Source organism: Canis lupus, chromosome 18, assembly GCF_048164855.1.
Source record: "Canis lupus baileyi chromosome 18, mCanLup2.hap1, whole genome shotgun sequence".
In the NCBI taxonomy this organism is placed as follows: Eukaryota; Metazoa; Chordata; class Mammalia; order Carnivora; family Canidae; genus Canis; species Canis lupus.
In genome coordinates, this window is record NC_132855.1 from 23,144,316 (window position 1) to 23,216,404 (window position 72,089).

Below are 72,089 nucleotides of genomic sequence, written 5' to 3' on the forward strand. Positions count from 1 at the left end.
CTGGATCCCTGGAGGCTGTGGGAGGTGGGGTAAAAGGATATATGTTGCTGAGTAAAACAGCAGTTTGAGACTGGCAGTCATGGTGCAGAAGCTAAAAGATGCAGATTTTTAAAGAGATTTCCCTTTTAGGACAGAAATTGAAGAGTGGATTTAAAAGATTACTTTTGTCTACAAGTTAAGGCAGAATAAATAAGAAATCTGGAAATGGGGAGTTTGATGAGAAGATTCTGAAATATTACAGGATGACGATGATGGGGCTCAGTAACTGACTTTGAAGCTAAAAATAACAGAGATGTCTATTGTTTTCTGTCTATTAGAATCATATAAAAGGCTTTTTTAAAATTGTGATTTCTGGGATCCATGCATAAACATTTTTTTTAAATTTTTATTTATTTATGATAGTCACACAGAGAGAGAGAGGCAGAGACACAGGCAGAGGGAGAAGCAGGCTCCATACACCAGGAGTCTGACGTGGGATTCGATCCCGGGTGTCCAGGATCGCGCCCTGGGCCAAAGGCAGGCACTAAACCACTGCGCCACCCAGGGATCCCATAAACATTTTTTAAAAAAGTTTTCCAGGTGATTCCAACGTACAGCCAAGTTCAAAAGACAACAGCCTCATTCAGTGGTTTTCAAACTTCAGTGAGCATCAGAATCACCTGAACAGCTTGTTGAATCACAAATAACTGGGGCCCATCTCCAGAGTTTATGACTCAAGAGGTTTGGGATGGATGACCAAAACTGAGTCCTTGAAATGTGGTTAGTCTGAATTGAAATGTGTGGTGACTTAAAAATACATACCACATTTCAGACTTAGGACCAAAATAAAAATGTAAAATATCAATTACATATTAAAAATGATAATACCTTGTATCTAGTAGATTAAATAAAATATATTATTAAAATTAATTTCACCTATTTCTTTTTAGTTTTTAAAATATGGCTACTAGAACATTTAAAATTGCATATGGGCTCACATTATATTTCTATTGAACCATTCTGGTTTAGATTAGCATTTCACAAAGGATAATCCTTAAACCGCCTGTTTATAAGAATTTATAACAAGAATTGCCTTTGGGCCTGTTAAAAAGACAGAGTTCTTAGGCCGAACAGATTCAGAATTTCAGGAGCAGGTCAGGGAATCTGCACGTTAAACAACAGCTCCTTGGGTGAGCCTGCCACACGCTAGATGAACAAAGGAAAGAATGAAGAAAATAAAGTTTTTTCACATAGTGCAATCATGACAGTTCAGTACAAATGAGAAATCAAGAGAGAACATTGAGGGTGCTCCGTATCATAAACAAAGACCAAGCAAGGATGTAATCTGTCCAGGCTGGTTGAACTGGAGGAGCAGGAATTTGGAAATCTGTCTCCTACCTACCCAAGTATGGACATTGGACCAACAACATCAGCATTGCTTAGTTTATTAAAAAGTGCAAATTTTAGGCCTCACCGAATCTACTGACTCAGAATCTGCATTTCAATAAGACCTCAAGATGATTCAATTGCACACTAAATATTTTTTTACTGCTTCATCAAGGCATATTTTACATCATATAATCATAAATTCACCCATTTCATATAATTCACCCATTTCAAGTGTATGGTTCAATTTTTAGTGAAATTAGCAAGATGTACAGTCATCACTGTAAGTCATAAATCATCATAAAACTTTTTTAAGATTTTATTTATTTGAGAGACAGTGAGAGAGAAAGCCTGAGCAGGGGGAGGAGTAGAGGGAGAGGGAGAAGCAGACTCCCCACTGAGCAGGATGCAAGGCTTGATCCCAGGACCCTGGGATCATGACCTGAGCCAAAGACAGATGCTTAACCAACTGAGCCACCCAGGTGCCCCACCACAAAACATTTTCTATTGTCTCAATGTGATCCCTCCTGCCCATTTACTATTAATTCCTGTTCCATTCCCATCCCAGGCAACCACTGATTTGTCTACAGATTTGTGTTTTCTGGATATTTCATATAAATAGAAACATACAATATGTGGTCTCCTGCATGTTGCCTGCTTCTTGTATTTAACATAATGTTTTTTGAGGTTCATCTATGTTGTGCATTATCAGCACTTCATTTTTTCTTATTGCCAAATAACATGCCATTGTATGGATAAGACTCCATTTTGTTTATCTGTTTGTCAATTGATGGGCATTTGCTTTTTTAAATTTTCCAACTATTATGAATAATTCTGCTAAGAGCATTTGTGCACAAATCTTTGGGCAGCCACAGATTTTCATTCCTCAAGTAGATACTTAGGAGTGGGATCACTAGGTAAATGCTAATGCAAATTGAACTTTGAGAGGCACCACTCTGGGGCAATTTCTGTGTGTACTACAATAGGGTTTGGCCATGTAATGGAGGGTACATGGGCTGTGGAATTGTGCAGGTTTGGGTGAGGCTTGCTTCTACTATGTAATGTGGGGTAAGTAACTGGCTTGGTCCATGAAATAGGCTTTACTAATAGTCCCTACTGCAAAGGGTTACTGTGAGTTTTAATGAGATACAAGGGTCATTTACAGACAGGAGAACCTGGATTGAAGGCTGATTTTGTTACTAACCCTCTGCAAGGCTTTTTATATTTTTTTTACGCTACTAACCCTCTGCAAGCCTCAGTTTCTTTATCTGTAAATGGTGGATAATAATACACTCCTTGTGAGGTCACTGTCAGGTTTAAATAAAGTAATGCATGTAATGATCTTAACATAATACTCAATAAACATTAGCTTTTACTGTATAAAGCACCTGGCTTAGAGCGGGTGCTCAGGAAATGTTGGGTCACTGAAAGATGGTTTCTCCATCTCGTACGTTTCCTGGGGGAAGAAATGAATAAGGAACACATGCACACGTTTACATGTGCCCATGTTATTTCGCTTTGTGTGGTATAATCAGGTGTTTCTTAAAAGTTAAACATGATATGCTCATGCATGATTAATAGACTCCAACCCCACGGGCAGACATGTGCCTGTAACACTCATGTTTCAGTTCTGGGACGTGCAATACATACTGCATGGTTACAGGCTCAGTGTAGGAGCCCCCTGAGCATTATAGTATAAAGAGAGATTCACCAGGTAACCACAGGCTGGCCCACTTGTGTAGCAGAGCACAGAAACAACCTGTGGCAGCCAGAGGGGTCATGGCTCAGTAAGCTGGACTGACCACTTTGGATAATTCTAGGATCAGCTTCTAAGGGGAAATTGAATCCTGTCAGTGCTTCAACTAACCTGTTACCTAGACACACACCTATAATGACATGCCCTCTTCCTCTGTCTAATTTAGAGAACTCTTACAAAAAGACCTTTACACACAGGCACTGCAATGTCTAGTAACAAGAGCTTTTGCACATGACCCCTTCCTTAGATGACTTTTGGTGCCCTTGACCATCCTCACCCATTGCCTCTGCTTGGGTGGCTAGAAGCTAAATGACTGCTTCCCTCTCTGCAGGCAGATCTCCTTAGTGAAACTGTCTTGCATCTCTGCCAGTCAAGCTATGTCCAAGGTCTGCTGGCTGTGAAGTCCTGCTCAGTGGAGAAGCAAGAGAATCTTTTTTCCACTTTTCGAGAAGGCCACTATGTTAGTCTGCTGCTCCAGCTGCCATAACAAAATACCTTAGACTATCTAGCTTAAACAAGAAATTTCTTTTCTCACAGTTCTGGAGGCTGGAAAGTCCAAGATCAAGGTCCAGCAGCACTTTGGTCTCTGGTGAGAGCTCTTGTCCTGGCTTGCAGATGGATGCCTGAAGATTCCATCTCCATATGTAGCCACAGCGTGGGGGGTTAGGGCTTTAACATATGAATTTGGAGGGAGGGGGGACACACTTCAATCTATAGCAACCACTTAACAGAAGGATGGTTTAGAAATATCCCATCGTTTGGTGGTTTGGTGAATATCATCGTTGTTGCCTGGTGGTGGGGGTGGGAACATGTGAGGCTGGAATGAGAAGCCTCTGCCAGCAGGCAATGTGGGTCATCATTTAGGAGTGAAGACCCAAATCAACTGTGTTTACAGGGATAAAATTATTATCATCACAGACAGGGAGGCTATAATATCACCTTATGCATAAAAAAAGGAGGAAAAAAAGCAAAACCCTTCCAACTCAGGCAATCAAGTGCTTAGTTTTCATTGTCTTTGTGACTGCCACTGCACTGCTGTCTCTCGGCATTTAGCAGAAGTATTAACACGTATTAGATCTCTGCTGGGGCTTAATGACAACAGGAATTATCCCAATTCAGAAGGCAATTATTTATCTGGTGACCTTTCACAAAGTGGCGAGTTTTCCTCCAGGATTTTTTGCAGTGACTGATATTTCCAATAAACTTGGGTCTCTCCCTTCCCCCCCAATCAATTGTTGGTATTTGAATGTCATGAAACTAAAAGCTGTGAAATTAATCCTGCTGTGCAAGCTATGAAAACAAGGAGCTGAGAGGAGGCTGTCGGTCCCTCTCATACAATATCTGTGTATCATTATGATACAGATTATGGGGAACATTACCAAACTTGAGGCATAATGGACTGCTGCGATGATAGGAACATGTGCCACTGAGCACAGAGAGTCTGTCTAGAAGGGTTAATGTCAATTTATTTAATGCATCCCTGCCATGATTGCTGGGTCATGCTGGAGGACTTATTTACATTTACTTCCCCAATTTCCATCCCAATTAGCTGTGACACCATGGACAATTTCCTTGGCAATCTGTACAGATCTAAGGGTGAGGGAAACAGGTGCCTGGACCAGCCCATCACACCATGCAAACTTCAGAGGTGCTTTTATGTATTAGTCTGAAACATTGCTATAATTTCCAAGCACTTATGCTTTGGCGAACTGCATTTGTGTCTCTGTGATCAGTGTGGCTGTCAGGAATACTGAGAGGGAGGTCACCATTCTCATCTGTGACTTACAAATGAGAATGCTCTAGTCAGAGAGTTTTAAAATGTAGATTTTATTATTGTGCAGGTATGGCAAAGCCAGCAGATCAGAAGATGACTGCCCTTTAAAAGAGCTGGTTACACTCACAGATCCCAAGAGAAGGAACATGTGCGGAAGAATGGGGTCAGTCAGGATGCAGATCGGGACAGGGGAAAACGTGGACAAGAGTGTGTTTTCCGCAGGAAGGAATGGGCACAACAGGGTAAGCAGGCTGAGGGTTTGCTAGTTTGGATAATTTCTGAGGACTCTGAGGCAACAAGGCTGTCCCTGGTTGTCCAGTACCTGGTCCTGATTAGAGCAGGTGGCTAGGGGCCCAGAGTGTGAGGGCCCTAGCGGGGTCTGATAAAGGAGGTGTTTGGGGTGTGGGCTCTAGATTGGTTTGCATATGAAAAGTACGCTGGCAGGTATCTCTATTATCTCTAGCAGTTGGCTAGCCCTGGGAGGGGCAGTCTCTCCAGGATCAGCAAGTCCCCAGATGTCAAAGCACTGGAAACACAGGGTTAATACACAAAGCAAAGAGCTACTGTGAAGCAAGACTCGCTAGTCTGGGGCAGAATGACAATTGCAGAGCAAACCACAGAGGTTTCTGGTACCCAACTATGGAACCATAGTTTCCAGTTAAAGAAGGGACCTCAGGATCATCCTATTTTCCTATACGGATGAGGAAATTGGAGTCTAGAGAGGGCACATGGTCTGCTCCAGATCACAGGCATTCTCGACTTCGTTCTCCAGTCAGTTCCTTTCTCTACCCTCCTGCCTACCCATTACATTTCAACATTATGACCTAGACCTGCACACATATGCCCCCTCACCTCTGCACATGCACACAGGGGAGGTTTTCTCATTCTTTTATCCAGTTCCACAGACATGCACTAGAGCTATGTAACTGATTCATTTTGGCTTGGGCCGTGTCAAAGAAAAGAAAATTGCTGGAAGAGATGCTTCATCAAACCATGCTGGGAAGCTATGTTTTAGAGAAAGGAGCTCTCCACTGAAAATAGATAAATCTTGTGAAAAGAGAGCTTTCACTCTTCCTCTTTTCACAAATTCACCCCAAGACCTCACATCTTTCTCATAATGTGGCCTCAGGTCTGTAACTTTTCCTTTTTCCTTTGGTTCTACAGTGGTAACCAGCATTTACTGTCTAGAAACTTCTTTTTCCCCCAAGGTGAGAGAGTATAACAAATTTAGCAATTTGTAATTTTAGTTTGCAACTGAGTTTCAGATTTATAGCATGAGCCACTTGTCCCTGAGCTCAGTCTGCATGGTTGGTGAACAGCTCACTAAGTGGCTCTCAGCCTTGGATGCACATTAGAATCACCTAGGGACACTTTTAAAATACCAATGTTGGAGTCCCACTTCTCCAGATATTCTGATTTAATTGATCTGGGGTGGGGCCCAGGAAATGGGATATTTTTTAATACTCCCCAGGTGATCCTAATGTGCAGCCAGAATGAGAATCATTGAACCACAGGAAGACAAGTGTGACTGACAAAATCAACCAACATTGACAGAGAAAGGTGATAACCCAAGATTTACCTAAGAACAATCCTTAGGCCTGAAATACTGAAATCACTAGTCAGGTGGTCTTCTCATTTCACACAGGATCCCCCTCCTCCTACATTTCGACACAAAAGCTGATGACAGTGTACGCCCTTAAAAATCCTTCAGTGATTCTCCATTGCCTGAAAATAAAGTAAAAAAGTCTGTAGCACAGCTGTTTGTTGCTCCATAACAAACCACCCCCATTTCAACCATTTTATTACATTTGTGGATTCTGTGAGTCAGGAATTCAAATAGGTCTCAACAGGGATAGCTTCTCTGTGCTCCACGGTATCTGGGTCTCCTCTGGGAAGACTCAAGAGCTCACAGTGGCTTGACAATTGGGGACTGGAATCATCTGGAAGTGTTTTCACTCATATGTCTGCAGGCTGATGCTAGCTGTTGGCTGGGATCTCAGCTGGTGCCATTCGTCTGAGCAACTACTTGTGGTCTGAGCCTGGTGGTCTGAGCACCAATATGAGGGCCTAGTTGGACTTCTTAGTTGATGGCTCAGCACTCCAAAAAGCAAGTGTCCCACAAGGCGGAAGCAGCACTGCCTTCACTGACCTAGCCTCGGAAGTCACAGAGCATCCTTCCACCAGATGCCATTGTTCAAGGCAGTCTTAAGCCCACCTAAGGATTCAGTAGGAGGGGATATAACTTTACCTCTGGATGGGAGAGGGTGGCAAGGACACGTTACAGAAGATCGGGTGACATGGGAGATATTATTGGAGCTATCTTTGGAGAATATAATCTGCTCCGATGGCATACAAGACACTGCAATTATTTCCCTAGCATCACAAAATCTTCATCTCAGACAAGTAGCCTTCACTCTCATTAGGCTGAAGAGGACATAGTGCTCTTCCAGGCCACCTTTTCCCCATGTTTTCCCCTTTCTCCACAGTGTCTGATCTGTGATCTGCTCAGATCCCCTGCCCTGATGCTCAGTCACCCCGTGGGGCTGGACTCCAGCATCTCTTTCTCGGGGAGCATGCTCACAGTGTGCTGGGTGCTCCTTCTCCGCTCAGCTGTGCCTCTCTTCTCTCTCTCCCTTGAGCTCCCTCATCTCACTGTGTGCTGTTTGGTTATTCATCTCCCTTTCTCTCCCTCCCTAATCTCCCAGCTTCTTCAGGGCTGAGGCTCTTTTCTTTCAATATCCCCAACAGTTACCCAACAGTATGTGTTAAGCACATAGTAGGTGTTTGAAATATAGTAGCTTTTATTATGCCGTTCTTCTTATGGGAAATACACATCTTATAAAAGTAAGATTGAAAAATTATACTTGTCCCCTAGGTTGCATTATTTCTCTAGTATTTAAGGAAGTAGGAAATCCTGTGGGGTCTGGGACTCACTAGAGGCTATACCGCTTTTGCAGCACGATACCCAAACTGTTCCTTAGCCCTAAGGAGGCCATTTACGTCTCTCTTGGCCTCTCGTTCCCATTACAAAAATGCCTCCCTTGAGTGTTAGTGAATAAATTTGTTAATGCTGGTGAAGTGCTTAAAAAATGGAAGGAGCTGTATGTGAGCTAAATATTATTAATAATAATGGTAGTAAGATTGATTATTCATTTCCATGGCACTTCTCCTATTCAGTCTGTGCAAAATTGGAAATTGGTTGTGTTAAATTGGCTTACCTGCTCCATTTGGCCCTGTCAGGAAAATCAATGAGACACACATGAATATTTTCCTATGTACATAGCCATTTTCGAAGTTAGACAATCATCAATATTTATTGTAAGTGGTTATGGAGAAAATGGAAGAATATTTAACACATGAGAGCATTTAGGTATTATTAAATGTACTTGGCCAAGCAAATTTTAAAGCTATATTTTGGCTTTCTCTCACAACAGAAAAATCTATATTTTTAATTAGATACATGGGCATTTTTGAGAGGCTGTCACTGGAAAGGACTCTGAAATCTGAAGTCAGAGGACAGTTTTCAAATGGCAAAAGCTCCTCTGTACCCTTACGCCTACCAGAAGTTCCAGGTAATTGGAAGAAACTGCTTCTAAAGATTCTCTGGTTTTATTAATAGATGGCCTAATATCAGAAATGGGAACTTCTCAACCTAAGACCACACATGCTTTCAGTGGGCTCCAGATGTCCCCATATTAAGACTCATGGCAAACTTTGCAGGAAGGGAAGTTGGCCATAGCATAGTTTGAAGGAATAGGCTCTGATCCCCAAAGCATCACAAAGACTATAATATAGAAGGCTAAGGAAAGAGTGTTGAGTAGGAAGTGAAAGCAAATGAGTTCTAGTCTGGTCTCAGCTACTAACCAGCTGTGTACATGGAACATGACTTTGGGCATGACTTTACCTCTTGGTGGCATCTCTGAGGCCTTATGGTTTTCTGTAAAATAAACTAGAAGCTCTTAAAAATATTTCCAGATTTCATTTTCAATATGTTTACAGATATATTCAATTTGATGTATGAAGTAAACACATTTGCTTGTCACTACCTGTTATCTTCTCTCATTCTTCTCAGTGAAGAACCCCAGACATTGGGCTCTTTGTTTTTTTTGACGGAGCCAAAGTGGCTATGGCTCCCAAGTTTGACCCATCTGGTCCCAGAGAATTTGGCTTCTCCCAGTCCTTCTGGGCTCCAATGAAGTACCATGCCATGGAACAAGGGTTACAAGAAATTGTCTGTCAAGGACCAGATAGTAAATTTTTTTAATGGTCCCTACTACAACTATTCAGCTTTGCCCAAGAAAGTAGCCACAGAAAATATCTAAACAAATGGGTATATTTCTCTTCCAATAACATTTTATGGACACAAATTTGAATTTCATGCAATTCTCATGTGTCACAAAATATTCTTCTTCTTTGGATTTTCCCCAATTATTTAAAAATATTAAGCTATTCTTTATTCAAGGACATACAAAAGCAGGAGGGCTGCCTGCTACCCATGGTATAGCTGAGAGGAGTGTCCTAGGCCTGTACCTCCCTTTGGGGAAGGCCCACCTGTGTGTGAGGGAAGTGACATGGGACATGTTCTCAGGGACACTCTTTATTCCTCTCCCCAGAGAGGCACACAGAGGTCACAAAGAAAGTGAGACTACATGCCTGGAGGCTATGGCATCCGGGTCTGACCTAACTGAGCCTCAGAGACTTTGGTTCCTACCAGCACTTCTGGGCATAGGGCCAATGGGCCCTTAGGAACCAGCTGCTATTGTCTGAATTTGGTTTAGTCAGAGAAAGGGCATCATTCATAGTCTGCAGCCATCATCCAGACTGCCAGTAAGCTGGGAGGCTGGAAGATGGAGAGCAAAATGGGGCAAATAGGAGGAAAGACAATGTGCAAAAAACACAACCAAGTCTAGAACTCAAGAGACATAAACTATGAAGTAGAAAGAGCCCCATCTCCACCCTCTCATTAATTCCTGGGTCGAGCCAGCAACACAGAGAAAACAAGCTTTACTGGGGGATGGGTCATTTTCTGGGTCTCATGCCCCACACCTTGGGGGTTCACCCATAGGGTGCCCCTCATGTCTCCCACCAGAGGAAGTAGAGCCAGGGTAAGCCACCACTACCATTCTAACACAATCACTAAATCATTAATTTGGTAGTCATGTTCTCTAGAGAAATAGAAACGATAGGAGATAGACAGATGATAGATGATAGAAAGATAAATAGATAGATGATAGATAGATACAGAGATTAAATAAAGAATTGGCTTATGCAATTATGGAGGCTGAGAAGTCCCAAGATCAATAGCAGGCAAACTGGAGACCCAAAAGAGCTGATGATATAAGTTTCAGTTCAAGGGCAAGAGAAGACCAATGTTCTAGCTCAAACAGTCAGGCAGGCAGAGTCCCTATTACTGAGCATTTTTGCTCTGCTCAGGTCTTTAGTGGATTGGATGAGGCCCATCCACACTAAGAGGGCAATCTGTTTTGTTTGGTTTCCTGATTCAAATGTTAATCTAATCCAGAAACACCCTCACAGGCACACTCAGAATAATGTTTGACCAAATGTCTGGGCCCCTGATGGCCCTATCAACATAAAATTAATCATCACACCCTCCTGAGACCATTGGGTTTCCCTCTTGTGGATCTGCTTATCTCCAGTCATGCCTAATATAAACTTGATCAAGATGGGCTACCTGGCAACCATACCACATTCTCCTTGGGCAGTCACTCTCTCTCTCTCCCCTAAATTACAATTGCATAATCTGTTCCTCTCTCCTCAAACCTTTAGCACTTCCTCCCCACTCCTCTCTCTCAGCTAATGACACTGCTTCCTACTTAACTGAGAAAGCAGAAGCACTATGAGAACTTGCAAAAGTTGCCAGCACAGTATCTACCCACCTGCCAGTATCCGCCTCTATGCATCTGCCTGCATTCCAGTTCCTGTAAAGGAATCCCTAATGATCCTATCCACAGCCACCTCTTCCCCTTTGACCTGACCAACTAAAGCATATCACTCCTGTAATTCTTCCTTCCTTTACTTGGATCATAAATTTTCCCCCCTCTTCTGGATTATTTTCTTCCACAATGTACAGCCATAAGCTGGCAATAGCCAATGTTGCATAAATCTTGCCCAAGGACAACGTAGATAGCTCTGCAAGCTCATACAACAATTCATGGAATCCAGGCCATTTTCAGCCTAGAGGGTCTTGCAGCCAGGGGACTTGAGACTTGGTCTCAAAGGAAATGAAATTAATGTTTTTATAGTCTGATCTATAAAACACTGAAATCTTTGATATGAGTTTAACAGAGAATTTCGGAATGCTCCTTGTAGTGTGCATTTCATACAGCCTTTGGCATTGTTAGGTTCCCTGAAACCGTGAATGTTCTGCTAACCAAGGATAGAAAGAGGGAATTCACTGCTCCACTCAGCAGAATCTCTGACCAGGGGCCTCTTTCCCACCCTCACTATGAATTGGCAAAATCTCTCCTCGCTGCAACTGCTGTTCTCCATGGCTTGCTGTGCTTTCTAGTGTATACTCTTGCTTCTTTGGCGTTTCTCCTATTCTCAAGTCTGTTGGACACCCTGATGCTTCCTTCTTTCCCCTCTCCTCCATAAGCCCTCCCCAAACCTCACCCTACTGCCCTGAAGGGTTTGTGAATGACAAAAGTTTGTCTTCACCTACTTGTATTTTGGGGTTTATGGGAGTACCCCTTTACTGGTTTTGTTGTAAATGTTTTGTCCCTCAAATAACCATCCTCTACCCCAAACTTACCTTTTTCATATCCTATGATAGGATTTATTATCCAAAGGATAATTCAAATTCACAGAGGGTAAGGAACTTGCCTAGGGTCTCATAGCTTGTAAGCACTGGGTATGGGGTTTATGCAGTCTGTCTGACTCTCACCTTTCTCTCTTTAAGTTGTTCAAAACTGCAACTCTTAATTTATTTAAGATGGTTATTATTAACATTGGTATCGGATAGGTTGTTTACTCTCTCTGGGAAAATTATTATTCTTTTGATTTATTCCTTTAATCCTTAACTCTATTCAATGTTTTCTATTGTTCTTCAAATCCATTTGCTTTTTGGAGGAACATATTCATTTTGGTGATTTTGTCAGTCACTTCTGTAAAACATTTTTAACCATTCTCCCACTCCTGCAAACTTCTTTCCTTTAACCTCATATCCAGATCTTATACTGCCTTTGGAATACAAGCATAGAGACTTGAATATAACCTGCCTTAGATTCAAATCTCAAAAAGAAAAAAAGAAAGGAAAGAAAAAGGAAAAGAAAAAAAGAAGCAGCATTGACCAGTATCTCTCTCCCTCCTTCAGCTCTGTCACTACATTTCCACTTGCTTGCTTGATTTCACACCATCTGCTCCATTAAGAGGAAGTTCTCAGTAGAGTTGTCACAAGCATTACAAAGCGTTAGCAACAGCTGGTTAAGCATATTTATGCTACAGTAGAAACATGAGGGTTGGATACAATAGCACAATATGAGTTGGGTTTTTTTTGTTTGTTTGTTTGTTTTTGGGTTTTTTTTTTTTTTTTTGGTTTTCTTTTTTGGCAAGGAAGAGTAATAGACAACAGATGTGGTACATGATATTTTAGTGCTAGAGACTAGCATGACCTGGGTGTATCTCAAAGGCAGTATAAAACCCAGATCCAGTCATGTGGAAATAAAAATCAGAGCCTGGACAATAGCAACCTAGAAGTTTGCCAGAATGATAAACACTAGAGATTGGGCAAAATGATTAGATGTGAGACACTCACAAAGACATTTAACTTCTCTGTGCCTACTTTCTTATCTGAAATGCCAATATAATATCAGATACCTTATAAGGTTGTAATAAGGATTAAATGAGATAATAAAGGTAAAGCATTTAGGTCAGCATCTAGCACATAGTAATAACAGTTCAATAAATATCAGGCATGATCATTATTATCTTCCTCACCATCATCCATGTTATATGAGATTGAATATTCCATTAAAGTTTGTGGTAATTTGAGAGGAAGGTACGAAACAATGAAGAAGAAAAATGGGCTTTATTAATTTATCTATTCACTTAAGAAGTATTTATCGAATACTTCATATCTATTAGGCACAGTCCCAGCACTGAAGATACAGCAATAAAAAAGACAGAGAACATTTCTATCCTCATGGATACTTTTTCTAATGAAAGAAGACAGTAAATAAGCCAAGAGAAAAATAAATAAAATACACAAACAAAAATATCTGAATATGGTATACATTCTACAAATACATAAAACAAGTTGCTCTGACAATGGCTAGGTGTATACTTTAATTTGGATGGTCTTAAATAATTAGCAAGAGACCATAATGTGACAATTAGAGCGTAGAGCATCTTATACAGAAGAGGGAGTAGTGCTAAAGCCCTAAGGTAAGAACAAGCAGTATGTCTGAGGAGTGGGAAGGAGCCCAGTATAGAGTATAGGTAGGTAAAGGGGAGAATGGTACTTCATGAAATCAGAGAACTAGGCAGGGCCAGGTTAAACTGTGCTTTATAAACCAGAGAAACAAGGAGTTTGAATTTTATTCTAAATGAGATGGGGCAACCAGAGTAGTTGGTACTAAATTAGTCTTATCATAGTAAAAACTACATAAACAGAAAAACATATAAACAATGACTTTTAGATATTGAATAAAAGGCAGAGTAAAACATCAAACCCCTGAGAGAAGGGAAATACATGAAGTGAATCTCCTGATCACCTTGGCTTTCTGTGTGGGTGCACTTTCTGGAATATAGCCTAGAGGGTTAGAGGATGAACAGAGCATACCAATCTCACTGAGCTGAGTAGGCAAAGATCAGAGTGTGGGAACACTAGGGAAGCTGGACATTTACAGGGCAATGCACCAGAAAAGAAGGAACTATGCAAAGAATGAACTCAAGAAATTTGCATTGAAGTCCCCTTAAGTCTTTGACCAAATATTAAGACACACACACAAAGGGTAAGACCCTACGAGGTCTGGTTGAAGACAGCTATTGTGAAACTGTGAGCTGAAGAGAAATTTCGAAGGGCAAACAGTGCCCTGAAGGACAGATTGGACACTGTATAAGAGGAAAACAAAACAAAACAAAACAAAACACAATAGAAACTAGTTAAACTGAAGCACAGAGAGAAAAAAGCCTGGAAAAAATGGAAGAGAGCCTTAGTGATGTGTGGGATATTATCAAGCAGGCTTACTTGTGTAATTGGAGTCCGAGGAGGAAAAGAAAAGTATTTGAAAAAGTAACACACCAAAAGTTTCCCAATTTGATGAAAAATATTAACCCACAGATCCAAGCACCTCCCAAATCAACAAGCAGTGCAAACACAAAGCACATCACAGCCAAACTGCCAAAAAACAAAAATAAAGAGAAAATATTAAAAGCAGCCAAAAAACCAAAAACATACTACATATACAGGAACAATAATAAGAATTAACATTGTCTTCTCATAAGAAACAAGGTAGGCTAGAAGGCAATGGAACATCTTTAAAATGCTAAAAGAAAAAAAGTCACCTAGAGTTTTGTATCCAACAATCTTCCCCCTACCAAATGAATGCTAAATAAAAATACATTCTGATAAACAAAAGGTAAGAGAGTTTGTCATCAGCAGCACTGTACTGCAAGAAGTATTCAAAGATATAGAAATATGCTGGTTTGGAGGGATAGGAGTAGGTTGGGTAAATATGAGATAAGACAGGAGATGGGGGAGGGAGAGATAGAGGAAAGATAAGGGGATCATTGTACTGCCTTCATCAAATTGCTAAGTCAAAATGTCCTTCAGGAAAATGAAGGAAGTAATACAAGGTAGAAACTCTTACCTATATGTACGAATGAAGACTTCCATTTATTATAAATATGTGAATAAATATAAAAGACATCACCACTCTCTTAATTTCTTAAGAAATAATTGTTTAAAGCAAATAATAAAAATGTATTATGGAGTTTATAACATATGTAGATGTAAAAATGTATGATAATAATTGTTCCAAGGACAGAAGGGGGTAAGTGGAAGCATACTGTTGTAGGTTCCTATGTTTGAAATAGTGTAATATTTTTCCAAACTAGGTTATATTGTTAATATAGTTTATCCATTATAACCTCAGAGAACTCAATAAAAATAAACAAAAACTAAAAAATGAAGTATACCTAAAATGTCAGTAGAGGAAATAAAATAATATAATAATATAATAAAAAACAATTAGCAAACCTAAAAAAGCACTGAAGGGGAATGGAACAAATCCAGATAATACAGATAGAAAAATGTATCAAGAATGTAATCTTAAACTCAACTGTATTAACAATTATATTAAATATAAATGGGCTAATTAGTCCAATAAAAATGGGTAAAAGATTGAGATTCAGAATGGTTGAGATTGTTATAGGATGTTAACAACACATACGCTTTAAATATAAAAATGTAGGTAAATTTAAAATATAGGAATGAAAAAATATACAATATGAATTCTAGAAATAAGGAAGCAGAAACAGGTACATTAATGTCAGGCAAAGTAGACTTTAAGTCTAAGAGTACTATTAGAGATTAAGGGGATATTTCATAATAAGAGTCAACCCATTAAGAAGATATAATAAATTCTAAATTTGTATGTAATAATCGAATTTCAAAATACATGAAGAAAAGCTGAAAAAACTAAAGGAATAAATAAACAAATCTACGATTAAAATTGGAAGATTTTTAACACTTTTATTAGTTGGTAGAATAAGTAGATGTGATATAATGGGAAGCCATTGGCAGGTTTGGGCTAGGGCATGCATGATCTTATTTGATATATAAAGACCTCTCTGGCTGCAAAGTGAAGAATGAATTGTAGAGAACACTAGAAAAAAAAAAAAGGACACTATTACACTAGACCAGGTGAGAGTGATAGTGGCCTGAACTAAGGTTGTAGTGATGGCACCAAAGAAAATGGACAGATCTGAATGTGTCCTGTTGAGACATCCACAACCAGCCAAGTACAGAGCCTTCTGGACAAGAAGTTACTCAATCTTTGGCTCCAATTCTCATGCAGTAAAATTGGGGCAAAGAACAAATAGTAGTTACTCTGCAAACCCAAGGTCTAATATGCTTCTGCCCACCCTTAGATACTAAGTAAAAGCAATCAAATTCAAGGCAGATCAGGAATCGATAATTATGCTGATGTTAAGACTGTCAAACCCTCATAGAAAATCTTTTTTAAAGTGAACACAGAGTCAGGATTACATTTTAAAACTTGGTGCTTTCAAGAACACTTGAATTCCTAATTTTATACCTGGCAATTGGCTTAGACTTTCTTGGCAGGACATTTCAGTAGGTACGTTACCTATAATTATTTGTACTGGGTCCAACTGCCCATTTTTACTTTTTGAGCTTTCAGGTAGGCAAGTGAGCTGGGAATGGACCCGCCAGTATGGACCACTGAAGACCTAAATGCGTTTGGTAGAGGCCTTTGCTAGCTCCGGCGATCAGCTGATGCTCAGAAAGGATATCACATGGCATAAACTCCACTCCTGTTCACATATACACAAAAAATGTAACCCTTTCAGACTGTGACCTGAATACAACCCCACTGCAATTTATAGGTATGTACTAAGCGTTTTTGAGTGAACCCTTGTGTGTACTATGGCTATGATGAGAGAATGGTGAAAAGCCAGAGCATTCCCTGTTCTCATGAAGCTTACTGTTGAATGAGAGGGAATAAACATTAAGCAGGTAGTCAAGCAAACAAGTGATGACAATTATGCCACAAGTGGTGAGGGAGAAGCACTTGACCACATATAACACTACTGTGGGCGGTTAGGACAAGTGGCCCAGAGGAAACGATCCTTAATCAGAGAGGAACTGGGTGAGGATAGGGGGAATGAACATTCCAGGCAGAGAAATGCAAAGACCCATGGAAGGGAAGCACAGGGTATTTGAATGTCTGCAAGTAAGCCATGAGGCTAGATTAGAGAAACAGACAGAGAGAGTTTAAAAGAAGCTGCAGGACTGGGTAGGACCCAGATCATGAAGGGATTTTATTTCCTATGAACAATGGAACGGTGGGAATCTAATATAAAGCTTTAAGCTTTAGTACAGTATATTAATACACTTTAATAGAATGTAATTAATGCACTTTAGTACAGTGTATTTAATACAGTACAAGAGAAGTTTTCAAAGATGAGGGTCTGGGAGCTTAATTAACTGTTGCAGGCCAAAGTTTGAAATGCATTCATCCTGGGCTTTATTCACAGGAAATCACCACAGAGTACCAGAGTCCTGGGGTTACCCTTGTGGAGGCAGAAGACCAGTGGTAGACTGTGATTGAAGCTTCAAGCTAGCAACAGTTTGGAGGAGCCTCAGACTCCCTATCTCAGGAGCTGAAGGAGCCACCTGGAAAACAAGACTGCAGTGCCCATTAACACAACATCTTCTATCTTTGATCCAATTACTGAATTAGAAAGGGGAGTGTTTAAGACAAATGGAAGTTTTTAACATTAATCACCATCTAATGATGGCAAAGCCTGGGAGATGTCAGGTTCCATTTGATAGATTTATCCTGAAAGTGATATGTACACTGACAGTTGAGGAAATTAATGGTTTGACTTTATGGAGGACTGACAGGATAAACGGACTTTGACAGGCTAAATTAAGAGGAGGATGTTACAGAATGCAAAATACCAACTTCATATTTTGAGTGTAATGCTTTAGAGGTTTTTGGTACTGGTTTTTGAGTCCACACGTATGTTTAAATAAATGAAAATTCAGGAGAGGATATTGCCTTGAAGAGATTACATTATAGCAGAGCAATGAATAAATAATTTACAAGTGACATCTTTAACCATGTGCACTTTTTAAAAAATGCGCAGATTTATAAACAGAATCAAATAAAGTAAAACAAAATGAAACAATTTTAGGCTTATATTTTCAATTTTAGTTACATGTTAATTTCTTGGGGAAGAAATCTGTCTTATACATTTTTGTATTGCCAGTGCTTAGTACATTGAAGCGTATACAGCTGGCACTCTGTAAATGCTAGTTGCAAAAATGTGCAGCATATCAATCAGTATCAGTATTGATATCAGGTAATTAGCAAACATTTACTATCTTTAAATTTATACAGTGCTAGGTAATACATTATTTTTATGTACAAAAATGATTTCATGAGTCCATGGAAAACACACTTCACTAAACTGGATAAAATTGTTTTAATCAGAACAATGCAGTATTTTTCAGAGCCAACTGCATGGAACTAATTTAATTATTAGTTTTTCTGTATGAAAAAATATATGATATTCCCATTTCCCCCTCTTTAATGTTTCCAATATTATTTTCAATGAGATCAATTCCTTTCTAAAGAGAAACTCTTATAACAAAGACATGATTCATTGCTTGAGTTTGTGTTCCTATCAAATTTTATTCTTTATAGTTTTTGCACATGTTTTCTTTTGAGGCCATTATTTGCAACCAATTCAATTCATCCAGCTTATATACTCTACAGATCTGAACTTTGACAAGGATAGAATTTCCATCAAATTTTAGTCATAATAAATTTCACCATGTGCAGTTTTAACTACTGTCAATTTTATTTTGTGTTGATTTTTTTCTTCCAAAAATATTCATTATGAATTGGAGAAAAATCCATCAAAAAATTGCAAACAGTATTGTAAAATGTAGAGAGGTCAGAGCTATGGTTAGATGGGAGTGGTGTAAATGAATATGAGATGAGAACACGAGATGGGAAAGAGAGAGGCAAGAACAAGGAAATAAAACCTTCATCAGATTGGTAAGTCACAAATGTCTACCTTCATTAAAGGAAATGTTTATTATTTGAGATCTTATGCTTGCATATTTCATTGAGGATAAAGTTTACCTCATATTTTCACTCAGTAAAAAAAATCACATTAATTTGCTAAGAAATAGTAATTCCTTATCTCAAATAAGGTTCCTCTTTTTTTTCTTTTTATTAAGATTTTAAAGTAATCTCTAAACCCAACATGGGGCTCAAACTCACAACCCTAGGATATAGAGTCATATGCTCCACCAACTGAGCCGCCAGCCTCCACTTAAATATGTCCCTCTTCTGAAACTTGTCTTTCAAACATAAAACTTCAGGCACATTTCAGAAGTGAGGACGTGGCCTTGAAATGCAGGAGCCGTTTACTTAAGGCCTGGAGATAGAGCCTGGGAGTCCTCATGCACCATTTTCCATTCTTATCCATTAAAATACTCATTTTCTGGGAGATTGCTGTGAGGCATGACATTTTCCACGTATTTTTGACCACAATCTTCATTGTGAAATGTCTACTCAATCATTTGCCCACTTTTGTCATAAGTTATATCTTTATTAATTTGTAGATGTTCATTATATTTTTAGATATTGACCTTTTATTTATCTCTTGTGTTGCAAATATCACTTCCCAAGCTGTGGCTTGTCTTTTAATTCTCTTTCTGGTATCTGTTGATGAATAGAACTTTGTAATTTTAATATGCTAAAATTCAACCATTTTCATTTAAAGATTCTTTAAAAAAATACGTTTCTACTCCAAAGTCATACAACTGTTTCTATGGTATACTCTAAAAGTCTTATTGTTTTGTCTTTTGTATTTATATACATGAATATGTTATCTGGAAAAGGTCCAATTTTGCATATATGTTATTTGGAAAAGATCCAATTTCATGTTTTTCATAACTCAATTTTCCTAGATCCATTTCTTGAGAAGACAGGTTTTTTTTTTTTTTTTTTTGCTGATTATTACGGATTTGTAATGTCGCCTCTGTTATATTCCATATCTATGTATATGTATCACTTTTGTGCTCTTCATTCCTCTTACATCCTATCTTCTGTCCCTATATTTCTGCATACATTCTTTAGAATTTCTGCTGATGACAAACAATATCAGTTTTTGTTTGTCTAAATGTCTTTATATTCCCCTCATTCTCGGACGATATTTTTGTTAGATATGGAGTCCTAAGATGGCAACCATTTTATTATTGCTATGTTCATTATTGCCATGTATTTTGGCTTCCATTATCATCGAACAGAAAGCTGTCAATCTAGTCATTGTTCCTTTGTAGGCAACCTGTTTTTCTCCTCTGGCTGCTTTTAAGATCTTTTTGTAAACAACAACAACAACAACAACAACAAAAAATCCCAAGATCTTCTCTTAGTTTCTGATGTTCTTTGAGTTCACTATATGTCTAGGTGTAATTCATGGAGTTTCTTCAACTCCAAGTATATTTTATTAGAAGAAAGTAAAGTGTTTCATCCCCACTTCCCCCTCTTTTCTTTAGAATGAATACATGTATTCAAGAGAAGGAAAAGCTGAAGATATGGAAAAGAGGCCAATAATTAATGGAGTGAGGTCTCTGAGGAAGAGACAAAGCATGGGAGCACAGCATAGGTAGGGAATAGTGCAGGAAGTAGGGGTGTGGATGTTGCTGAGGAGTGAGCAGAAACTTAATGGTCTTTTGCTTGATTGAGTCTACCTTGTGTGTGAAGATGGATCATTCAGCATTTACTAACTGTGTTAGGTGCCAGGAACACATAGTGGTGAACAAAACACACGTACTTTTTGCCTTCCTGGAGCTTACATGCCAAAGGGGGAAACAGACAATATATAAGTAACAAATAAAAAACAAAATAAACAGCACTTAAGAAAGTGCTACGGAAGGAAATATACAGTACATTGTAATAAAGAATGGAGTGGTCGGTTAAGGTTGGCATCACTAGGTGGTGACTGAAAACTAGAGAACGAGAAACCAAGCTTCATGAAAGAATTTTCTAGCGATAGGGAACACCAAGTACAAAGGCCTGAGGTGGGAAAGAGCTTTATATATTCTAGGCTTTCAGAAGGTCAGAGTGGTTAGGATATAAGAAGTGAAAAGAAAGAGTGGGCAAGGTAAGGTTAAAGAGATATTTAGGGATAAAAATCATCTGAGACTTTGTATTTTTGTCTCAGTTAAATGGGTAATCACTAAACATCTTTTCTTAAAAAAAGGAAATGACTTGATAAGACTGGCTTTCCCAAGCTGGATCATCTCCTATTGCTCCCATTCCATTTTATTTCAGGTAAGACTAGAGACTAGTAATTTATCTATTGTGTAGGCTTCTCTCTATATATATGATATAGATAGATAGATAGATAGATAGATGTATATACATATTCGTAATATATAATTTGTGCATATTATATACACACGCATTTATATATACATTTATAAGGTATTTTGTCAATGTCTTCAAAATATGGTGTGGTCTTTTACATACACCCTTTCTTCCATCTTGATTTTCTTTTTTTTTTTTCTTTTGATTTTCTTATTCAACAGATACCTCATGGAAATTTTCTATGTCAGATAATATAGTTATCATTTTTTCCTTTTAACAGCTCTTATATATTAAGCATACCTTTATGTTATGATGACTGCTTCCTAATTTTGGCTGGGATAGATAATGCTGAAACAATGTTATATGTATATCCTTAACATATTCATGCTGATATTTTTATAGGAAATCTTAGAAGCGGAATTGCTTGATCAAATAATATGTTTATTTTTTAAGATGTTTCTAGATTATTTTTGAAAGTTCTTATTAGCTAACATTTCTACCAGCAATATACGATAGTACTCTTTCCCCTATATTCTACTGTGTTGCTTTTATTCCTGTCTGATGAGTGTGTGTGTATATATATATATATATAAAAAATATATTTTTTTTAATTATAGATACATACATATATGTATATGCGTGTATATATAAAATTTGGTACTTTGTAATGAAGTAAGCATCTTTTCATCGATCTGCTTACTATTTGGACGTTCTCTTCTATGAGTTATTTGTTCCTTTATCCATTTTTCTAATATGTTACTTGTCTCCTTGTCATTCTGAAAGATATCTTTACATAGTAAGGATATTAACTGTATCATCTCTACATTATAAATATTTTTTCAGATTTTTTTCATTTTTAATGACTTTATAATATCTTTCACCATAGGAAAATATTACTGTGTATATAGTCAAACATATATGTTATCTTTTAGATTTAGTCTTGATTAAGAAGTTCGCTTTGAATCCCTCAATTGTACACGAAGTACTATTTATTTTTTATAACACTATCATTGTATTTAAATCTTTAAGCTGCCTATAATTTATTTTTGTATTTTTAATATGTTTCTTTCAGATTAATAATCAGTTCTGCCAATCCTGGCTATTAAATAACTCATCCTTTTCCCCCTTAGTGGATATACCATCTTTGCTCTGTATCAATTTTGCAAAGATGCTGACATCTGGAATCTTTATTGTGTTCCACTGATTTTTTAAATTATTATGTTACATTGATCTTTTTGTATATTGATTTGATACATTCTAATGTATCTTATTCTATTTTACAGTATGTCCTAATAACTAGTGAGGTAAATTCCCCACAATTTTCTTTTTTTTTAAATAATAAATTTATTTTTTATTGGTGTTCAACTTACCAATACAGAATAACACCCAGTGCTCATCCCATCAAGTGCCCCCCTCAGTGCCCGTCACCCATTCACCCCCACCCCTGCCCTCCTCCCCTTCCATCACCCCTAGTTCGTTTCCCAGAGTTAGGAGTCTTTATGTTCTGTCTCCCTTTCTGATATTTCCCACACATTTCTTCTCCCTTCCCTTCTATTCCCTTTCACTATTATTTATATTCCCCAAATGAATGAGAACATACAATGTTTGTCCTTCTCCGATTGACTTACTTCACTCAGCATAATACCCTCCAGTTCCATCCACGTTGAAGCAAATGGTGGGTATTTGTCGTTTCTAATGGCTAATATTCCATTGTATACATAAGCCACATCTTCTTTATCCATTCATCTTTCAATGGACACCGAGGCTCCTTCCACAGTTTTTGCTATTGTGGCCATTGCTGTTAGAAACATCGTGGTGCAGGTGTCCCGGCGTTTCATTGCATCTGTATCTTTGGGGTAAATCCCCAGCAGTGCAATTGCTGGGTCGTAGGGCAGGTCTATTTTTAACTCTTTGAGGAACCTCCACACAGTTTTCCAGAGTGGCTGCACCAGTTCACATTCCCACCAACAGTGCAAGAGGGTTCCCCTTTCTCCACATCCTCTCCAACATTTGTGGTTTCCTGCCTTGTTAATGTTCCCCATTCTCACTGGTGTGAGGTGGTATCTCGTTGTGGTTTTGATTTGTATTTCCCTGATTCCCCTCAATTTTCTTGTTCATCATATATCTCATAACTACTCTTAACTATTTATCCTTCCATTCAAACACTGAGATCTTTTCCTCAATTCCCAGCTCATGTCCATAAAAACAAAATAAACAAAACAACAACCCACCAAAAACCACTGGAATTCTGATCAGAATATTAAATTTATAAATCACTTCAATAAAGTGACTTTTTTGTACATTAATTTTCTTATTCAAACACATGGTATGTTTTTCCTTTTATTCAGATCTTAGTTGTATGCCTCAAGAAGATTTTATAGTTATATTCATACAATTCTTGGGTCTTTTCTGTTGAATTTTTAAATCTTTAAAGTTTTTGTTACTTTTATGAAATTATCTCCTAATTTCTATTTTAGGTGCTTATTGCAATTTTAGAATATTTATTTAATCTCAGGCATCTTAATACATGATATTACTTACTTTACTAAATTTTTCTTAAAGTTTCTTAGGAATGTGTTTAGACCAAGCTGTGTCAGCCTGAGGAGGCAACAGAACGATGGATAAGAAGTTTATTTGGGCCTGATTATGTTGTGTGTGTTACTCTACCAATTATTTTGTGAAGTGTCAAGCCTCAAGATGAATGAAGTGTCCTGGCCCAAGACTGGCTTCTACCCTATGTGCAGATGCAGCCATAGGCTCATTGGTCCAGGCTTGTGTATAAAACTGAGTCTGGAGCAGGACGATTAATGCTTCCAAAAGATCTTCAGTGTTCTTCCGCTCTGATGCCACCATCTGCAGCTGTACCCTGTTGGAAAGGGTGTGGACAGACAGGAAGCTTGTAGCAATGTGGGAGGATGCTATTGCTGCTGCTCTGTATCCTGGCTGTCCTTTTTTCCTTTTCCTACAGGAACCTTGATTGAATTACCCAAGTGTTGCTGGTCTCTATTAGTGCGTGCCTGCTGTAATATCTGTCAATAGATGGTTGTAGCAGATCACATGGTTTTCGTAAATACCGACTTTTTCATTACTTATGTCTCTCTTATCTCATTTGGCACATTTAATCTTATATTTCTCATGGTCTAATTATTATATTATTGCTCCTGCTTTCTTACCCTTTAATCTCCCTAGCATCTATATACCTGATACTTTATTTCCAATGATTCCTTACAGGTTTGAAAAACATTTGTTACATATGATTTTATCCAATTCGTGAGGAAGTCTGGTCATTTTGTACCCTGAATTAATTTTGAATCTGTTCATTTCTCTCCTCCCCCTTTGCTACCCTAACCCAAAGCCACCACTATCACTCCCCTGGACCCCTGCAGTGCAATGGAGCAGCCTCTCAACAGGTCCACCCTGTTCCCCTTGCCACCCTCCCCTCCCAAATATCCCCTCCACACTGCAGGCAAAATGCTCTCTTCAAAATGCAAATCAAATGGCATCTTACCTACTATCTCCACTTCCCCACTTCTTCCTGTTTTTCAGGGACGTCCTGCTGGGTTTAGCACCAATTTCAAAATTCCTTACCAGGGCCCTGCATGTGTCAGGCCCAGCTACCTCTGAAGCCTTCTGGTGCTCACACCACCCTTTCTCTCACTCTGTGCTCCAGACACAGGAGACTCCTTTGGGCTCTTGTCTGTTCCATACTCACTGCTACCCAGGACATCTGCACAGGTCATTCATTCTGTCTGGGAGCCCTTCCCTCACCCCCCTTCTCTCCCTCCCTCCCCTCTTGTGCTAACTCAAGCCCCAATTCATCCCTGCAAATCCCTGCTCCAGAACTGTGCCTGCAGGGAAGTCTCTCCTGACCTCCCTGACTCCATCAGATTTCCACACTGCACCCTCAGTACACTGGCAAGCCTCTCTCCCTGTATGGCATCTGACACAGCTGCCATGCTCTAATGCCCGGGGTGGTATTCAGTGAGGTCTGTTGGACCCCACTAGCCTCTGTCTGAGTGCCATGAGGACAGGGGTAAGCCCGCTTTGGTTCACCTCAGACCCCCTGCTTGGAGCGTACTGTCCAGCAAAGAGTAGGCATTCCCCAAGTGCTTGTTGGACAGGTGTGTGACTCACTAGTAGTCTCAGTGAACTCTTACAGAAGGCTGAAGATCCTGAGCCAATGGCTGCCTGTACACAGCCTGCTGCCACTTCTGTCCCAGCACCAACGTGCCTGCCTTCCCAGAGCCAGGCAGCTGTGTGGGTTGCTGAGTTCTGGTTTGAGACTGCAGACTCTGTGGGATCCTGAGGTGGAGAATTGGTGCAGGTCTTTCTCCTTGGTGGGCTGCTGGAGAGCCTGGAGACCAGCATTGGACAGTCCCCAGAGAAGGGCTGGAAAGACATGATTTCTGGAAAGAGCGCAACACTCAGAATTCCAGGTATTCGTGGCTCTGTGTGAGTGCTTGTCCTCTCTGGCCACCAACATGTCATGGAGGAGATGGAGGGGTGGCCACAATCCTTCTGTCATTCCCTCACTCTTCTTTGTAGTTGTATTTTATGTATATGAATCCTTAAATAATGAGGTTAATTTCCCTTTTTAAAATATTTTAAGTACATAACAGTACATATTCTGTAATATTCTGTATTACTTTGCTAGGGCTGCCATAACAAATCTCACAGGCTGGATGGCTTAAATAACAGGAGTTTATTTTCCCAGAATTCTGGAGAACTGAAGTCCAAGATCAAGGTGCCAGCAGGTTTGTTTTTTTTCTGAGGCTCCCTCCTTGGCTTGTAGACATCTGCCTTCTTGTCATGTCCTCACATGTTCACCTCTTGATCTGTGTATTGTCTGTGTCTTAATCTCCTCTTCTTATAAAGATGCCAATCACACTGGATTAGGATTCTTCCATATGACCACATTTTACTTTAATTACTTCCTTAAAATCCCGATCTCCAGGGGGCAGCCTGGGTGGCCCAGCAGTTTAGTGCCTCCCTCAGCCCAGGGAGTGATCCTGGAGAGCCGGGATTGGAATCGAGTCCCTCATCGGGCTCCTGCATGGAGCCTGCTTCTCCCTCTACCTGTGTCTCTGCCTCTCTCTCTCTCTCTCTCTCTCTCTCTCTCTGTGTCTCTCATGAATAATAAATAAAATCTTTAAAAAAAAAATCCCTATCTCCAATGTGGCCACATTCTGAGGTACTAGGGGTTAGAACTTCATAGAAATTTTGGGGGAACCCAATTCAATGGAGTCCACAACATCTGCTCTTTTCATTTTATGTTACCTCTATGATAGCTGTCTGCATTAGTGCATGTAGCATGTTCATTATTACATTGCTGTGTAATATTTGGTCATATGACCTTACCAAAATTTATTTGTTCCCTGGATGGACATTTGAATTGTTTCCAGCTTTTTGTTCTAAGAACAATGCTGCTCTGATCATCCTTGTATATACTTAAGTATGTACCTAAAGTGAAATTTCTGGGTGCTAGGGTGAATGCAGCTTTTATTTCACTAAATAATGTCAAATAGAAAATACATTTTTGATAGATAGCCAATACAATGTTATGGAAAATTTCCTCAGTCCTGGTTGTGAAAGTCTTTTTAATCATGATTTAAAAAAATATTTACTGCTTTTTCTGCATCTATTAATTTTAACAAAAGTATAGCAGGTGCCATGAGGGAGCATTGTGTTTAACAGTTACTAATTCATCGATTGGCATAATCACATTGTTTTTCTCAATTCTGTTAATACAGTGACGAGCACTAATAGGCTTTGTGATGTAAAATCACCCTTGCATTTCTAGAATAAACTGTACCTAGTCATGATGGATTATTTTTTCATACCTTGCTGGGTTCGGTTTGCTAATATTTTACTAAGGATTACTGCATCTATGTTCAGAAGGGAGATAGGACTGTAACTGTTTTTTCCCACCTTGTCCTTGTCTAGTTTTCAATATCAAAGTTGATATTGAAAAAGTTGAATGAGACTGGTGAGAATCTGTTTTACTGGGAAGGGTTTGTACAAGATTGAAAATTATGTGATCCTATGCATTTTGGTGAAACTAATCTGAAAAACTAGTTAGACCTGGTGTTTTCTTAATTGCTTGATAGCTTCTGTTTATGTGGTTAGTATTTTTAAATTTTATTTCCCTAATTAATTCTTTATGTTAAACATATATTTACGTTTTTGTATATTTTATTTTTCCCTTTAAAAAAAATCTCTATATAGAGTACCCAACTGTAGACATTCTGTGACTTGTTCTTTCATTTTATGTTATGCCCATGAGAGCTATCCATGTTAATTTTCCAGCCATTTCAATATTTTCATTCTCTGAGGTCTGATTCCATTTTTTTTATTGCTTCTGCTGATTCAGCTCCTAGAGTCCCATTGCCTTGTATTTTTACTGACTTTGCCTCCATTAGAACTTAATTTGGGGGAATTCTTTGAGGAGTTGAAAGTGCATTTCTCCTGAAAGCATTTGTTTATTTTCATCAGACACCTGGGGATACAAATCCATCTGAAATTCTTACTTTGTAGTTTTTTCAACCGCGCCAATCACGTAAATTAATTTGGATCTGAAAAAGGCATGCCGGTCAGCCTACAGTCACACATTCTCAAAGGAGCTTTTTATTCCTCCTTCACCCAAGACTGGCAGAGACAGAAATTTCTCTTTCTCTCTGCCTTTGTGTGGTGGAATTTTTCTAGTTTACCTTTTCCTTGGGCTTGTAGATCTTTGTGGTCAGGGCTTCATGAGAGGTCTCTGGTCACATTCCCCACTCTCCTGTCTGCACTGCATGTGGTGGATAGAAAGAAGCTCTAGGCCATAAGAGTTTGGCAGATGCCCCCGGGGGTAGCCCCATGGTGTCACAGTCCACTTAACTTTGACTTGTGAACTCACTTGATTCTAACCATTGAAAAAATCTGTACTTTGTTGCAGCTTAGAATACATTTAAAAGGGGTTTTGGGCAGCCCGGGTGGCTCAGTGGTTTAGTGCCACCTTCAGCCCAGGGCGTGATTCTGGAGATCTGGGATTGAGTCCCACGTTGGGCTCCCTGCATGGAGCCTGCTTCTCCCTCTGCTTTGTGTCTCTGCCTCTCTTTCTCTCTCTGTGTCTCTCATGAATAAATAAATAAAATCTAAAAAAAAGGGGGGGGGTTTGAATATTTTATCTAATACTTTCAAATATTTTATAATGGGAAGGTTTCAAGATATCTCACCCAACATATTGTGGAAAACAGAAGTCAGACCTTTTTTTTTTTTTTTAATTTATTTATGATAGGCACACAGTGAGAGAGAGAGAGGCAGAGACATAGGCAGAGGGAGAAGCAGGCTCCATGCACCGGGAGCCCGACGTGGGATTCGATCCCGGTTCTCCAGGATCGCGCCCTGGGCCAAAGGCAGGCGCTAAACCGCTGCGCCACCCAGGGATCCCCCCCACCCCCTTTTTTAAGGATTTTATTTATTTATTCATGAGAGACAGAAAGAGAGAGACAAAGACATAGGTAGAAGAAAAAGCAGGCTCGGAAGGCAAATGCTCAGCCTCTGAGCCACCTAGGTACCCAGTCAGACTCTTTTTTAACCCAAACTCTTTTTAACCCATTTCATCCAAATGGTTGACAGTATTCATGGCTAACCACTGTCTCCTCATCTTATCATCATCCTCTATTTCAAGGTTTCTTCTTGTTCATTTGTTTTGGGCTTGAATATTTTTGAGAGGAGCTCAGTGCATCTTCTGAATTTTATCTATTTTCAATTGTTTTCTTTTAGGTGCTATCTCATGTAGGAATGTGTTCCCTGGGTTTTATTACTTTTTATTCTACGTAATGTAATGTTGATATTATTTTACCATCTTCTAACATCCTGTGTTGCAAATACCAGTCTGATCATTTTCCTTTGTCATTTACTTACTACTTTTGGCTAGAAGCTTGTCAATTTTTATTCTAATTCTAGCTCAGGAATTTTACAAATCTGTACTTAATATCAGTGGCATTTCTCTCTGATCCTGCTTGGAACATTGTAAGTGGTTTCAATCTGCGAGGATTTCTTTAGTGAAGGCAACCTTCTTTTCTTTTTCTTTTTTTTTTAATTTTTTATTTATTTATGATAGTCACACAGAGAGAGAGAGAGAGAGAGAGAGAGAGGCAGAGACATAGGCAGAGGGAGAAGCAGGCTCCATGCACCGGGAGCCCGACGTGGGATTCGATCCCGGGTCTCCAGGATTGCGCCCTGGGCCAAAGGCAGGCGCTAAACCGCTGCGCCACCCAGGGATCCCCGCAACCTTCTTTTCTTATAGTACAATGTGTACTGTACCATGGTACATACATACTGAAATGAACCATGATATGCAAACCTGTATCACTGCTTGATATGACGGTCTTCATTTGCCCAGCTCCCTTCTCAAACAGGAATGGCCCCAAATGATGTGCTCTGTGTGGCAGACAGCAGGAGAGATGCAAAGGTAATGACAGCATAGCCAAGTGGAGAAACTGCAGGCAATCTCACCTAGTTTTCTTCTGGTCCAGCCTCCCCAGATCAAATTAATGAAATGGGGTACCAACCAGCTGGATGATGCCAAGAATGACTACTATCAGCCTAGATGTCCCAGCCAGCCACAACGCCTAGAATTGTTCCCACTGGTATTTAAGTTGGAGCAGAGGGTTGTCGGCAGGTAGTGCCCAAACCCAGCTGGGCCCTATGATTTTAGGTTACACAGCAGGACATCTGTCTAGGGGATTCCAGATTGGCAGTTGACATAGGCTGCTCCTGGTCATGCTTGATCCCTTAATAATTCTCACCTCACATTTTGTACAATGGATCTTTTGGACCTCATTTATCACATTATAGTGGAATTCAACTATACTTTCTTTTTCCTATTTCTTTCTCTCTTTTTGTAGTCATACATTAGATTTTCTAGGTCAAATTTCCAACTCTCTTACCTTTACTCAGAAGTATTTTTTTGCTCTGTGCTTTGAAAAATTACTTCCATGTGTCTTCAGACATTAATTTTCATCCCAAGACTGATTTCTCTCTCATTTAATTAATTAACTCAACTATTTATTTGGGAAATCATCTTTTAGTTTCAGAAAGTCTTTTATGTAATGCATGCTAATCTTCTTGAGCTCTCTCATTGTTACTTTTCTTCACATTAGTTTTCTCTTCCTTCTTCAGCTTTGTTTGCTAAATATGGCTCTGTTTGCTCTGATCAAAACAATATGCCCCTTCTGGCTTCTGGGCCCCCAGATGAATTCTTCTTTTCTTTTCTTTGTCACTCACTGGAGCTCATAAATAGTTGTTAAAATTCTCCAAGTTATGGCAGTTTTGCAGTGGTAGAAGGAAGAGTGTTCTCTTCCACGTGAGTTGATAATGCAACCAGCACACAGCCCTAATGAGGGCTGATGAGGCATGCAGTGGAAGCCATTCTGAGTGAAGGACTCCTCTCATTCCCAGGCTCCAGCATAGGAAGGATTGTGGCCACCTCTGCAATTCCTCCCTGACGTGTTGGTGGCCAGAGAGGACAAGCACTCACACAGAGCCACGAATACCTGGAATTCTGAGTGTTGCGCTCTTTCCAGAAATCATGTCTTTCCAGCCCTTCTCTGGGGACTGTCCAGTGCTGGTCTCCAGGCTCTCCAGCAGCCCACCAAGGAGAAAGTCCTGCACCAATTCTCCACCTCAGGATCCCACAGAGTCTGCAGTCTCAAACCAGAACTCAAACCAGAACTCAGCAACCCACACAGCTGCCTGGCTCTGGGAAGGCAGGCACGTTGGTGCTGGGACAGAAGTGGCAGCAGGCTGTGTACAGGCAGCCATTGGCTCAGGATCTTCAGCCTTCTGTAAGAGTTCACTGAGACTACTAGTGAGTCACACACCTGTCCAACAAGCACTTGGGGAATGCCTACTCTTTGCTGGACAGTACGCTCCAAGCAGGGGGTCTGAGGTGAACCAAAGCGGGCTTACCCCTGTCCTCATGGCACTCAGACAGAGGCTAGTGGGGTCCAACAGACCTCACTGAATACCACCCCGGGCATTAGAGCATGGCAGCTGTGTCAGATGCCATACAGGGAGAGAGGCTTGCCAGTGTACTGAGGGTGCAGTGTGGAAATCTGATGGAGTCAGGGAGGTCAGGAGAGACTTCCCTGCAGGCACAGTTCTGGAGCAGGGATTTGCAGGGATGAATTGGGGCTTGAGTTAGCACAAGAGGGGAGGGAGGGAGAGAAGGGGGGTGAGGGAAGGGCTCCCAGACAGAATGAATGACCTGTGCAGATGTCCTGGGTAGCAGTGAGTATGGAACAGACAAGAGCCCAAAGGAGTCTCCTGTGTCTGGAGCACAGAGTGAGAGAAAGGGTGGTGTGGGCACCAGAAGGCTGCAGAGGTAGCTGGGCCTGACACATGCAGGGCCCTGGTAAGGAATTTTGAAACTGGTGCTAAACCCAGCAGGACGTCCCTGAAAAACAGGAAGAAGTGGGGAAGTGGAGATAGTAGGTAAGATGCCATTTGATTTGCATTTTGAAGAGAGCATTTTGCCTGCAGTGTGGAGGGGATATTTGGGAGGGGAGGGTGGCAAGGGGAACAGGGTGGACCTGTTGAGAGGCTGCTCCATTGCACTGCAGGGGTCCAGGGGAGTGATGATAGTGGTGGTTTTTGGTTAGGGTAGCAAAGGGGGAGGAGAGAAATGAACGGATTCAAAATTAATTTAGAGTAAAAAATTGATGGGATTTGGTTATAAATTGGATTAAAGTCATAGCTAACAGTTGTGGAATATTGTTGTTTTAATGTGTCAAGCAGCAACCTATACACTTTGCATAGATTACTTCATTTAGTACACACAGCAGCCCCATGTGGTAGATTCTGTTACAAGACCAAATTCATAAGAGCAAAGATAGAAGCATAGAGAGCTGAAATCATTTGCTCAGGCTGGGAGGTAGTTTCCTCATTTCTAATTGAATTGGACATAGGGACAAGAGGAGAGATGAGGGAGAATGGGGTTTTATGGGTGACTCTTGGGTTCTGGCTTGTGCAATTAGTGGAATATAAGACTATTCATTGGGCTTAGGAACCTCAGAAGAGGACCAGGTTTGGGGAAGGAATTTAATTTTAGTTTAGTTTTGAAAATGATAAATTTAAGATACTTTTAGTCATCTAAGATGTCAAAGAACCAGCTGAATATACAGGTCTGGGCTCAAAGGAGATTTCCAGACTTTGGATACAAATATGTTAGTTGTCAGCGTAATTGATATACGGGCACTAGTGAGGTCAGGGGAATAGAGTATAGAAGAAGAAAAGAAGAGATTTTATGATGAAGCCTTGAGGATCTCTACTATTTAATGGTCACTGAAGAGGATGAGCCTGAAAAGAAGACAAACAAGAAGTAGCCCAAACAGTTGGAGGAAAACCAACTGGCATCTTGGAAATCAAGGGGGAAAGAATTTTAAAAAGAGGAAGTGACTAATAGTGTTGGAGGGTACTAAGAGGTGAATTAGGATGAATATGAATAAATGGAGAACTTTGGATGTGTGGGAAGTAAAGTGAAAGGTAAGCAGCAGAGGGCTGACGAAGAGACCAGTTAGGAGATTGTGCTTGTGACCTAAGTGTTGATGATGTAGGTTTGGATGAGATGGTGATTGTATTAGTGGAGAGGATGGATTTTTGAAAGATGTATTCTGAGGTAGAACAGGCAAGACTTGCCAATGGATGGGAAGCAAGGATGGTGTTTAGGTTTCAAGTTAATGCATCTCGGTGAATGGTGTTGCTGTTTATAATAATGGGAAAAGCCATGAGGAAGAATAGATTTAAAGGTAGAAATCAAAAAAAAAAAAAAAAAAAAAAAAAAAAGGTAGAAATCAAGTTCTATTTAGGCCATGCCAAGTTTGAGAGGTCTATGGGATATTCAATGGATATATGAGGTAAGTAGTTTGGGGCACAGAAAAGTCATGGTAAGAGAAACAGGTTCTGGAATCTTGACTATCAAAATAGCATTTAAAATTCTGGGCTGGAATTTATCAGCCCCAGAGAGAAGAAACGTGGCCACTTACCGAAAATAAGTGGAGTAGGGGGCTCAAAGAGTCCTGATAGTTTGTCAAGAAGATGGAGACTAAATTGATGAGGGCCCCGTGAGGGACTTCATGGCTTTTTCACCAAAGCAAAAATGTCCCTTCAGTGGTACCTGTACATAGAGCTGTGTGATTTTCTCCCACTGGGCTCAGCAGTCTGAGTATGGGAGCTAAGCTGGAAACATTGGTCTGTTAGGCTCCAACATTTTCCCTGGCTCTCCCATTTGTTTCCTTGACTTCCCACACCTCAAATTTCAGGCTTGGATCCTGCGGAGAACTAAGTGGGAAGAACCAGGTGAACATCTCTCTGACCTGCAGCATGGCTGGACGCTTATATCTTCCCTCGGGGATGTCGCATAGCTGTGAGCCAACCCTGAGCTTGTGGTGCCCATTTGGATAACTACTACCTCAGTCAATTTCCCCAATCCTACCACCTATTCCTGCTTTTCTCCCAGTAGTCACTTTTCCATGCACATCGCCAGGGTTCTAATTCAAGAATTAATGATTCGTGGTCAGGCCTAAGTTATGACTTTCATTCCCTCTCCCATAGACTGTGGCAAGAATCTTCAGAAATGGTTTTCCTACTGCTGATTCCTTCTCTCTCCAATTTGTCTTTTGGTTGCCAGATTCATCTTTTTGAAACAAAGTTCTAGTCTAGCCTCTCAGCCCAAATACCTCTAATAGCTCCCTATTTATAGAACAGTGATTTTCAGACTCTGCACAGCAGTGCCTTAGGGGTTCTCAGAGATGGGAATGGGTGTGTGGGTTGGGATGTTTGCTCCTCCTTTGTCCTACCTGTCTGGCTCTGTGTCTACACCTATTTTACATACAAGCCTCTGGTGCGTCATTACAAGCTTCATGGAATTGGAATTTGTTATTTTCTAGAGAATAGAGCAACCAAGAAGCAAGGCCCTTCAAAATCTAAGCTCAATTACACTTCAGGTCATCTTTTCTCCTGCTCTCTTTTCTGTATTCCCTTGGTCTGGTTAAAAAGAGTTCTTTTCTTTTTCTTTTATTTTCTTTTCCTTTTTTGCATTCAGTCTATCTTGTTGCATTGAAAATTAATTCTTTTGAGTTATAAGAATATGCTCTGGAATCAGACAGGCATGTATTGAAATATTTGGATTTATCATATACTAGCTGTGTGAAATTGGACAAGTTATATCTCTATGCCTCAGTTTTCTTTCTGATCTGTAAAAGGGAAGTAAAATTATTGCTTCCCCCAATAGGATTGTTGAAAGGGTTAAGTTAGACACTATATATAAAGTGATTAGCAGAGTGTCCAGTTTGTAATAAACAAAAAAACTACTGTTATAGATATTATGCAAAGTATTATCTTCATTTATTTGAATTAAGTCTAAGTGTATTAATAAAATAAAAAGCAACCATAATTTTGCTCAACAGTAAATTCCAGTGAAAGTTTGCTTTAGATTTGACTCCAAAGTTGGGTGATGTTGGGGATCCCTGGGTAGCTTAGTGGTTTAGTGCCTGCCTTCAGCCCAGGGTGTGATCCTGGAGTCCTGGGATCGAGTCCCACATTGGGCTCCCTGCATGGAGCCTGCTTCTCCCTCTACCTATGTCTCTGCCTCTCTCTCTCTCTGTGTGTCTCTCATGAATAAATAAATAAAATCTTTTAAAAAATAAATAAATAAAGTTGGGTGATGTCATCAATGCCACCCAGCTGAGTTTAATTTTTTTTTCATGGCAAGAAGTACTGAAAACATTGCCTTACATAATGAGATTAAAGAGCAAACTTCAAAGGAGCTGTTCTCAACAACTTTATGCATTTGTTTGTGTTATGTCTTTCACTTAAACTTCCCTTCCATCCCTCAAATGTTCAACTTCTACCCATCTTTCCAGCATCAAATGGTCCCTTTTTCATCAACTGTTCCTTGATTTCCCTCAGTTGGGATCATCTCTTCTCCTTCTAGAGTCCAAGGGTACTTGGTCTGGCTCTCTCTTATGGTGTTCAATTCCTATCTCATAGTGGTATTTCTTCACAATGTGTAAGAATACACTCCTTCAACTTGGAATACAAATAGATTCACATCTCCTTCAACAACAAATACATGTTAAGCATCTATTATGGGCTAAACACAATTCTAGGTGCTGGTGGAACAGCAGAAAACAAAACAAAGCCCCTGTCTTTGTAGAATTCACATTCCAATAGAGGTAAGAGGTGAAAAACTGGCAAATGTACAAAGTCAGATAATTATTTCTGTGGATGAAAGCAACTGGGATAGGATAGGATAGGATAGGATAGGATAGGATAGGATAGGATAGGAGGATAGGAAGACTGAGCATGCTGGGAGGAAGGAGTGCTATAAGGCTATGAGGGAAGATCTCAGGGAGAAGGGTGTTTTGGGCATAGGGATTATCAGTGAGTGTGAAGGTCCTAAGGTGAGAGAATGTTTGAGGAACAGCAGAGGCTGGCTTGCTTGAGGTTGAGTGAGCAGGGTAAGGTTGACAAGAAATACGTTCACAGAAATGTATGAGAGAGATCCCAGAGACCAGTAAAAGAATTTGACTTTCATTCTTTTATTTACCCAATTAATTGATTGAGCACTCACATGTTTATATTAGCAGAAAGCCTATTATTTCACCGTTGAGGCCTCTTTTCCACTCCAAATTGTTCAATAACTGAGGACTTACTTAGTTTGAAGAGGTTAGTCTTGCTTGCAAGTGCCAAGAGAAAGAGGTCACCTTGGTCAGTTCATTACCACTGTTGCTTTGCTTGTTCCACATGGGATCTTTATGGGACATCTGTCCCAGGGAGCCTGATGGATGCTTTCCCACTGTTGTGGCCTTGCTGCAGTTGGTTGAAATCTCTTCCAAGGCACAGTGGGGCCTGAAGTTTGAACTAAAAGATCACAGATCTCACATGTCACAAACACATGCTCAGTTATTGTTAGTAAAGCTCAACCACCTTGCCAAGGAGCTGGGCTTAGAGTAGCCACCTGCCATGACTACAGACTAGACTTGGTCCCTGCCCTAGCACACACTAGTTTATGCTCTAGACACTGGCATAAACTCAGCAGACCTTGCATCTAGTGAAGTGGTACCATACATATTTATGAGTCAAATAAAATTATATAGGTTCAACATAAATGCACAAAGTATGGATATTGAGACTCATCTCAGTGTGACTTCTCTCAACACAGAAAAGAGGCTGGCATATTATTTAAATTCCATTTCATCAGGCATCACAGACTTATTTCTCCTGTGTAAAGGAGGCTTACTGATAGGAAGAATCTGTCTGATTTACCTGACTAAACTCCACAACACCCATATCAGTAAATGACACTAAGAAAATATTTGTAAAATGAAATCTGATACATTTGAAATGTTGTGTTTTAAAATGGATGGCCAGTGAGAAAATAATTTTCCCATTCCCCTCCTAGCTGCTGATATTTGTGGACTAACGCATACAATGGTGTTTTCAAATTTTATTCAGTCTCTGCTATACCAGATGCTCTTGCATTTTTGCTAGCTGGTCCAGAGACAGCCTTACAAGTGGGCCAGAAGGCAAGGAAAGGAGGAAGGAATCAAAAGGAGGTATATCATTTGTATTTTGTGAGAACGGAAGAGAAGAGAGAAAACCAGCAGGGCAGGAGAGCCCATTCCCCCAAAATGGCTCCTTCCAAGAACCTGAACACAAACATAAGGGCAAGGGTGATGTAGGGACTGGGAAAGCCACCAACATCTTCTGGGGTCTTAGTTGAGCCATTTCACATCTTGAATTCAATTGGCTGACAAGTTAAAGACAGCTGTTCCCTTTCCACCTTGTTCCAGAGTCAGGCAAACTGGCCTCTGAAGACCCAAAATGGGACAGATCACAGAGAAAACACTTCCACAGCACCTTTGGAACTGCCATCATTCCTTTCGAGAGCCCTGAAAACCTGGATTTATCTACTGTGTGATTTTCTCTTAAAGCTGTCCCCTGGCGCTCCATTAATTAGCAAGTCTCTTATTTAAACCCACTCTCTCTTCCTCCTCCTTGTGATCCTGCAGTGAAGTCATAATGCTGAATTGGGTGCCTCCTAGCAGTTTCCATGACAACCAGCTATAATCACCCAGGTAAAAGTTTGTGCCTTCACTATAGGCTCCTGGAAGAGAGAAGCAGGGTAATGAGAGAGACAAGCTCTTATTCAAATACAAATACCATCAACAATAGTTCCACAAATGACTCTGTGAAATAAATTGATTTGCATAGCTGCTTTTTGAGTTAGGTCTGACATAGTCTCCTCCCCTACCCTCTTCCTGGCTCATGTTTCCATAAATCATTTAAAGGAGTATTTTCTATTTATCTCTTCATATTAAAACTCATTTTGGATGTCTGCTTTTGGTAAAGAAATCAGAATTGTGATATGCTAATCTTCTTGACATTCTACTTAATTTAAAATTAAATTAAAAGTAATTTAAAATTACTTTTGTAATTTGTAATATCTTTTCATTGGAAACCCCCTCCTCCAAGTAAAGCACACCCACCAAACACCAAACATAAACACAAGCCACTTAAAGAATGGCCAAGAGAGATTATAGTGAAACCCCTGCTTCTTTCTTTAATCACATCAAAAGACAGTCAAGTCAAAAGCGCACCAAGGCCCATGCATGTAATTCTAACATCCAAATTAGGGCTAGCCTACAATCTGATGATGGTCCTTGTCATTCCAGACTACTGCAAGGAAGTTTCCCTTGTTTCAATTTCTGAAGTGCTGCTGAAGTCATAGAGCCTATGACTGTAACTCTGTACTCATCTTCCTCACTCTCAGTAATCATGCCCACTGAAGTAGAGCTTTCTGGGAAGAGGATACCTGCTCAGAAAAACAAACCAACACTGCCCAATTACCCCATATCACACTCAGATTGCTATCTTCCTCAGCTGAATCATTGTGTGAGAAACTGTCTTTGTACTGGTATTTAGGATATAGTTTTGGGGGAATATTTCTCAACACCAATCTGTCCATGGAAATCCCAGGTGGCAATGCACAGCACCCTAAACTCACTGCCTTCTTTATCATCTTCATCTTCAGTCCACTCCTCTCTCTTGACACTATTTCTGGATGGCTACACAGGAGTAACAAGGAGACAGCTGTAGGAATAGGACAATTACTATGTCACAGTAATAAATGTAACATTGATCCAGGCAAGAAGAATAAATCATATTTGGTTAAGATCACCTTTTTTCACCACCAATACATTGGGAAATGTCCAATAGGACATTCAGGATCAGGATTTTAGAATACAGTAGAAGTGGCTTTTAACTAGTCTTGTTAGAAGTATTTCTGATTCTTGAAGTAATATGATGCATTACCTTTGTATACACATATCCATAGCTGATCTATCCATTAGGCACAAAACACACAGTGCCAAGAGTACATTATACTTTTAGGGATTATTGAAAATGTTTTAGTTTCTTTTAAAATCAAAAGAAAGAATAAATATAATTCAGCTGAGATTATATTCATCTTTAAACTCATGTAATCATGAATACCATTATAAATATTTTGTAATGAAACAAGGACCCTACAAAGGCAAAAGTATCTAGAGACCACAAAAGTTGTAAGGCTGCCTCTGAGACTGTCACTGTTGTAAGCCCCTTTGAACAACAAATCACACACATGGAGATGATGGCCAAAGACACTAATGACATAGCATGGGACAGTAGTTTATAGTACCAGCAGTCAGGGTTGAGTATAAAGCTATTTGTCTTTCTGATAGTGTGTGTGTGTGTGTGTGTGTGTGTGTGCGCGTGTGCACACACAAGCATGTACATGTGATTTGCTGAAGGTCTTCTACAAAGCCACATTCCCATATCACTGCCCTTAATCAAGTAGCTTTCTTCTAAAACCTTTCTGAAAATTTAAGAATTGTCCCTTATTCCTTTAGAGACTCGGGAAACTAAGTTGGTCATTTCTCATTATGAAACAGCTCATGTTCCCAGCTCCTTGGAAAGGCTGGAACAACGATTTTGAAAGCTGGCTATTTTAGCTAAGAACGTTAATCATGCTGATTCTGCTGTCAACTGAGGTTATACCATCTGATCTTCCATTTCCCTTGTCATAATCATTTATGCTCTACCCCTTGACATGACACATAAGTCCTTTTTATTATATTACATATTAAATACACCAGAACACACTAAAAACTCTTCATTACCCAGTAACATACAAAGTAGGTCCATCTTGATCTCCTCTTAAGAGCATCTAGTTACTGGAATGTCAGCAGGCCCTGCTTAAGGTGTACCTGCTGAGACATGAAGAGGCATATAATATAACCTTCACTCCATGAAGGCTATAACAAGTCTTCAAGAAATTAAAAGGACTCCGGGTTTTCTTTGTTGTTTTTTTTCTTCTTCTTCTTTTTTTTTTTTTTTGCAGAGGAAAGGTTCTGGGAAGACGGGTCCTTTCAGTATATAGAAGAAAGGAAAATGACTTCTTTGAAAATTCCTCCAGCCAGTTCCTATGCTGCTTTCTTTACCAGATTAATCTTCTCTGAATCTCATGATCTGTTATCTTTATTTTACAGGTGCAGGAAGCATTTTTCAAAAAGTGAAGTGACTTGCCCTAAGTCACACAGCTATTACTTGGTAGAAATAGGATTTAGATTTTGTATGTGTGATACCAGGAGTGTGGACTCCTCTCACCACACCATGAATCAGCAAACTTTTTCTAGGCTGGATAACAACTAATCAACATTGCTGTTATAGCATGAAAACAGCCACAGACAATATGTAAGCAAATGGGTATTCTTACAAAGTTTTATATGCAAAAATAGGCAGCAGCTGAATTTGACCCAGGGGCTATAGTTTACCAGCCTCTGCTTTATACTGTGGGTCTCAACTTTGCCTGCCATTGGAATTCCTGGGAAGCTTTAAAAACTCTTGATGTGCAAGACTCATCCCATGTCAATTAAATGAGAATCATTTTTTAAAGCAAACTTTCCAGGTGATTCTGACAAGCAGCCACAGTTGAGAAGCCCTGCTCTACAGCTTGTTAAAGAATAAAGGCAGCCAAGATATAGACAATCAATATCTATCCAAATCTAGTTTTTCTTTCAGGATCCAACCAAAATCCTGCCCTGTCAATTATACCTTCCTTATTTTGATCAGAAGAATTGAGCTGCCTTGTATCTGAACACCTACAAGACCACAGTGCCGAATTAGTCTTATTGCAACAAAGTTTATGTCATTTTCCAGGTGGTTACTCCAATCTTCTACTATTACTAAAGTTCCCTGTGAGTAAATCCTGTCATCTCAAACAGCCTGTAAGCTGTGAGCATATGGCTTTACTCACAACACCTAGCAGAGGACCAGCTACAAAGTAGGTGTTGGTACGTGCAAGGAGCTTTCTTGAGCGGGGGAGAAATGAACATGTTGGGGGGTTGAAAATAGATTTCATTTGAATATAGTAAAGTTCAGTAGTTTTTCTTATCTTTCCCTTCCCTCTCCCCCAGTCTGCTCCTTCTTAGATCTTTCCCACCTTAGTTAATATCAACTCCACCCTTAAAGATCTTGGAACTGAGCTTGTCTTTTTTCCTGATCCAAGTAACCATCTCTCACTTAGATTATTGCCAATCCTCTTAACTGGTCTCCATGCTTCTGCCCTGGCCCCCTACTCTGCTTGTTCTCAACACAGCATCCAGAGCATTCCTGTTCAAAAAGTTTAGCTCTATAAAATGCTCCAATGGTTTTTTATTTCCCGCAGAGTAAGAACCAAAGTCCTCTCAAGGCATGCCATTATTCTCTGACCTCATCTCCTAATATTCTCCCTATTGCTCACTCAATCTCAGGTACTCCTTTGCTAAACCTTGAATAAGTCATGAATGTTCCTATCTCAGGGCCTTTGCACGTACTGTTTCCTTTTTGTCTGACCTCTAAACCCTTTGATATCTGTATAATCACCTCTCACTGACTTCAAGTCTTTGTTCAGAGTGACCCAGTGAAGACTTCATGACCATGTGAACACTGAATCCCCCTTTCTCCTCTGATAAACTCTATACCTCTCTCTTATCTTATTCTTACTTTATTATCTCTACATAATGCTTTTCACCTTGTCTTACTGTAAAATTTACTCATTTTCTTTCTTTATTGACTATCTCTCCTAACTAGAATATAAGATGTATGAAGGCAGGATCTTTGCCTGTTTTGCTTTCCTGTACCTCTAGTGCCTAAAAAAATGCCTGGTGCATAGTAAAAGATGTTTGTCATTGGGTAAAGGACAGGCCATTAGCTTGATAGGCAGTTTCCTGAAAACATATATGTTGGTGTGATGGACAGCTGTGATCTTGGTCCATCAGGCACCATTCACCTCTATTATGGTAAGAGAAGCTTTCTGATCTCTAGGATACCATGTTATTTGAGTGGAGCAATTTTTCTCACCCACCTCAGCCCCAAGAGTGGACACATGATCTTGGCCTTGGGTGCTTTTTGACCATAGTTACTGGAGCTATTGGATTAGCATTGAGCATTTTTAACCCAGGGCAATTCAAACACTGCTTGTGACCTCTCTGCTGAGAGATTGGGGAATATTATTTTTCTGCTGAGGTTGCTAAGTTAATAGAAAAAGGGTCTGGAGCTATTTCTAACCATATAGCAAGAGCCTATTTAAAAGATGGACAGAGAAATGAAGCTTGACACTATTGTTAGAACTCTGGACTCACACATACCTAGGATGAAATGTGCTTTAGGGCTTCAGCTGTGTGACTGAATAAATTCCTGTCATTATTTAAGGTTGGGTTTCTGTCATTTGATAGTAAAAGAGTTCCAAAAAACAAATCTAGTATGAAAAGACTTAAAGTCATTGCTAAAAACATTTTTTTGTTGTTGTTTACTTTTTTCGAAGACTGATTACCTTGAAAAAATTGAGGCAATACAATAAAGATTGAATAATTATGTAATTTATAAAAAGATAATACAGAGGATTCTTTTTCTTGTTTGGTAGGAAATGGTATCTGTAATGTTTTAGAATTAACTAATGAACATATTTAGCAGTATTAACTTTTTACTGAGCTTTAAATTCTAAGTTAAAGCATGATATAAGTTAGATTCTGGAACTAAGAATGAGGAAAGATATGAAGGTTGGTTACAAAATAAATGACAGAAAGGGGTTTTATCTTAATGAGTCTTTCATTTTAGCATCTCCTTATATAATACTTGCCACATGGTTGATATTCAGGAAATTTTTACTGAGTAAATAAAAAAAAACAATTGAATTATCAAGAAAGTATGTTGTTCTTAGCATTTTGTTCGGTCCTGGGCTTCAATTAAAGCTCTTCCCCACAAGAATACTCACCTATATACATAAAACACACACACAGCTTGCATAAAATGTCTGCATTTTGCAGTGTCTTTAAAGCACTTATAAACTTGCATGGTATCCATGGATCCTAGGTTAAGAACTGCTTTGCAAATCCCACTGCAATATATGGCTTAGCCAGTATTTCCACCTAGAATTTTTGTGTTGATAAGGTGATAAACATGATTAAACATGGACTATTGAAACAAGTTATTGAATTGGTAGTTCAGTGGCTAAGTGGCTTTGGAGTTAGAAGTAGATTGTCTTTGCCAATAAACACATGTGCAACTTCAGGTAACTTAACCTTTTTGATCTTGTCTCAGTTTCCAAATGTATAAGATGAAAATAATAAGCCAATCTCCCTCATGTTTGTAGAAATGACTGAACTAAATATTGCACAAAGAATTATTAGCATAGTGCCTGCTATATAGTAAGCACTCAATAAATGTTAGCTTCTAAGGATGTTAAACTATTTACAAAATTTAATATTTTAAATAGAATGAACTCATTTTGTCTATCATAGCTCAGGTGAGAATGTTGCCACCCAACAGAGAAGTAACTATAGGATCTTTTATAGCTTATTTGGATTCTACCTTTGTAATATGAAGTTATATTTTCAATATATCATGAAAAGCTGATTTCTATCACCTATGAGTAATAATAATAATATCATCAACATCTTTCTATAAGTAGGAACACTTGGACCAGCCAAAGGTTAAAAGTCAAGTTAGTTAAAAGTTGACCCAACAGCATTTTAGAAGGCCCAGCCAGAGTTTCCATCTACCCAATTCCTAGTCTTTCTCTTTAGTGATTGTTGAAAAGATATGCATGTACTGATAATAAAACCAATTAAATTAATTGTTCAAACCATGGGGACTTCTTCATTAGCTTGGGCAAATTTCCTAATCAAAAGTGTGCTTTTACACCATTAAAAGGAGTATTTAAAAATTTATGGAAAACACAATGAGGTAATTTCAACTTCTTCATCACCAGTTAAAACGTATCATTATTTATTTGCTCTGTTCTACATTGATTCATTCAACAATATTTATGTAGGATCTGTTATATGCTGGTGCTGCTCCAGGTTCAGAAAGCCAATAAATACCCGCACCTAAGGTGAAGAGTGTTCTACTGGACTATTCCCTCTCTTCTATAACTCCATCGATGCCTGAAGATTTTGTTATGGGAGTGTTACTGATAGTAAAGAAGAATGTCCCTGGGCCAAGGCTGAGCGTTGCAGCTGTGTGAAGACAGACCACTCTTCATTTTTTTTCCTGTTAAGTGGTCTTACTCAGAATCCAGGCTCTCAAACTAAAACGCCTTCAGGAGCCACAGAAAGAGCCTAAATGTGATGGTGGCTCAGCTTAGGAAACCGGAGAGTTAGAGTCTCTTGTAGAGACATTCAGATTCTACTTTTTAAAACACAGTGCTTGCCAAAGCAAACTCATCTATCAGCCACTAGTTTCTAACCACTGCTGTTAATGAAACCCCAAAGGAAGAGGGATTAAATCAGCTGTCAGCAAACCTTTTCTGTCAAGGGCCAGATCATAGATATTTTCAGCTTTGCAGACCATACAATCTCTGTCACAAGTAGTCAAGTCTGCCATTATATTGTGAAAGCAGCCATAGACATATATGAACAAATGAGCATGGCTGTGTTCCAACAGGAGTTAGCCTGCTGGCCCCAGTTTGCTAAACCAAGCTAAATCATACCTAACTATCCCCTTTCAAAGAGAATAGAGGAAGTGTGTCACAGTCATCTTCACATCCCTAGAATTAACCAGTACATAGCACATGGCAAATGCTCAGTGAATGTTAGCAGATGCGACAAATTCAAAAGGTATAATCTTAATGATCAAGCTGGCACTCAGTTCTTATACTTCTTCTCCCAAAAAAGGTTGAAGATCAAAGTCTCTCACTTGGAGGCATTCTTCTTTTGTCTAGCGATGGAATAGATAAGCCCTGAAATTCCTTCTAAGCTAAAAAAATAAATAAATAACTTGAAGCTCAGGACTCAGAAAATACAGTCTCTTGAATGTTTCCTCTATCTTAGCTCCCAACTGCAAACTTAGGCAAAGTAAAAGACTCCAAGTATCTATCTATGTTTTGCACAACATAGAAGACAGTTCTTTCAGACTTGGAATGACCTTTCCTGGTCTGGAACCTGATTTGCCTCCTGCTGTCACCATCATCAAGCTACCTGGCAAAAAAGTTCTGCACCATTCTCAATGCAATAGTTTAAACATCTTAACCTGTGAGCTGCTCTCCAAGTAGAATGTAAAAGGATTCCCCAAGCAAATCGCCTACCACTGCTGCTGCCCTCTATCAAATAAAATGAGTAGCTGCTCCACTAACCAGCTGAGTTCCTAAAGCCAAATATCAGCAGCACAGCTTGAGCATGGCTTGTTTAGAGGGTTTAGATGTGTTCAGAATAAAGAGAAAATATTTTGTGTCCTTTTTAGGAGGAAAATGAGGAGAGAGCAAAGCCAAATGGAAAAGCCCCACAATCCTCTGATTACAGAAGCCAAATTACCTAAAGGTCATTTATACCAAGTGTTATTATAAATAAAGCAGTTTTTAGAAAAACTTTAAGAGAAGAGAAGATGGACTAAATGCTTTTTCCATTTTGTGCCTCCGTTTTATGTGCTACATGTAGCACTCATGAAAAAAAAAAAGATCTCTTAAACAGGAGCAGCTCAGCTTGTTTGCTTGGCCAAAGTCTCTTCAAAACCTATGTAAGGAATAGGAACAGAATTCAAGAGAGAATTTGGGATTTGAAAATACACTATTTTCATCCAGTCCATTCCGTAGGTTTTATTGTTACTGCATCAAAGGGCTAGGTGAGGATCTTCCTATTTCATGAGTAGATTGTTTCAGAAGGAATATGTTAGAACACAAATGCTGCAGTCATAAACCTGGCCTCAAGCTAGCTCTGCACCCACACTCCTTGCTTGGCTGAAGCCACACCTTACCCAAGAACTTTGTGAAGGGCCCTTTCGCGGGGCAGGGCGGGGTGGGGGGCAGGTGGCCTGGGTTTTGCTTTGTTTTGTTTGAAGTAAAACAGACATGTTATATTTTCAAAAAAGAGTAAAATTTTTTTTTTTAAAAAGTATAACTTATTGCTCTATGCCTCAGTTTCCTCATTTGTAAAATAAAATGTAATAATAAAACATGCCTCCCACAGTTAGGGTCTGGATTAAGTGACAGTACAATTCAGCATTAACAGAGCCTGGCATGGAAGGCAACTGTTCAGTAAATGTTGGCCATAATCCTCTGGCTAGAGTTCTATTGGTGAATAAGATGCATAAGAGTATCATGAGGGATGCCTGGGTGGCTCAGTGGTTGAGCATCTGCCTTTGGCTCAGGGGATGATCCCAGTTCAGGGATCTAGTCCCACATCAGGCTCCCTATGGGAAGCCTGCTTCTCCCTCTGCCTGTGTCTCTGCCTCTCTCTGTGTCTCTCATGAATAAATGAAAAATATCTTTTTTAAAAAAAAGTATCAGGAGAATTTTGTTAATTTACATCTTACTCTCCCACTTCTAGGGACTAAGATTTTTAAAGTTTGATACTTTAATCCATGAGTACATACAAATTAATTTTTTTGTGTGTGTGGACCAATAAAGAAACTCAGAAAAAGCAAATTTATATTCTCTTTCAAATTCCCATGATGCTACCAGGGTCAGAAATGTTATGTTTCAACAAGATGGCTTGGACAGAAGATGACAGTTTGATTAAAAACTTCCACTAAAAAAATTGCCCTATAACTCCGGGTCCCTAAAGCACAAGCAGGATAAGCCAGGTGGTGACTGCCTTCTAACAAACATAATGACACAATTGTTTACTTGGTGTAATTTTAATTCAGGCTTAAAGCTCTTTATAGTCAGTTTTGATAACTGATCCCCTCTAATGGAAGATTAAGTGCCTTGAGGCAAAATTTAAAAAAAAAGAAATTTGTCTTGACATTATGAGATCAATAAGCCCTGGAAGATGCTAAACTACACAGTGACAAGGCCCTGAGTATATTTAAAAATGTAGTTTTAGACTTCAGTACAAAGTCTATTGCCATGGCTTAAAATGTACAAATGCAGTTAATATTAGCACGTGAAAAATCACAAGTGTGATTTTATCCTTTGGTTTCAGGACAAAATTTATCTGCTAAATGCAGATTTAAAATGCTTTACTGAAACGTTGGTCATTTATTTGTTTATTTCTATAAAAGCTCTTGAATATGAGTACTCATTTAATTCTGTAAATTACTAAACCTAAGTGCTTGCATCATGCAGCCAAAGACCACATTAAGTCCAAGTTTTTCAATAATGTGCATCTCTCTCTCTGGAAACATCACCTGTGCAAGAATCTGAGGGCTGGGTTACTATTTAATACATTGATATTTGGGTCAGGGCCTGATTCAAGTGGCATGGTGATGAGTACACTGAAAGACCAGCAATCTCTACCTTCCTTTGGGATCAAGCATAATGACACAGTCTGTGCTTGACAAGGTCAATTTCTCTTAGAAATTAGGAAATTAGGTTCACAATCTCACAGGCTCAAAGATTCTACAGGTGCATTAGATAAGCACATCTATATGGCACTAAGTGTCACACTCTTCAATACATCCCTGGTTTTCTTTTTGCAGTTCCCTGTTATGGAAGACAAGCCCATGGACTCTCCTTTCTTAAGGTGAATTCTCCTCCTGCCTAAGGGTTGCTAGCCAGAAGAGGCAAAAAAGGAATAGCGAGTTCTCCTTGGCATTTTTTATATTAGGGGGAGACTCTCAAATCTCAGCTTCCTGGTAACCTGATTTCTTCTGAACCTTATGAGACACAGGGGCAATGATGCACAGTAATGCCAAAGAACAGATCTAGACACCCAATAATTCCCCAGGGTAGACAAGTAATTAAACTGTAACAGACCTAGATTATGAGGGATATTTACCTTGTGGCTGAAATGTGCAGCCCTGAATTCCCTTAAGATATCAGATTGTAAGGCAACTGACCTTATTTTAAGGAACTGTCCCCCTCTAAACACCCTAACTTTCTGGCCTCAGGCTTCAGAAATCTACATTTTTGACATTTTTGTCTAAACGTGGTAATACCAAACAGCCATCATACCCACGTGTAACTTGAGAAAAATTCTACTCTAGGAAATTGGAGAAAGAGAAAGAGAGAGACAGAGACTGTACATTTCCAGCTGTTCCTCTCATTGAGTGTGTACCCCAGGGTGAGGATGAGATGAAAACCTGCTATTCACTCAATGCTTTTGCTTCCCTAACAGTGGGAGCATCTTGCCACAGAGTATGATTCTAATATTTAAAAGGTCGATATTTTTCTTTTAACATGGTCACAAAAACTGAACCAACTACCTCACTGATGCTCAGCAAAAGAGACAGCAATCTGCTCCCAAAGCTGAAAGAGAAACTGATGTTGGTGATCTTATCAAGACTGAGATGGTCTCCACAGTGTGATTCTTTCCTAAAGGGTTTTTAAGGGTAATAGTGACTGAGGCAAAGTTCACTTTAGGTTTTCTTTACAATAGACCTATTGTATGCAATTTTTCCCACCTTGTAGTCAGTTTTCATGAACTGAGGCTAAAAAAATGTATTGATTGCTCACCTTAGTCAAAGGATTTATTTGTTTGTTTGGGCTTTTTTAAGCACAAATTCTTATGAGTAGTGTTGGGAGCAGGGAAACCAGATACTCCATATTAATGGCCATCTATGGTTTGGGGGTACAGATCTAGTTCTATCTTCAGGGGCACCTCCCATGAGAGTTAGGGAAATTCATAACTGGTAGAATAACTGTTGGCATTGATTGATGAACTCCTGGATGGTGCAGCCTTGGTTTGTTTGGCATTTGTATCCATGCCTTGGCTGAAAGTTTAGAGGGCACATTGATTTAATTTGTGGATGACAGGAGTCTGGAAAGGATACCAGATGCACCGGGTGATAGAATGAGAATCCAAAAAGATCATGACAAGCTGAAAAAATGGGACAAACAAATTCATCTAACAAGATGAATTTTAGCAGTAATAGATAGAAGATCCTGCACTAGATTTAACAAGCCAGGACTCATTAAAACAAATCTTATTAATACAGGGAACTTATTAATACAGATCTGCAAGTGTAGGATATTTAAGTACAGGCACCTGGTGTGCATATTAGGGGAGGGGGTATGGGTTAGCAATAGCACGTATGCAGATTTGAGGATTTGGGTTGAAAGCTAATTCAGGGAGTATGAAAGTATGATGTGGCTGCCAAAACCCAGTGGAATCCTAGGTTACCAAAATAGAAACAAAAAAACTCAATTGGTCATGGAAATGGCAGGAGTTGGAGCAGTGAAAAGGATGAGTAGAAGGAGGAGGTCAAGAATGTTTTTTAGTTTTGTCTTTTTGGGTTTTGGGAGAAAGGTTTCTCCTTCATTTGGTGTAGTATGTCCTCCAGCAGCCTCCTGAGAATAAATTCAAGGAAATATTTGGATATATGATCTCTGGAAAATATTGTTATCCTACTCTCATATTTAATTGGAGATTTAAACACTGAGTAGGGGGGAATCCCTGGGTGGCTCAGTGGTTTAGTGCCTGTCTTTGGCCCCAGGCCATGATCCTGGAGTCCTGGGATCGAGTCCCACATCGGACTCCCTGTGTGGAGCCTACTTCTCCCTCTGCCTATGTTTCTGCCTCTCTCTTTCTCTGTGTCTCTCATTAATAAAAAAATAAAATCTTTTAAAAAATACTTTAAAAAATAAAAAAATAAACACTGAGTAGGAAATTTTAGGTTGGAAATATTCTCCTTTAGAATTTTGAAAGTAAGCTGCTAGCCATTATCTTCTGGCTTCCATAGCATTCTGCTTCTCGATCCTTTGTACAAAACCTGTGTTTTTCTTCTGGAACATTCTTCTCTTTGTTCCAAGAATTGAGAAATTTCACAATGGTGTGTACCTCATTCATTGTGTTGGGCTTTCTGGTAGTGTGTTCAATATTGACACTCATATCTGTGAGGTCTAAGAAATTTTCTTGAATTATTTCTTTGGTGATTTCTTTCCTTCCATTTTCTCTTTCTGGAATAATTATTATCATTTTTGTTCTTTATGTGCTAGGCACTGTTCTAACCACTTAACAAATATTAACTTTTTAAATCTTTATTGCAATCTTATTTTCCATGTCTTTAACTTTTTGTTCCATTTTGAGGGGAGATTCTAGTTCTTTTGAGTTTGCAATTTCTTATGTTTAACTTTTTAAGAGCCTCCCCTTTTTTGTTATCTAAATTGTCTTTTTTAAAAAATAGTATCTTGATCTTATTTTTTAAATGCAACATTGTTGTCTGAGAATAGGTTTTGTTTTTAACTTTTCTCTTTGCATAGTATCTGTTTCATACTTGTTTTTGTTCTCTCTTTCATATTAGAGATCCTCCTCAAATACAGGATTATTTTGGGCTATGAGCTCATATTTAAGAGGGAGATACTCAAATGCTATATCAAAGCTCTCTGCAAACTTGAGCTTATCATTAAATATGGGAGGACTATTTCACTTGGGGATCAGTTGGTATCAGTATCTTTAGGTCTTTTCTTCAGGCTGATTACATTTCCTAGACAGAAAGCTTCTAGTTGTTTAACTGGTTAGAATACATCTGGCTTCCAGACATTATTAGAGCCTAGTGGAGGAACAGAGCCATTTAGCATGTACCTTTTACTTAATTCTCTTGTCTGCAATTATATACCTCTGCCCTCACTGTACTTTGTGTCCCTCAGTCTAAAGAGTCTCTGATTTACCCAATCCAGAGAACAAGCTTTGAGTCTTCACCCAGAGTAGGGGACCTGGTAGTCACTTAAGCTAAATGAAGCTGGGGAGGGAATCCAGATGTCTCACTGCTTCTTAGCCAGACACTAAAACAATTCTACTCTTTTAAGTTCCAACTTACCTCCTACATCTGGAGGCACCTGATACCACCTGCACTTGAGCCTCTGGAGGCCATGAAGTATATACCAGACTACACCTTGGCTTTCCTTCATTTTCTGAGGTCTGCCAAGCTTGATGCCATTTGTCTTTTTCATTGATATCACCTCTCCTATTCTTTGTCCTTGTGGGATTACACCATTACAATAATCCATTTACTGTGATTTCAGTGGGTTTGGAAAGGACACAGAGGTTAAATCTGTCTAACAAGAAGTTCAGTGTAAAATTTTTGTTGCAGAATTTGTAGAGATCAAAAACTAAGTCTGCAAAAAAACCTTTCATAAGGAAACTTTAGAATTTGCTGCAATTCATTCTTATCTTGAAGTATTAGAATAAATGAGCTATATCTATACCAGACTATTTGAAGGATTTCTATGACGTACTGTTAAGTGAAAAGGAAGGCACAGAAAAATGTATCAAATATGATTCCGCTTTTGTAAAAGGAATGGCAAAATCTCTATAAATGTAAATATATATTTATAATATTTATGTTAAAATTGATTTCCCAGTTTGAGGCAAGTAGGGAGTGGAGAAAGGCTGAGTGGAGTGAGCACAGCCAAAAAGAAGTAAAAGACTAGAAGAAAATAAATGTGTTTATAATTAAAATAGTATGTATAATATTCTATGAATGTAGCTTTATCTACATATTTGCATATATGCTTAGAGAGTTCTATCAACTCAGTCACTGAAATTTTAATAGGGATTTACTCTGGATAATCAGATTATTTTTGTATTTTCCTATATATTTCTGTACTGACTTTTTTTTTTAGAGAGAGCATATATTATGTAAATAACATGGAAAAAATCTTAAAAAATAAAAATTCAGAGCTTCCCAAAGATGAAAAGATCTACAAATGGAGGTAACAGAGTATATTCCTGGCATAGTGAATAAAGGTGCAAACATTGCAGCCAGAGAGATTTGATTTCACATTCTGGCTCTAATATGAATAAAGCCATTTAGTGTAAGGCTTAAGAGTAAGAGTTACTTAGAATTTGAATCCCAGCTTCATCATTTACTGGATGTGTAATTTGGGCAAGACAATTAACATCTCTGTGCCTTAGTTTCCTCACTGTAAAAGAGAGTTAAAATTATAATAATTTGGGAGCACCTGGGTGGCTCAGTTGGTTAAGTGTCTCACTCTTGACTTTGGCTCAGAATATGATCTCAGGGTCATGAGATTGAGCCCACATCAGGCTCCATGCTCAGTGGGGAGTCAGCTTGAGATTCTCTCCCTATCCTTCTCCCTCTTCCTCTGCCCTCCTCTCCACTTGCTCTCTCTCTCTCTCTCTCTCTCTCACACACACACACACAAATAAATCTTTTTTAAAAAAAGTATAATACTTTTACTTGTCCCATATTTTGCAATGTAGATTAAAAGAGTTAATATTTCTAAAGTGGTCAGAATAGTGCCTGGCATGTAGTGAGTAACAGACATGCTTGAACTTCCCATTTTTCCCCCTTCTCTGGTTTAATTCATGCATACTTTGTATGATTCCATTTTATCTCTTTTCTCAGCATTTCCATTAAACTTCATTTAATATTTCCAGTCATTATCCTAGAGTTTACAATATACACCTTTAACAATCTATTTTCAAATAGCACTATATCTTTTCACATGTAGTAAAAGTACCTTATAACGAGTATTTCCAATTTCTTCTATCCCTTGTGGCATTGTTGTCATTCATTTCACTTATCCATATAGTCTAATCACTTAATACATTGTTATTATTATTTATTTAAATAAAAACATATTTTAGATCAATCAATTCTATGATACTCTTCTGTTCTTTATGTAGATTCGAGTTTTTAATCTATATCATTTTCCTTCTGCCTAAAGAACTTCTTTTAACATTTCTTGCTGCCTCAGAATGAATATCTGTGTTTCCCCCTCACCCTCAAAAATCCACATGTTGAAACCTATTTCCCCAATATAATGGTATTTGGTGGTGGGGCCTTTGGGAGGTTATTAGGCCATGAGGGTAGAGCCCTCATGAAGAGAATTAGAGGCCTTATAAAAATTAGCCCAGAGAGCTTCTTCACCCCCTTCCGCCATATGAGGACACAGTGAGAAGATGGAGGTCTATGAACTAGGAAGTGAGTTTTCACAAGAAACCAAATCTGCTGGCACCTAGACCGTGGGACTTCCCAACCTCCAGAACTATGAGGAATAAATTTCTATTGATTATAAGCCACTCAATCTATGGTACTCAGATATAACAGTCCCAATGGACTAAGACATTTACATTACAAGTCTGCTGGTGAGGAATTCCCTCAGGTTTTGATTTTCTAAGAAAGTTGTTATTTCTCCTCCACTCTTGAATGAAAATTTCACTGGATATAAAATTCTAGACTGGCAGTCTTTTTTTTTGTTCAACACTTTTCCACTCTACTGTTCTTTCTTGTGCAGTTTGTGACAAAATGTCTGTTGTAATTCTTATCCTTGTTTCTCTGCGGCTAAGATACTTTCATTCCTCTGGTTTCTTTAAATAGTTTCTTTTGGTGTTTGATTTCCTTCAATTTGTGTATGATATCCTTAGGTGGTTGTTTCTTGTTTGTTTTACATTTACTCTGTTTTATTCTTACTTTCATTGGTCTGTTGTTTGATATCTTTCATTAATTTTAGAAAAATCTCAGCCGTTTTTACTTCAAACGTTTCTTCTCTCTTCTGGCTTTCTTCTTCTTCTTGTATTCCAAAATGCATATTACACCTTTTGATATTGTTCCACAGTTCTTAAATATTTTGTTCTGGTTTTATATTTTTCTTCATTATTTTTCTCTTTGCATTCACTTTGGATAGTTTCTGTTGAGCTCCTCAGTCTCACAATTCTTTCTTCAGCCATGTCAAGTCTACTGATGAACCCATCAAAGGTTTTCTTCATTCCTGTTACAGTGTTTTTCAGTGTTTTCGATGTTTGGCATTTCCACTTGGTTCTTTCTTAGACTTTCCATCTCTCTGTTTACACTGCCCATCTGTTCTTGTATGTTATCTATTTTTTCTGTTAGGACTCTTAACATATTAATAATCATAGTTACTTTAATTTCCCTGTCTGATAATTCCCACATTTGTGTCATATTTCATTCTAGCTCTGATGACTGCTTTGTCTCTTTAGTCTATGTTAATTTTTTTTTTTGCCTTTTAGCATGCTTTGTAATTTTTGTTGAGTATTAGAAATGTTTTATTGGATAATAGGGACTGAGATAGAGAAGACCTAGAGTGGGGATTTATGTTAATCTGGCTACAAGTTTGGCTTTAATATTTGCTAGCTATAGGAACCAGAGGCTTCCAATTCCTCGGGTTTCTTCTCTTGTCTCTGCTGTTGACCTTGGGCTTCCTTAAATACTCCTCCTAAGAAAGAATTGGTCTGTGTCTTATAGCTTTTTTAGCTGTAATCAATTATGGCTATGCTGGAACCCCAGTGGTAATGCAGTAAGGTGTGGAGAAGAGGTAGCATTCTATAATCTTCAAATTAAATCTTATTCCTTTTGTGAGTATTTCTGGGCTGCAACCTTCACAAGTGCTTCTCCCTGCCCCCTACTCCCTTTCCTGGCTACAGCATTCCCCATCTATTTCCTTGAGGCCTAATCCCTGTTACCAATGGTTGTTGTTTCTGTTTTTGTTTTTCTTCAGGCAAAACAGGAAGATAGCAGGGAGCTGGAGTGGGAGGAATGCTCTTCTCCAAGCTAAGATAAAGCTCAAAGTATTTTCCCCTGGAGTGTATCATGGAGAACGTTTTTCACATATTTCACAATGATTATGCTTTTCTTTCTATGAACAGATCCACAAAGAGATCTTTGGGAACCTTCACCTTAGGAACCTGGGGCTCCTGGATGTAAAGCCCACATAACAGGGGGGCTCCACCAAAATTGTGACCCCTCCCCAAGTAGTTTCTCACCCTTATCCTAGTTCCACACTCAGCTTCCAGCAACTTGCCAAAATTATTGTTTAAGTGTTTGTTATCAGCTTATTGATCCAGTGACTTCTGCTCCAGGTAAGACTTCAGCAGTATTCTCTGTATTCACCTGCCTCTTGAGATTTGTGGGTAGCAGTTTGCCCCATGAATGCAGTTATCTGATGAGTCCAAGAAAATTAATTGATTTTCAGTTTGTCCAGGTTTTCTTATGGTTAGGTTAGGAGTGATGTCTTCTAAGCTTTTTGTATGTTGGAGTTGAAATCAGAAGTCTACATACTTGTTTTTAAGAAGTTTCTTAAGCTCTCTGAATCTCAGTTTCAATATTTATAAAGTGGATATAGCAATTCCTATCTGCTAAGGTGATGTTGGGGAATAAAGGAGAAAATGCCCAGCACATAGTATCCAGCAAACGATCAAGTGCTAGTACTCATCCCATTTCCCACAGTGAAATCATTAGAGGTGTGCAGGCAAAAGTAGAAAGACCCTTAATAGGGACAAGGTGAAGGAGATTCAGTATTAGAATGGTAGCTGGGGGAAAAAAAATTTAAAATCTTTTGTATCTCTGAGGTTACCTAGATCTCTTGCTCTCATTTTCCAAATCTGATCACTCCCAAGGAGAAAGTTAATTAACAGAATATGCAAATTAAGAAGCAGTTATACACTAATTAACATTTTCTTATCAATAGCTAGTCCAGCTTTGTACATGTGTAAATCAAGACATCAGTGTCTGCAGCGATGGAAACTCACACTGGAAACTTGCAAGTATTTTGCTATCTAAACAAAACTGAGATGCAAAAAACGATGACTTCTGAAAGCCTCTTTATCTAATGCAGTGTACTAAAAGGTCAATAGTATGCCGCCAGATGAATGATGAGTTTCAACTTTATCATATCCATTGCTTCATCTTGGCAAGTACTGGATGGGGTGGTGAAACAATAGCCTGGCATGCAGGCAAGCAAGCCTTGGGCAGAGAGTGAGTCCCAAAGCTAGAGCAGTGGTTTCTTCACTTGACCTTCTGTCCTTTCAATCCCATGGAACTAAATCTCAATTTTCAAAATGGGACACACTGGATTTTGCTGTGCTTTGCTGGTTGATAGTCATGACTTGTTAAACAGCTCCCCTGAGGGCAAAGCAATGGAGTAGTTGTAATTGTCAGGAAAGAGAGGCGTGCTAGTAAAGGTATTGTCATATTGCCATCTCACTTGCCCCCCACCCACTATGAGGAGTTTCTATGCAGCAAATAACATATCTTCCCAAATATGCTTTGCACAGCACTAACTGAAGACATGCACCTGGGCTTTCAGGCATAACAATGGCTCTCTGTCCCTTTATCATAGAACAGACCTTGGAGGATCAGGAAAGAGAGTCAGAAGCTGGTTAAAAAAATCCAAAATTGAATCTCTACAGCCCAGGGAGGGGAGCCTCCCCTGATGTCTTTCCCCTGGCAGAGCGGTCATCATAACTAGAAACACAGCCAAAGCAGAGAAGAAGTGGAGTGAATGCCCTCCCCCTTCCTTGCTTGGGTGAGGGAGGCCAGGCAAGGGCTTTCTCTGGCTCACATAGGGGAGGGTCACACCTGACAGAGGAGGCCTCTTTAAATTTTGTGCCTTGTGGGCTTTGCTTGCCTCATCAAAATTTCTGGCTCTCCGATTGACCAAAGCCAACAAGGCCATCCACAAGGGAGACTGGAAGGTGCATTCAAGGGGTTCAGCCTCCTGGGGCACAGGGCAGGCATCAAAAAAGAGAGAGAGACTGGATCCTGGAGAGAGTCATAGAGTATAACAAGCACCATTATTTTCACAGATCATGGCAACAATTTGTAGGTCTTAGGGCTCTTAACAAGACCCTTTTGTTCATATTATTATCAAGGACAGATTTTGATAAAGGAAGAAAATGAGCTGGTTAACAGTCATTCACACACAAAAGCAAGATTATATTCTTGTGACTACTCGTAATTTAGCATTTTATCAAATTAGACTATTGGAAATGGTTTTATGGGGGAAAGATCTCTCTCCATTTGCAGAAGGAAAGAAAGGGATCTTTTTCATCTCTTCCTGTGACTCCTCTTATTAATTATGAAGACTTCCATTTTTAAGGCCATGCTCTGAAATTTCATAAAGTCAGCATTATGAGCAAAAACAGCGGGTGGACAGGGTTCAATTTTACTAACAGAAATGGATCAAGGAGTAAAAGATATTTTATTAATACTATACATCCACATAGTTTTATTCTTCCACACATTTGATACATTTTTTTTACATCATTTTAAACACTTCACAGGAGTCATTCCATGTACAATGATGAAGAAAGCACAACCTGAGCAGATTCAGGGTGGAAGCTCCATGATTAACTAGGTGCCCTCTCCAGCTGAGATCCACAGCTCCGCAGACCCTCCTCACCAACTGAGAAGCCCATTCCTTAGTGGCCAGGTGACCTGGATCCCAGAGCCTACTGTGTATATTCTTAGTTCTACACATTTCACTAATAACAGTTTTGAAATACAGAGATAACTCAAAAGGAAATGCTGTTAGAGCAAAGCACTTTTGTGTAAAATCAGTCTCAGTGCAGAAATTGCCTCGGGGATTTTTCAGCTTTTCAGTGGTAGTAGCAACAGCTAAGAAAAGAAAATTATGTATTTGGTAGGTATTCAGTACCAATCTCTATCAGACACTGTTAGATCTACTGCAAGCATTAACGGACTTCATCTTAGCACAGCCCTATGAAGGAGGCACTATTTTTAGTCTTTTTTTTTTTTTTTTTTTACATTTCTTTCTTTCTTCTTTTTTTTTAAGATGTAGAAAGAGGGGGGCACCTGGGTTAAGCTCCCAACTCTTGGTTTCAGCTGAGGTCATGATCTTGGGTGATGAGATCAAGCCCTGTGTCAGGCTCTGCACTCAGCATGGAGTCTGCTTAAGAGTCTCTCTTCCTAAATCCCTTCTGCTTGTGCTCTCAATCTCTCTCTCTAAAATAAGTACCTAAGTCTTAAAAAAAAAAAAAAGATCTAGAAAGGAGGATCACAGTGTTCATGAGGGTAAATCTGGAAGGGGAGCTCAAGTCTGTACCTTCAGTACCTAAGCTCTCGACCATGGCCATAGCCCCCTTGGAGCCACTGAGGTCTGACAAATAAACTTTTCTCTTTTTTTAATTAAAAGAAGTATTTAGAAAAAGATTTTTTTTAGAGTAAATTTAAGGACCTTTTTAAACATTTTTTCTTTTTTAAGAGAGAGAGAGGGAGAGAGCACATATAGTGGTAGGGGCAGAGGTAAAGAGGGGAGAGAGAGAATCTTAAGCAGGCCCCACACCCAGAGCAACCCCAAGATTATTACCTGAGCTGAAATCAAGAGTCACCTGCTTAACCAACTCAGCCATCCAGGCACCCCTAAGGTCCACTTTTAAAAGACTTTAGAACAGGGATCCCTGGGTGGCGCAGCGGTTTGGCGCTTGCCTTTGGCCCAGGGCACGATCCTGGAGACCCGGGATTGAATCCCACGTTGGGCTCCCGGTACATGGAGCCTGCTTCTCCCTCTGCCTGTGTCTCTGCCTCTCTCTCTCTCTCTCTCTCTGTGACTATCATAAATAAATTAATTAATTAAATTTAAAAAAAATAAAAGACTTTAGAACAATAGAAAGCTTCGGAAGAAATTATAATTATTTCTTCTCCTAACAGAAGTAAAATATACATTCTTCCCCATTTCATTTTTGAGCATTTGTAAAGGAAAAAAAGATCAGAGAAAAATGATAATTGAATGGGAGAATTCCTTCAGGTGCTGGGGATTTAGGAATGAGCAAGAAAGACACCGTTCCATCCACACACAGCTTCTACGGTGGTAAAAAGATGTTTACAAAATACTAAATACAAAAGCAGATCACAAATTGATATGTAGAGAATGTTTTTTAAAATCGAAAGAGAAACTATGTGTATGTGTTTGCCTCAGTCTATTCAGGCTTCTATAACAAAATCTCATAGACCAGGTGGTTTATAAACAATAGACATTTATTTCTCACAGTTCTGGAGGTTGGGTGGCCCAAGATCAAATTCCTGGCAGATTCTGTGTCTGGTGAGGTCCAGCTTCTTTGTTTGCTATCTTCATACTGTGTCCTCACATGACTCTGGGGTCCCTTGTATAAGGATGGTAATCCCATTCACAAGGGTTCCACCTTCATGACCTAATCACTTCTTAAAGGCCCCACCTCCCCAAATCATCACATTGGGTGGGTTAGGATTTCAGCAGATGAATTTAGAGGTGAGGGACACGAATACTCAGTTTATAGCAGTGTCTGCAACTGGAATAATATTTATAAAGATGTTCTCTCTAGGTCATAAAATAGAGACAATTTTAGCTTTATTCAGTTTAGTTTTATGTCATTTCTAAATTTTCTAGAATAAATGAATGACCATGAACACTCAAGGCAGGGACTAACTCTTCTTTGGAATGGCAGTGTTGAGCTTGATACTGGATAATGTGGGCACTCAGGAAGTGGTTGTTGACCAGAGAATGACTGGCACTTTCCAATGATCACAGGTTTAGAGGGCACATTCCCCAAGTCCAAGTGGTTGGAACTGAGTTTCATACAATATCTTCATTTATTTGACTGCTTCGTTTGTCTGAGTGTGCTGGGTAAATTAATTGTCTGATCCAGGTAAAATTGGAAGAGAAAATTCTTATCAGGTCATGAGACTGGTTGAATCTTGATATGACTCTGGTTGGTATCCAGAGTATTAGACTCTTTGCCCTTCACACGGTGGTGATTGTTAAATTTGCCTGAGATATGTTAGGTGTCCTGAAAGAAGGGAGATTGCACTGGACTAATAGGAATGTTAATGGATTTTGTCGCTTTGTTGAGTTCCTCAAATTATACTATTAGGTATAGAACATTATTTAGAAATTGTTAAAACACGTAATTTTGGTCCATTGATTTTATATTATCCATACTCATAATTTGTATTATGGATTTGTTTTGTTCATGTGCAGGCTCTTTAGACCATGGGAACAGCAAAGAACAAAGTGTTTATGTATTCACTTGCTGGTATGTGAAGGACTCTGAAATGTAGTTCTGGCTCTGACAGATAAGCCAGTCAATTTAAGTTACATTAAATGAATTCACTTTTTAATAGAGCTTTAATTTCAGCCTGGTTGGAAAGGGGCAGGGATGATAGAGTGAAATTTAAAGTCTATAACAATTTCTTTTTAGGACATGATTTTCCAGATTTGGGTTGGAAGGCAGCACATGATGATCTATTACCGTCAGTGCTTTGGGGGTTAAAATAGAATCTGAGTCACTTACATCAATCTCAGAACTTCTCCTTCCCAAATAAGGTTTTACCTGGTATCCTTTTATATCTAATTCCAATGAGCTTTTATAAAGCCTTTTGTTTTAAAACTTTATTATTGGCTTATGATCTATAAACAGTAAAGTCTATGTGCCAGTAATAAGTGTACAGCTCAATTAATGAACTTGAAGTAAACCTACTCATGTGACTATCACCCAAGTCAAAACATAAGCATTACCAGTACTGCATGAGCTCCTTTTTGCTTCCTCCCGTTCACCCCTCCCATATCCCCAAAGACAACTGCTATTCTGAGTTGTAACATCATAGATTATTTTGCCTGATTTTGAATATAAATCTCTCCATCCATGTGGCTGTGTGTGGCTGTAGTCATTCATTTAATTGCTGAATAATATTTTCCTATTGCTGAGCACTAGGCTTATTTCCAGTTTGGGCATTAGAATTCTTTCTGCTGTGGACAGTTCTGCTCATGTCTTTTGTGTCTATATGCACTGTTGGGGTATATACCTAGTAGCTGAATTACTGAATTCATTCAACATTGCTATATGATGCCAAAAAGGTTTCAACATGATTATAACACTTTGCACTTTGCCAGTAATGTGTGAGTTCCCATAGTGCCACATGCTCGCTCATACTTGGTCTTGTCCATCTTTTTAATTTTGGCTATTCTGTTGAGTTTGTTATATTTTTTTTTGTGAGCTTAATTTGAATTTTCTAGATTACTAAGGAGGTTGAACACATTATAGTATGTTTATTGGCCACTTGTTAGAGTCACTTACCCATTTTTCTATTGCATTGTTTGTCTGATCCATTGTTTTATAGGATTCTTTACATTCTGGACATAAGTTATATGCATTGCATATAACTTCTCTCACTCTGTGGCCTTTCCTTTTTTGACAAGCCAAAGTTCTTAATTTTAATGTAGTCTAGTTTATTAATACTTTCATTTATTATTTATTGTGTCCTGTTAAGAAAATCTTTGATTATCTCAAACTAAGAAAATATTTTCCAATGTTAGCTTCTAAACATTGTATTATTTTACCTTTTACATTTATATGTATGATCTACTTGGAATTTATTGGAGAGTATGATATAAGATAGGATTTGTAAGCTTTATTAGGCATTAGAGGTCCCACAGCTAAATAGAAGCTTGCTTTCTAACACTTAGAATTTTAATTGTATATGTACTGAAGATATTTTTTTAGATATACTTAGAAAGATTTAAAAATCATATATCACTTTCTTGTATTCATAAAAAGACAAATGTAAACAATATGCTGGTAGGTATATAGGTACTGTGTGCTTGACCCTCCAATTCATCCTCCATGCTTTTCAGTACTGCTCTATGCTCCAGGAAGCTGAATTGCATGGACTTTATGAAAAGGCTCCTTGCCATTTGGATTCTGGTTGGTTCGACCAATGGGAAGCACCAGAGGGAGATTAGAGAGAGGGTTGGATAGTCAGTAAGAGTGGAGTATTTATTCTCCTAGCTCCCTCCCTTCCCTCTATCAAGGCCCCAGATCCTGTCAGCCACCCTCTTCATCCAGTGACCTTGTCAGGTGCCTAATAACCATCCCCCCTCTCCCCACCCCTTTGAGCAATGAAGTGGTAACTGTTCTCTGCTCTTCTGATACAGAGGCACCCCACTGTCCTTTGCTAGTTGGCCTAAACCCCTGCCCACACCTCTATAAATTGGCCCTTTATTAAACTCTCCTCAATTCCCCAATTTCACTGTACTATCTGGTTCCTGGATAATACTCTTATAGTATTCTTAGAAATTCTTCAACAACTGAGAATTCAGCTCTCCTAAATCACTTTTCATCATCTAGTCATCAATGTCTACTTTTTTTTTTACCATAATTTTATCACTGAGTCAAGGCCACCAAGAGTATTACTTATGTTGCATATCTTAAATGAGAGCTCCACTATAGTTTCTGGGACTTCCTTACATGCTGCTGGTACCCAGTTTGTAAATCTTCATGCACAGACCATGACAATCACATCACAGCAGTTGCCTAGCCAGCAGCAATTGTTAGATGCTTCCTGACTTCAGAGACATTGAAAAATTTTAAACGTGTATCTTACAATGAAATACTATAATAATGATAATAATGACTACAAAAAATACTAGAATCTTTGAATGTGACATTATCTTCTTTAATGTCAATGGCAGTACTCTGTGGCAGATATTATTATCCCCTTTGTACAGGTGGTGAAACTGAGGCTCAAGAATATTCAGGACTTTGCTCAGGATCACACACTTAGGCAGTGGCAGAGTTGGGTTTCAAAATCAAGTTGATCTAATGTCAAGGCCACCAAGAGTATTACTGATGTTGCATATCTTAAATGAGAGCTCCACTATAGTTTCTGAACCACTCAACCACTTGCCTCTATGGTTCTTCAGCCATCTAGAGATGATGAGAGAGCATGGTGCATTCAATGCACTCCTAATGATCTGGCCAATCTCTTGGGTTCCTTCTAGAAATTCCTAGTAACTCTCACTCCAATTCTAGGTCTTCTACTTTAAAGGCCCTGTTATCTACTTCACCAAATAAGCCATCTATGAGAATAAAAATTGATTATCCATGGTACCATTTTCTATTATCATGCAGCAGCTCTAATAGATCCTTCACTCAATGGTTGATTATCTGTCAAGGCAAATGGAATCAGGTATGCTGCTGCCTTCTAGTGCACCTACAGTATTTTCAAGCAGCTAGCAGGGAAGTAACTTCCTGCCATGAAATTACGGAGCAATAGAGTTGTGGAAAAACATAGCAAGGTTCTAAACATGGATAACCCACATCAGTCCTACATATAATATCTTGGAGCAACACCAGAGCTTCTGCTCTGGCAAAATGAAAGTTCTGATGAGGTCGTTAAGTACCATGGAACAGTATGAGTACATTCTTCCCATCACTGATGGTACTCAAGCATCACACTTGAAGATTGTTCTAGTCTCAGTCCTTCTCAGGTGCCCTTGAAGGGTCCCCTTGACATCTCTCTCTTTAGGGAAGTTGGATATACAGTAGTGCGGCTAAAAGTCAGAACTGTGGACAGCAGCAGCAGCACCATCTCCTGGGAATTTGTTAAAAACGCGTATTCTCAAACCTGATCCCAGGTCTGCTGAATCGGAAACTCTGAGGGTGGGGGACTGGCAATCTCTGTTTTAACAAATTTTCTTGTTCATACTAAAATTTGCGAAGCATGGATAATACAGTATTTTTGTGAAAATTTGGACGTTTATGGTGACTCAAGGTACTTGTAACTGGGATTTTGTTACTGGATTAAAGACTAAAAAGTATACACATTCATTTTTATATATTTAATGTTAAAAAGATATGTAAAATCCATGATTTCCTCCTCTCTAGTCCTGATCTTCGGAGGTAACCAAGGTTAACAGTATGATAGAATTAATTCACACCAATTTATGTTTATTCACGAATACACAAACATATATACTCCTATTTAAGTTTTTGACACTTTGTTCTACTTTTTTTTTGGTTGTTACAAAATTAAGTTGATATCTCAGTATGCACATGGCTTTTAAATCTGCCCTTTTCACTTGTATGTATGTATGTATCATGGATATCCCTTGAAGTCAGTACACGTAGTTGTAATATTTTTTCCTTAGAAGTTGTAAGATGTTCTAAAGCATGAATGCTCCATATTTTACCCAATCTTTTTTATTGATAGACATTCAGTACATTTTCAGTTTTTCACAGAGGCGAAAGTAGAGGGCTCCCACTGTGAAAATAATTTATGGGCTCAGATCTACTCATGGGCTGATTTGAAGCTGAAAAGGCAGATATAAGAGAATATTCTTATGCATAAAGAAGGGCCTATAAACACTACCTGAGTTACTCAAGCTCAGTAACTCAGTCTTCAAGCATTCAACAAGCACTTGGCAATGGTCTATCATGTGCCAGGCCTTGCGCTAGTTGCTGGGGATATAATGATGAATAAGATAGACATGATCTTGATTGTCAGAGAACTCACTCTCCAGTGAGGGGACCTACAGGAACAAAGGTTAATATTAATGCAGTATGATAAATGTCAAGAGGTGCCAGGTAAGCTGTGACCTGTCAATAGAATAGGAGTTAGATGAAGGAGGAGGAGCGTTCAAAATAAAGGGATCAGCACTGAGTTTGGAGGAATTTCAAGTAGTGTGAGAAGGGGAGGGATAAATGTAGAGATACAAGCAGAATCCTACTCATAAAGCCACTTCTAAGTTTGAACTTCTTCCTGAAAAAACCAGGAGTCCTCTTTTACTATAACAGAAGGGTATCCATCCCTTCTATTTTATAAACACCTCTCATTAGAAATTGAAAAAAACTGCATTAGGCAGCAAATGAGATAGGGAAAAGACTTGGATAATTTAAGTTGAATGTTGTATTAGATCTGAATATGTAAAATATGAAACATTCAATAAACCCAGGCAAGGAGCAACCTAATCAGGATAATGGATTTAGTTTATACTCTGGATGAAATCTGTGCTATTATACTATTGATCTTCACTCACCGAAAATCCAAAATCTATAATGTGGAAAAAGTAAATGCAAACAATATTTGTTGAATACCGAGTATCAGATTCCAGGGATACAACAAGGTGGAGATTTTTATCCACCACATTCTATGGGGACGTGATTCTCATAAGAAGAGCAGACTTCACCAAGGACATGTGCCATGTGTAAGCTGAGTGTCTGGGGAAGGATGATGAAAATATGAGTACCACATGTCCGTAAAGGGATGGCAAGAATAAGACAGAGGACATGAGATTTCATCAGCTGCCATGTGAGAGAGAAGGTAAAATGGATTACTGGGACATCTTTTGTAAGATCCTCATGGGGTCACTTAATGAATGACCACAGTAAAAAAAAAATCTCTGGTATTTCTCAAGATATGGACCACTGTTGGTTCGAATGAGAAACTGCACTGAACACAGACCATGAGGGGGACAGTTATATTTGGGTTACACATCTTTTATCTTACTTAACTCTAGACAGAAATCTTTTCCATAGTCTGATGTCTAATGGCCCTGTCAGAAGCCATGAAGTGAGGAGGATGCTTTTATAGACTGAGATGTACTTTGTCCATTTCATCCTGTCTCCAGTCCATGTGATATCACCCCCATGTGGGTTTCTGCCCCCATTCCCCACAAAGGTCAATGATGTGGCCTGAAACATGGCATACAGTGTGCCTGTTTCCCTACAGCCCACAGGACAATTATACTCCTGCCCTCCTCTCATTTGTTTCCGGAAAAGTGGCCACAGAGTTCTCCAATTCCATACTCAGGGAATTAGAGTACATTTCTCAGGGTTCTGAGTACAGCCTCTTAGAAGATCTTTTTTTATATTTAGCTAAAATGTGCTCAGTATAAAGCTTTCATACTATATAGAATGGTGTAAGTACATGATAGGAAGCCAGGGCTCACTCTGCCACTGCCCTACTCTCACAGGCAACTAACTGGATGTCTATCTTTCTAGAATAATACACATTATTTGTAGTAAAAATAGGATTTTACTATATACTCTGTAAGGAAATTGCTTTCTAAAAAACTTAGTGTATTAGGGATATCTTTACATTCCAGTACATATAGAATTACCTTATTCTTTTGAATGCTAGACATAGTATAGATGTACCAGAATTTAATTAATTCTTTGTTAATGAACATGTAGCTTACTTTTCATTTTTTCTATATACAGGTCTATTGAGATGTTGATATATTGTTGTGTATGGATGCAGTCACTCTATAGGATAAATTCCTTATAATGGAATTAATGGCCCAAAAGGAATGTATTTAAAACCTCTTCCCATACTCTTGTCCAAACTGGGTATTTATAATTAATTCTTTTAATTGTGTCTTGCTTAGAGAAAGGCCTTCCTCACACTAGTGCTATAAAAAAATCCCCTATATTTTCTATTACATTGTTTCATGTTTTTTAAAAATTCTAATTTTTTTCAATTCAAGGATCAGCAAATTACTATCAAATCCAGTCTGCTGCCTGGTTCTGTGAATAAAGGTTTATTGGAACATGACTACACCTATTATTTATGAGTTATTGAATGCTGTTTTTGAACTACAAGGACAGAGTTGAATATTTGAGACAGAAATCGTATGGCCCATAGGGGCAAAAATATTTACTGGTCCTTTTTAGGATATGTTGTCTAATATCTAGAATTTATTTTATTCTTTGTTATTATGAAGCAGGAACTAAACTTTATCTTACCAATCGTCATAAAACCATTCAACAAATGGTTCTTTTCCTTGCTGATATGAAATGCCATCTTTGTCACATAACAACTTTCTGTACATCCAAGGCTGGGTTTCCTTCAGGTTCTATTCTGTATCATTGATCAGTTGGTCTTTTCCTGCATAAATGCCACACTCTTTATTTCTTTAGTTTAATGCCTCTTTTCCTTATGGTTTTTATAATTTTTTATGTTTGGTAGAGCAAATCTTTACTTGTCCCTTTCCAAAAAGATTTTTTATATTCTTTTTTGTTTTCTCTTTCAGATGAATTTTAGACTCTCCTTGTAAAGATCTCAGTGGGGTTTATTATCATTATTTTATGGACTGTAATTTAGAAGAGAATTGAAATCCTTACACTATTCTAGGACAGTGACAATTTCCCCACTGCTTCACTCAATTACATCAAATATTATTTGATATCAAATATAATTTGATATCAGTGCCAACTGATAGATAATAATGATGTTTCCTTCCAATCATTGATAAAGCAGGTTTTTTAGATTATTACTTTCCCTCTTTTTTTTTTTTCTTACTACATGGTAAGATGAAGCTCTACAAGTGATAGAGGCAGAAGACAGGATTTTACTACCTCACCAGTAGTACAGATTCTTATGCTGTAGAAAACATTTTTAACAACTGGTCAATTGAAAGATCCCTAAAAATAAGATCTTCAGCAAACATCCTCTTGACTTAACATTGATGCTCCAAAACGCTCCACCATTTCCTGTTGCCCAAATGATAGTCTGCTACATGCTGAGTGTGCAAGTCACAAATAGTCCTCTTCATGCCGACAAGGCCCACAAAGGGCAGCAGACGCAGCCCCATTGCAGTCCCTTTCCCTTGATCATAATAGTTAGCCCCCCTTCCCAGCTCCCTTGTGTCCACCCTCCACATTGGCAGGGCAGGAGTTGGATTGTCAGGTTGGATTCCCTGATATGCAACCTCTGAGATAGGGATTTGTGGGCAGGAAGTTCCTTTGCGCATGCTCTAGCATTTGAATGGAGGGAGAAACTGAACTACCACACAGTCACAGAAAAAGCCTCTGCATGAGTCCTACCCATAGCTCTGGAGCTGGAATGGCCCTTCAAAGTTGTCTCAAATTGGGGCAAGGAGCCTGCATCTTTCTATCTCTGCAGTGAGTAGTCATGGATGGAGGCTACCCCAGGGAGAGGACATGGCCTTGGGCAAACAGTTCTCAGCTGAGGGCAATTCCCATTGAGAGACTCAGCCAAGGGGCACCTGGGTGGCTCAGTGATTGAGCGTCTGCCTTTGGCTCAAGTGGTGATCCCCAGGTCCTGGGATAGAGTCCTGCATCAGATTCCCTGCGTGGAGCCTGCTTCTCCCTCTGCCTATGTCTCTGCCTCGCTCTCTGTGTCATTCATTCATTCATTAATTCACGAATAATAAATAAACTTTTAAAAAAAGAGAGAGAGAGAGAAACTCAGCCAAGCCCCCTAGCACCTAAGGAAGATGAGAACCTACTTCCAGAAGGTGGGATCTGGGCAGCACAGCCTAGCATCAGCTGCAGAGCTACTGACTTTTCTCACATCTCTCAGCTTTCTTTTTCTTTCTTTCTTTCCTTTCTTTCTTTCCTTTCTTTTTTTTTTTTTTATAAATTTTTATTTATTTATGATAGTCACACAGAGAGAGAGAGGGGGGCAGAGACACAGGCAGAGGGAGAAGCAGGCTCCATGCCAGGAGCCCGACGTGGGATTCGATCCCGGGTCTCCAGGATCATACCCTGGGCCAAAGGCAGGCGCCAAACCGCTGCGCCACCCAGGGATCCTCTTTCTTTTCTTTCTTTCTTTCTTTCTTTCTTTCTTTCTTTCTTTCTTTCTTTCTTTCTTTCTTTCTTTCCTTTCTTTCTTTTCTTTCTTTCCTTTCTTTCTTTTCTTTCTTTCTTTCTTTCTTTCCTTTCTTTCTTTCTTTCCTTCCTTTCTTTCTTTCCTTCCTTTCTTTCTTTCCTTCCTTTCTTTCTTTCCTTCCTTTCTTTCTTTCTCTTTCTTTCTTTCTTTCCTTCCTTTCTTTCTTTCCTTCCTTTCTTTCTTTCTCTTTCTTTCTTTCTCTTTCTTTCTTTCTTTCTTTCTTCTTTCCTTCCTTCCTTCCTTTCTTTCCTTCCTTCCTTTCTTTTTTCTTTTTTTCTTTCTTTCTTTCCTTTTCTTTCTTTCTTGATTTTATTTATTTATTCATGAGAGACACACAGAGAGAGAGAGAGAGGCAGAGACACAGGCAGAGGGAGAAGCAGGCTCCAGGCAGGGAGCCTGATGTGGGACTCAATCCGGGTCTCCAGGATCACGCCCACCCCCGGGCTGAAGGCAGCGCTAAACCACTGAGCCACCGGGGCTACCCGTCTCCCAGCTTTCTATAAGCTGAGAACTCAAATACCTTCAGGTGCACTAATCAGCTTTGGTATTTAACCTTTCACATGTAGTTAACATTTCGTTTCTCCCAAGCACATCCCAGAATCACAAGCTAAATATCGAGGAGAAACAACTCCAGAACTGTGTTTTTACTAAACCCCCAAAACTGTATTATTCACAGAAGAAAAAAAAAGCATTCGATATTTTTTTAAATAAAGAGGAATTCTTTTTTTTTTTTTTTTAAGATTTTAGCTATTTACTCATGGGAGACACAGAGAGGGAGGCAGAGACACAGGCAGAGGGAGAAGCAGGCTCATGCAGGGAGTCTGACGTGGGACTCGATTCCCTGTCTCTAGGATCTAGGCTCTAGGATCAGGCCCTTGGCTGAAGGTGGCACTAACCCACTGAGCCACCCGGCCTGCCCATATTCAGTTGTTTTTAAGAAAATTTTACATTGTCAATGAGCTAGCATTATGGGATGTTTTTTTTTAATATATATGAGAAAAAACTGCACAGATTACAAAGATATTTTACAAAGAATCAACAATTGTGAAATTACTCATGTGGTCTTCGATAATAACAGCATCAATAACAATTGTGACCATCATTTATATGGTGCTTCAGTGTTTCCAAAGTACTTTCATATCACCAACTTGCTGAGTGTCAGGGGAGGCAGGAATTGTTATAAAGAATGTGAGGCTCAGAGAGGTAGGGTAGCCCATGCCTCTGCATGAGCCTGCCACAACCAGAAGATGCCACAAGTTTGGTTGTCTCTAGAGTCCTCCACCTGGCCCTCTACTTACTCTTTCCTCTCGTCCCCAGCTCTAGCCCATCCTCACCTGGTCTAGGCTCTATGCTTTTCCCTTGTTGGTACACATTAAGTGCCCACATTTCCCAACAATGATCTTCCGTCTTGGGAAGGACCCATGCCTGCTTCACCTTTCTCTATTTATCTTTACTAAAACCTGCTCTTATCCAGCTGTCCCTAAGAAAGGGACTCATAAACTATTTCATACCTAGCTATTAATGCCCATCAAAGATGAACAAACTGCCTTTTAAAACCACCCCAGGTATGTATTATCTTTTAACAGGATCATACTGTGTTGGAATATAGAACAGGTTAATGAAGAAGAGGTTTTGGAGGGGGCCTTTCCAGTTGCCTATCCCCACCCCATTCATGTTATTTTACTGCTCTATTAATGAAGCATTAATCACATAGAGCTCTGGACTTGAAGTCAAAAAAAATTTGAGTGGAGCCCCCATTCTTGGGTAGATACTTAACTTTGCTGGCCTCCACTTTCCCACCTCTTAAGTGAGAAGATTGAATTGGTATTTCATTTTGCAGGCAAATCTGCACTGTTACAGCAGTTTTTGAAAACTATGGCTAGAGAAACTTGTAGTGGTGATGGTCTAAGGATGATGCCAAGATCTCTTCACCCTATAGGTCTCACATCACTGGCCACCAGGGGCCCAGAAGTTCCCCTGGTACATTGGAGCTGCACAGCACATACGCCACCAGCTAATATTGGTGACTGGCTCTTCCTTGTATGTACAGCTGTCATCACATGTTTTACTTTGGCTCGTCCTCAAATATGTGACAGGCATATCATTGAAATGGCTCCAGAGGCATTTCTCCTCTCAGTGATCCATCTTTTAAATGCAGTCCCTTCTGTCATTAATGCTGTTTTATGGCTCTAGGGAAGGGGAGGGGGAGTACTTCCCAGAACAAAGAAGATAAAGGGGGAAGGGATAGTGACACAGGAGCATCAGATAGGAAGGGCAACAGAGGACCTTTGCAAGGAAAAGAGCAAAATGTAGACAAGGTAAGACTAGAGTTCAGAAACTCCTGCTCTTTGGGGTTAACTCAGTGTGTATGGCAGAGGGGAAAGGGGGGCAATGAGAATATAAGAAGCCCAGAAAAGTGAAAAGGTTGTAGGATGTCCTGCTCAAACAAAGGTACCCAGACATAGAAGAGATGTGGTGATATGGAATATTTAGGGAGCAGAGGGCTAAGAAAATCCCCACTGCTTTCCTGTGTTCTGAGCATGGCAGGGAAAGGATCTACAAGTTTTCAGGCCACAGGGAAGGCAGTCGAGTATGCCAGCTGTGACTCATGCTAAGGGGAAAGGTGAAGTGTCCCTCTAGCAGAGGGCTGAAAGTAGGCTGTCCAAGCTGTCTACTGAGATTCACAGCCAGGTCTCAGAAGATCGGCAGCACAGTGAGAGGCAAGTGCAGGCTCAGTCAGATGGGACCCACCAAGCTTGGGCTATCACGAGAGAAGAGATCACAAGTTATTCCAGCCCAGAACACTTCAACAGCGGATAGAGTGAGGGTAGAGGCCATTGCTGCCTGGACTTCAGTGGTCATAAGTGACAGCTTCTTTGGGGCCCAGGAAAAGTCCCCAGAGAAAGATAGCACTTGGGCCAAGAGTCCTCAGTCCTTATTCCAAGACCAAGCTTCTCCCTGCACTTAGATTATATGTGGAAGGGGTGCCTGGGTGGCTCAGTTGGTTAAGCAACTCCTTCAGCTTGGGTCATGATCCTGGGGTCCTGGTATCAAGCCCTGAGTCAGAACAGGCTCCCCAGTTCTGCAGGGAGTCTCCTTGTCCCTCTCCCTTTGCCCCTCTCCCTGCTTGTGTTCTCTCTCTCTCTCCCTCTCTCTTCCAAATAAATAAATAAAATCTTTTAAAATTTTTAAAAAAGATTATATCTTGGAAGGAGGAAGAGGAACTTCTGCAGGAAAGAACCAGTCCAAATATGGAGTTCAAAATTTAAATTACCTACCTAAAATGCAGAGAAGATTGAGTTACAGTCAATTGGAAAGTTTAACTCTACTCACCATCAAGGGGAATGATACCCTACAAGGAAATTTAGTTCTAGTAAGGTGGAATAAAGAAATCCTACCACCTTTATTTTTATACATCTGAGACACAATATATGCCACAAATAAATTTCTTTACTATGGGTGAGAAAAGCAGCCCCCTATCACATTCTGGCAAATCTCAATCTTAGAAAATACAATGTTAACGATGTAGAACATCACTTTTACATCTCTATTGTAATTTCTCTACAGGAACCTCACTGTACCCCTTCAGGATGGAGTTAGCATTCAGAATATTGTTTTGAAAAACTACCAACCAGATGTCTTAGGGACTGATATCAGGAACAAGATTTGATAATTCCTAACAAGTCCATGATTTTTAAAGCCCCTTCTAACTCTTGACACCTGTGGAATTCTGACACAGATTGTCAGTGTGAAGGAATGGGCAGGGAAGTGGCTGTCTTTTCCATGTATCACCTCCCTTTGCCCATTAACAGCTGAGATGTGGGGAAATGAAGGCTACCTCAAGGGGAAACATGCTGCATTCATTATACATGAGTTGCTACACAGAATTCAGTACTCTTTAATTAGATTAGATTTAAAAGGAGTTTAAAGCAAGACCCCATTTAGATCTTCCAAAAACAATGACAGACTACTGTTTTAGAGCAACCTCATAATCTGAGACTCAGAGACTGAATCATTAATGTGTTGGGGGTTGTGAGTGAGGGACAAGTTAGGATGTGCATCTTTATTAAAACACGACCCTCAGGGATCCCTGGGTGGCGCAGCGGTTTAGCGCCTGCCTTTGGCCCAGGGCATGATCCTGGAGACCCGGGATCGAATCCCACATCAGGCTCCTGGTGCATGGAGCCTGCTTCTCCCTCTGCCTATGTCTCTGCCTCTCTCTCTCTCTCTGTGTGTGTGACTATCATAAATAAATAAAAATTAAAAAAAAAAAAAACACGACCCTCAAATAGCTATTTATTGCAGATAAAACAAATAATGAAAGGATGGAATGAAAAGGATAAAACTATGCCTACTAGCTTGGCTTGTCTGCCCGTGCCTAGGCTCTGAATGAAAAAAAAAAAAAGTCTCTACAGGAAACTAAAACTCTAAATTGTACATCATATGGGTTAGAAAGTTAGATTATATTACCCCCCAAAATCCAGGAAAC

At 39.3% G+C, this 72,089-nt stretch overlaps 1 long non-coding RNA gene across 2 annotated transcripts; it reads right to left on the minus strand.

The window, feature by feature from the left end:
• Nucleotides 1-6,456: 6,456 nt before the first annotated feature.
• LOC140609482 (uncharacterized) lies at nucleotides 6,457-36,232 on the minus strand. Of its 2 annotated transcripts, none has more exons than XR_012011307.1 (2): nucleotides 35,689-36,232; nucleotides 6,457-6,620 (listed from the first exon to the last, which is right to left on the minus strand). It is a non-coding gene; the product is annotated as an uncharacterized lncRNA (long non-coding RNA). The 2 variants fall into 2 exon arrangements; XR_012011308.1 differs by having other exon boundaries at nucleotides 35,607-36,232.
• Between the last annotated feature and the right edge of the window lie 35,857 nt (nucleotides 36,233-72,089).